At 39.9% G+C, this 72,089-nt stretch overlaps 7 protein-coding genes across 7 annotated transcripts; 2 read left to right on the top strand and 5 right to left on the bottom strand.

The window, feature by feature from the left end:
- Positions 1 to 22,809: 22,809 nt before the first annotated feature.
- On the bottom strand, positions 22,810 to 23,865 carry LOC149271735 (formyl peptide receptor-related sequence 4-like). The gene has a single exon (XM_089507161.1). The coding sequence runs from the start codon at positions 23,863 to 23,865 to the stop codon at positions 22,810 to 22,812; it is 1,056 nt and encodes a 351-aa protein (XP_089363287.1).
- A 2,671-nt stretch (positions 23,866 to 26,536) lies between these two features.
- Positions 26,537 to 27,559, bottom strand: LOC149271736 (chemerin-like receptor 1). The gene has a single exon (XM_089507149.1). The coding sequence runs from the start codon at positions 27,557 to 27,559 to the stop codon at positions 26,537 to 26,539; it is 1,023 nt and encodes a 340-aa protein (XP_089363275.1).
- Positions 27,560 to 29,801: 2,242 nt separating this feature from the next.
- On the bottom strand, positions 29,802 to 30,848 carry LOC149271737 (chemerin-like receptor 1). Its single transcript, XM_089507150.1, has one exon. The coding sequence runs from the start codon at positions 30,846 to 30,848 to the stop codon at positions 29,802 to 29,804; it is 1,047 nt and encodes a 348-aa protein (XP_089363276.1).
- A 2,289-nt stretch (positions 30,849 to 33,137) lies between these two features.
- On the bottom strand, positions 33,138 to 34,238 carry LOC149271738 (formyl peptide receptor 2-like). The gene has a single exon (XM_089507151.1). The coding sequence runs from the start codon at positions 34,236 to 34,238 to the stop codon at positions 33,138 to 33,140; it is 1,101 nt and encodes a 366-aa protein (XP_089363277.1).
- A 2,594-nt stretch (positions 34,239 to 36,832) lies between these two features.
- Positions 36,833 to 37,867, bottom strand: LOC149271739 (chemerin-like receptor 1). Its single transcript, XM_089507152.1, has one exon. It carries the CDS (start codon positions 37,865 to 37,867, stop codon positions 36,833 to 36,835), a length of 1,035 nt encoding a protein of 344 aa, XP_089363278.1.
- Positions 37,868 to 48,071: 10,204 nt separating this feature from the next.
- LOC149271740 (chemerin-like receptor 1) lies at positions 48,072 to 49,166 on the top strand. Its single transcript, XM_089507153.1, has one exon. The coding sequence runs from the start codon at positions 48,072 to 48,074 to the stop codon at positions 49,164 to 49,166; it is 1,095 nt and encodes a 364-aa protein (XP_089363279.1).
- An 11,042-nt stretch (positions 49,167 to 60,208) lies between these two features.
- On the top strand, positions 60,209 to 63,338 carry LOC149271741 (hyaluronan synthase 1-like). The gene is made up of 5 exons (XM_089507154.1): positions 60,209 to 60,676; positions 60,785 to 61,012; positions 61,476 to 61,701; positions 61,805 to 61,937; positions 62,666 to 63,338. Exons 1-5 carry the CDS (start codon positions 60,209 to 60,211, stop codon positions 63,336 to 63,338), a joined length of 1,728 nt encoding a protein of 575 aa, XP_089363280.1.
- Positions 63,339 to 72,089: the final 8,751 nt, after the last annotated feature.

Genomic DNA, 72,089 nt, shown 5'->3' on the forward strand with positions numbered 1-72,089 from the left:
AGCTGCCTGAAAACTTTATATTATGGGGCAAAAACTACAACTGGGGTTAAAAAGGAAAACAGAGTAATATTTTTGAAAATGTGTTTTTAATCTGATACTGGAAATACAAAAAGAAGGTGGATTCTTCCTTTGACGTTGTACGGATCGGTAACTCATCAGTTGCAGAGTTATAAAATTATTCTGGCTTCCTTTTTTTGGGGGGGGGGGGGGGTGTTCTCCCAATCATCAGTGGATACAATTTGCTCGTATCAAACCCTCGGTTGTTTATTAAGTCATCCTGCATCTCGGCACAAATCAACCCCTATGTGGTTTCACAACGTTTTAAAAGGTGAGAAATATCGCAACATCTTTTAACACATTACAGTTTTAAAAAAAAGCCACTAAACCAATAGTTAAAAAAAAACAAAAAAACTTTAGTATATGGTTTTTGGCTTTTACAATTAAAATATAAGAAATACAGAAAGTTGGTCATCTATAGTTATTTTTACACTATTCCTATTCATGCAAAAGGTCAGGAGGTCAGGCAGCCTGAAATAGAATTGATGCGAGTTACTTTGTTAAAAAAAAAAAATAAATTAGAAGATCCCTAAATTATACTTGGCCTCCAACCTATAGATGACTACCCAAATTAAAAAACAAACAAACAAAAAAAACCACACACCATGTTATGAGACAAGCACTACCTACACTCACCACTAGATGGCAGCTTTGCAGCTCTGCCGTCCAGAGGCAAAATACAGGCAGACAATCCTCAAGAAGAGACACAAGGTCACCTCTACCTAGCGCCTCGTAAGAGTTACCCCAGAATAGGGGGCAAGTTTTTTCTTTTGTGTTACAAAAACATGTGACCAAAAACACCTCAAGGCTCCTGAATGCAACCAACCACGGAAAGTCGTGTTGGACACAGGTCCTTCTGTGAAGTTTTCTATGGCATTTTCCAACATTTTTAGAACACGAGCAAACAATTCCTCATTTCTCCAAATAAGAGCCTTGCCCAATCATATTATACACTTCTGTTTCCATTAACTTTTCTGCAGTTTCTTCTTTTTTTTCCTTTTTTTTGCAAGTAAGAATAAAAATAAGCTCAACGCGCTCAGGACACGGCGTGCGGTGGGATCTTAAATGCCGACATCTCAAAGAAGCTTCGTAAAACATGAAATATTTAGTAGACCTCGTGAAAAAGCAGCGCCTTTGAGCTTTTTTCGTTATTTCCAGAAGTATAAACGGTTTGGATTAGCAGCGCGACGGTTCTCCAAGTTTTGACATTTTGTGTAAATTTTAAAAAAGAATTTAAGAACTTGGAGGAGTTATTACTGGGGACTTAAAAAAAAAAAAAAAACTATAAAAAAAAAAAAAGATAAGAAGAGGAATATAAGAGACTAAATGTGTTATAGAGAGGTAAAGTTGTACCTCATAAATCTTCAAGTTTATTATAGTTGGTTGTTGAGGACCTGAGGGCCGAGTTCTCCCAGTCCGAACAGGACATTGACTCAAAGCCTTGGACCAAAGATGACCATGAGAGGTCAACATTCTTGTTCCTCTAAAGTATTATGGTAGCCTGCCTGAAGGAACATACTTATTTGGAGCCTTGGCCATACCCAAGGAGAGCGATAAGAGATTATCTTGAGTCAAGTAACTGCCAGCTCTGGGATTCTCACCCCCAAGCGTTCTATGAGCCCCACCATGCCCCTTTATCCAATAGTCCTTAAGACCCTGGTTTCCCACCATAGCTTTAGTGCCTATTAGTTGATTCTTTAGACTTGATGGTGCTGGCTTTGGGTGGACCCTACTGGTAAGGGGACCTCCTCTCAATGCATGGGACTTTAATTACGCCAGTGGCTTGTTGTTTTTTTTTATACTTAAAAACCATCAGAAAATTGGAGACTTTCACGAAAACTATTTTTGACCCGGTCTTCCAATTTCGGTTCTTTACTGCTTAGATAACGATTGCACCGTTGTTTTCTCAGCAAATATTTCTTAGAACGGCTCGGGTGTCTTGTAATCATCTGCGCTATCTGCTGGTAGATTGGGTCACAAGGACCTGCTGGAACAGCTCAGTCATTACCTGTCCGGTGTGCCTGCAGCGCGATACAGACTGAAATAATAAGGGATCCGTCAGATACGTTTATAGCGTAAACAGCAGGGGGGGTTCTGAAGGGAACATGCGCTGGAGTGGAAATAGAGAAAAAGGAGCACGGAAATAAGAAGAAGAGAAGAAGAATAATGTTTTGGAGGACCCTCAGGTCAATCACTGTTCCAGGTTGGAATCCAAAAGCATTGATGTATAGATTTTAGACGATGGAACGCTTGACGGACATTCTGTACTGCGGAACGATCAAAAGTCTCTTTCAACAGAAAAAAAAGTACATTGGAAAATAAAACACTCCAAATAAATAACACTAAATAACCATCGTGGAAGCAGGTAAATGCCTACAATCACCACGCCTTCAAGACGCTGTAGACCTTCGCGATCCTCGGATTCCTCGTCACCAGTACAGAGAAGCCATTTATGTCAAACCGGAAATACCGGCATTTTTCCTACATTTTTAGGATTACTTACGCCCAATGTAATAATAAATAATAAAATGTACGTTCTTCGGTCTCGTCGACCGAGGCGGACAGTCCATCGTTTGAAAGGCTCCGTAGAGTTTCACCGATTAAAAGTATTTTCAGTTATATTCCCGTTTACAGTCGATATTTCACGGGGTTACAATAAGGTGAGGAAAAGAACCGGATTTTTCAACCATCAGATTCAGCTTCCAGGAAACCAACGACTTAACGTTACAAAAACGTATGCATCCGAAGTCAAAAGGAGGGATTTTGATAAAAATCTATTTTAATTAATTTTTTTTTCTGTTTTATATTGTTTCTCGAGTATAATAATAATAAGACAGAAAAGTGTGAAGTTCCAACATTCTAATTGTAAGTTCTTCTGCTCCCTATGATCAAGAATACAGCTGTCGTTGGCCTCGTCTTAGATTCTGGAGCCATATGCCTACCCCATGCATATTTAAATCCCTCACTGTATTACCCTCTACCACTTCTGCTGGGAGTCTGTTCCATTTATCTACCTCCTTGTCAGTAACAGATTTACATTTATCTACACTGCTGAGTTCAGCTGAACTAAGTAGGACTTCACCACCAAGTCACAATCTACTCCATAAGCCGGGATAAAAAAAAAATCCATCTTAAACAAAGAACGTGTTTCCCATCTGCATCTCACGTCATAGACCAATCCTAATCGGTTCCGATAATTTTTGATGAAAGGACAATAAATTTTGTAAAGTGAATAATGTAAAAAAAATTTAAATGCAAATATTTATATTATACCGTGATGGGGTCAGAGACAGACGGAGCCGCAGAATCCGATTACTCGCATTAAGTGGCTGGGTGTCGCTTACGTCAATCATTGATATTCATATCATGTGTGTGTACTCTGCCCCAGAATATGCATCAATACCAGCGCTGCATGCAAAAACACACGTCAGCTGTTATCTGAGCCCAATCTACAAACACCCCGACTCCTTTACTCCCTGTGGGAAACTATAGAATGGCTGGGTCTGAATCACACCAGTGGGACTCTCGGACTAATGAAAGTCTATGGAGGGACGGACTTCATTAGCATCGCCATAAGCATCAGCTCAGTGTGGTGTTTGAGCCGGGAAAGTCACCCAAAATATCACATGACTGAGAAGAATGGTGGCCTCAAGGTCTGTCAGATAGAGGGAGTTTATTGGAGCGAAATGGCATGAAACCTAGGGGTTTATTTTAGTGGATACAGTACTTGGGAGGGGGGTATACTAGTGGATACAGTACTTGGGAGGGGGGTATCCTAGTGGATACAGTACTTGGGAGGGGGGTATCCTAGTGGATACAGTACTTGGGAGGGGGGTATCCTAGTGGATACAGTACTTGGGAGGGGGGTAACCCTAGTGGATACAGTACTTGGGGAGGGGGGGTATACTAGTGGATACACCCCTGGGGTTGTTACCGTCTACAGTGCCGGGGTTTCATACATTTTATTTCCGCATTTTTTTTTATTTTTTCTGAAAGAGGAAGTGGAGGCGTCGAGGTCGAGCAGATAAAGCCCGCGATCGCTGCGCACGATGCTGAAATCACGTGGAACGGCTTAGCGCTAGAAGTGCATCGAGAGACGATACGAATTGGATTAAACCTCCGGACCACCAGCGCTACCAGTGGGGTTTTTTGGCCGAAGGAACGGAGGAAAGAAAAAAACGTATAGGCCACGTACAAGGCGCCACGTATAAGACGCCACGTACAGGGCACCACGTATAGGGCGCCACGCATAGGATACCACACATAAGACGCCATGTTTAGGGTGCCACGTATAGGGTGCCACGTACAGGGTGCCACGTACAGGGCGCCACGTATAGGGTGCCACGTATAGGGACGGAGGAAAGAAAAAACGTCTTAGTCATCATTCCACGTATAAAACGTAAAATAAATCGTTAATGTAAAAGATTCAGCATAACCCTTTGCTACATCCATGTTCAAAACGGGAATACCTTGCTTGGCGCAACAATTACAATTAACCTCCGTCAACCTCATTCTAAATGCGGTAGATTTTGCTTGCGCGGTCATGAACCCTACTAGAACCCTTTCATTAGCTATTATGATGTCACAAGATCGCAACATTAAAAAGCTCCAACAACATTACATCAGTCCTTGCTTTCATCTTAGATTCAGGAGCCATATGTAGGTTTCAATTCATTCACTTCTGCTGGAGGCTGTTCCACTTATCTACCACCTTTTCAGTAGAAGCAAAACTTCCTTCCATTCCATTGAATGTTACGTCCAATACAGATCTTCCTTTCCCTCCAGACGTTAAGCAAGCAGTTAGCGATCTGTATAATTAATAACCAAAAGACCGCAGATATTATAATTGACAATGGCTTCTTTCGCAACAGGAAGCTTCTTTACAGATTGCATCTCACGCGTCGAGTACTCCAGGACCAATGCAAACTCGTACGAGACTAAAAGCGCTCCTCTTTCTTGGAAAGACTCTCTTTTGTTCTTTTAAGTAAAAATAATAATTCATCTCTAAAGAGAATATACATAAAAAGGATTTTTTTTATTTTTGTAAGGATTCCTACTTCGGGTTTTCAAAGAATCAGCAATATATAAACACACAAAATAAATAAAAACGTATATATATATATATATTTTTTTTTTTTTATTTTTTTAATTCATTTCTAATTACTCAATTTCTAATTAAGGAGCCCCCCAAAAAATAAATGTAAAAAAAAAAAAAATCAAAAAAAAAAAAAATCTATATATATATAAAAAAACAAACAAAAAAAAAAACACAGGAAGTTGAATATCTTTCAGCCAATAGCAAGCGAAGCCTATGCATTAAAGTGACAGCGATATTACGGCTCTTACAATTTTAGCTTTCTTTCTTTGGACACGAGGGGCTTTATTACAGATCAACCTTAGAATTTCATTTCTTTTATATTATCATCTTCTTGCACAATAAAGATACGGTTCAATTGAAAACAAATTGTACCCTTTGGCTCCCTGTAGCTCAGAAAAAGGCTGGAGGACACCGTCTTAACTACCCTAGGATTTCACCAACCATGTAATTAATATATATTGTACATCGTTGGCTTACTGGCTACCTCCTGACCTTTGGTGCTCATTCAACCAGAGGAGTCAAAGTTCATTGCCTGTCAGGTTTACTTGATTATTTCTCTAGTAAAATAAACCTGAAAAGGGTTCATGTTGAAATATCAGGGAATAAACTTTCCAATGCTTCTCGGTTTTCTTCTTTGGTGTCTCGAGTATATTATTTTTATGGTCTGCGTGTCAAAGGAAAACGCACACGACACAGCGAAGACAATTTGTATTGTAATTGTGTATTACCGACACACACACTACTCTCAGGCAGACTAGAAATCTCGGAGAGGCCTGCGTGGGCCACAAGCTCCATCTTCAGTTTAAGGGCCGTGATGCAGACTAGGCTAAAACGCTCGGAAACATCTTCTCCTTAAGTGCTTCTTCAACTTGCATTTCGCGATAAACATGATACTAAAATACATATATATATATATATATATATATATATAAAAAAAAAAAGGGAAAAAAATCCAATTTTCTTCTCCCGTAAAAAAGTACTTCACGTCCCCACCAACCGCTAAACAGAAACAGAAATGCCATCTCAGCACACTTATAGTACGGCCGCAACCGAAGACCCTCATTCCTGTTGGCAACGAAGAAGCGACGTCTCCATGTTTACGAAGCGTCTGCTGCTCTGTCGTTTCTCTTCTCGTGCCAGGACGAGAAAGGCTGGAGTACCACGGTTTATAAACAGCCACAAAAACAGTACGGTCTGTTTTTGTATAACCTCTCCCGCTTTTCTCTAATTGGCGCTGTTGGCCGAAAGAGCCTTGAGGAGCTACAGACTTGAGTTATAAAAATATAACGCTAATTATCTAGCGCCTGTGCGAGTACTATATTATTCACGGGGGGGGGTACGGAGGTTCACTTGATACATCGTGTATGAGTACAGCATTGAGTGTTCTTCATGTGTTGATCGATGAATGGTAATCAAAAGCACCATGTGGGGGAGGAATAACCTACATTTGGACAGGTACAAACCGCGTGTCAAATTCAGTGAATTATAATGGGATTGGCAAGAAGTCTGTTCCCCTTCTTCGTTCTAGACTGAGAATCACGTATACGATATAAAAATATATGTATTCACATTCACATTTTTATTTTGTCTATTTAGAGTACTAATGCTTTTTATCTCTAAAGGTGGGAGGGCTGACAGCTTCTGGCCTGGGGGGCAGGTAAAGCCAAGAGGCCCCATTAAACAACACCCCAACACACCCAGGTAACATACCCACTGGCATACACATTTACACACACAGACATGCAACCATACACACACCCATGCCAACAACCATACACACACTCATGCCAACAACCACACACACACAAACTCACTGCCCCCAATTAACTGTACCAGATTTTTCTCATCTAAAAATCACATTTTCATAAGTACCAAAATAGAACAAGCCATATTATTCTACCTCTCCCCCTTTCTGTGTGTGGGGGGAAACATTATTATTATTTGAAGTGTTTTTCAAGCTACTTTCTTTAAATGGTATTTAAGAAACACAGCTATGCCCTGGAAATGTAGAGTCTGACAAACAGCCATTGAGTTGTCAACATAGGCTGTCGAGAAAGGGGTTAATCTCATTAAGTTTGAAACGCAAGTTATTTATTATACACGAGCACCGCGGCAATGTAAAATAATATACTTTATTGTGCTGTACGACCTCGTGCACCTGTGCTGCCGGTCTGTACCCAAAATTACCCAACTCTATAATTTACTCCGTGGCAAACAAGGAAATTATTATATTATTATGGCTCCCGGGGGTAATTATCTGATGAACACACAGGGTAAACAAAGCACTCTACGGGGAAGCGCAGGTTGAATGTCTGTAGGCATTCAGTTGTTAGACTCCAGCACCATCGGTTCCACTGCCGTGTTTTGGCGCAGCCCGGTAATGCATCCGTCCCGTTGTATAGGTTAGGGGTACCGGTAGGGGCGTGCAACGCGGGTCCGGCACCTGTTCGACGCGTAGAGAGCCCGGCTACAGATTGACAATTTCAATTCCTTTATATGAAGTGAATGAACGGAACATCGTGTTCGCCACGTTCAGCTGCTCCCTGAATATTAACAGTTTGTGGCGGCCGAAGCATTTCAATCACTTAATCTGAAGTTGAAATAGAAATGTCTTGCAGGGGGTCCGGTACGGACAGAAGAGGCCCCACAGGAGTACTCCATGTTTGAAAAAAAATTAAATATTAAACGATGAGATGATGCTGTGTAAAGGGAGCGTGCGGTGCGAGGGATTGGGCAGGAGATGTAGATGTGTGTGTCAATCGAGGATAGGAGAAGACACGATGGGTTTCCAAGCATAGATGTAGGAAACAGAGCCTGGAGACCTTGAGGCCTTTGCCATGCTGGTAACCATAAGGCCTCCTTCACTATGCCCCACTTTCCACCATTTTGTCTCGGTGCTGGTACATGCTAGAGAGTAGAGCACTTGGTTTTGCACCGACACAAACCTCCGTTGGCGTTCTTCCATGCAGCACAGTAGGCAGGACCTTAACGCACAGACACAAGTTCATTCACTAAAGGTCAAGCAGTTAGTTGAATTATGGCTGTAAAGGAGGATTCAACCCTGACAGCAGCAGGACTATTGACAAGAAGCTTCTGTCACGTCATACTCGACACCTGCCAAGCCGCATGTGATTATCGTCAAGTTCATCATTAAATTGATTGAGTTAGTCGTCTGAGTTATCATTCAAGTCTAGTCGGGTTGGTGGCCAAAGGGGGACAAATAGAAGAGCTGATAAGATTCACATAACTCTTCGTAAGCAGGCAGTTATTTTGACCCGAGTCAGAATATAGCGGTCAAGTAGGTCCTATCCCGACACATGATTTTCTACCCGACACATGGTATAAGGGACTACAACTGGTGTAAGCATGGTTCCTACCAGCAAAAGATGAACCAACTCTACAAATAAATAAATAAATAAAGTAGGTATGAGAGGGTCTTATAAAAGATGAACATTGGGAAGCCAGCACTGGTGGAGGAACATGTCATGGGGCGTGAGGCTATTGTTGGCGCTCCTTACACCCCTGAGGCAGAGATGTTTAGAAGTATGAGGCCAGACGCATGTTTAGAGAAGCTTCTTATCATGGATCACCCATGATCTAGGATGCGGTTATAGGCAGTAAACCCGGCAAAGGGAGCTTTACTGATCCCTCTAACCGAACACCAAAACTCCAGGACGATGACTGTTCTGCCGAGACCGAAAGCTACTCCTCCGATTAAGCCCCTCCACAGTCCGCAATGTCTCTGGTGGCCATCACAAATACATCTGCATCCCTCTGAAAATGGATGCCTAATTACAATTATACTAAACGTCTTAATGAGTAATTATCATGCCTCAAGCACTCATTAATTGATCCCGCAACATCTCCGGCTTCTTATTGCACCTAATTAACATTACATTTATTCTAATTTTTCCCCTTCCTACATTAGCCGTCTCCTGTTCAGTTTATCAGTTTTTATCTCTCCTTAACACTCTTCCGTACTTGTTTTTCTTTTTTTTTTCTTCTTCCTCTTTTAAATAAGTCTCTAAGTTTCACCAAGGCCCACATTTCTTCACAACCAAGCAAAGATTTTTGTTATACTTTTGGTTTAATTTACAAAGTAACAGGGCTCTTCCAAAAATGCTAAATTTAATGCTAATTCAAATGCTTCTATTTAATACATTAAACTACGGTCCATACAAATGGATCAAAGATTTACGTTGTGACATAATAACTAAGGTTGCAGTAGTTGCCCCAACAGGTGGGACCTTGAATGGACAGATTTTTAATTCTTCAACCCAACTCTAGATTTCATAACCGGTAAGCTGGAACCTTCCAGAAACAGTATAAGTAATGACAACGGGCATTCTAAATTTGCACAAAGTTTGGCGACAAACTTTTTTCAGATACAAAGTCTCCACAAGTTGAGAAGATGCGGAGTCACATTTACTTTCTCAGAGCTTTCTTCTATAACTAAAAACCTCTGACGCGCCGAAGCCGCACGCAGCGCTACAACTTGTTCCATGAATAAATCGGCTCGCTGAAAATAATGACAGACTTCGGAAGACGCCGTGTTCTCCGGAGCCAACCCATCAATATTTATTTTCTTCTCAGGAACCTTCAAACTCGTCAGGAGAGAAGATGCGCTAGGTGGGAAGGAAGAGTTAAAAAGGATATGGAGGACAATAGCTAATTTTCTATTTTGTGGAACGCATGTGAAAAACATGAAATAAAAAACATAAGATCTGTAAGGTTTGCCGCTCATTGAAATAAACATTCCAGCTTTAACAAGAATGGTCCAAATATAGACCTTCTCCAAGGGCCTTCATAACCCATGGATCCAACTAATTACCAACTTTTGGATTGATTTTATGGATTTTTGAGGATTATTCCTCCTTTGTAGGCTTCAACTCATTTTAGGATTGACCACAAGCCAGACTCGGAGGCTTTGGAGCAGCTGGACACCAGTTAAACACCTGGAGACCCACCTTTGGTCAACCCCAACCTCAACGGGTTCTCTATCACGCGATCTACAAGTCATTGGAGTTTTCAAAAGGCATTTAGGTTCTCAGAAGTCTTTTGACGATCTGTATTCAAGGAATTTTGCTCCCAAATAGCAATAATGCTGCTAGTTCTCAACCTTTTATCTATATTCCCCCTTAAACACCATGTTTTACGGGCTTCAATTCTTTGGCTGATTAACTACAAGGCTGGCTCAGAAGCTCCAGGACAGCTGGACACCATTTAAAATTTGATGTTCAACACTACCGGGAGATCTACCTTTTGGTCTCCCCTACCTCGGCAGGCTCCCGATCACATAATCAACAAGCGATTGAAGTTTTCAGAAGGCAGTTTGGGTTCTCAGAAGGCTTTTGAAGATCCATATCCAAGGAATGTTGCTAACAAGCAGCAGTAATGATCTCCATAAACGTATGCAATGGTCCCGTTTCCCAAATGTATACTGACTTAGTTCCCCTGTAGAGTTTGATTGATATCTTTATTTATTTTTAAACTTTGTGGGGTATTTTAACCAAAAACCCTATATTTAAAAGTAAATAGTCCTCCAGACTATCACCGCCAATACCTTTAAACCCCGAACATCTGGGATTCCGCTCTGAGACGGTCATATGTTTCTACTAAAGCCATCGAACGTCCAGTGGTTTTTATTACCAAATATTTTGTCAAAACAGTCTTGACAAAACCCAACGGTATATTTTATTACAAAAGAACGGGGGGGGGGGGGGGGGGAGGCATAATTACCGGTATTTTATTTTTCCATAAATTTTCCAGGACGATTGTGTTTGAAAAACGAGCCTCAAAATTTTGCAACCCATTTCGTGACTCGCAAATTAGAAACATGCTGGAAACCCGTTTATTTATCTTGGAGTTTTTGTTACAATTACTTCCATTCCTAAACAGCCCGTGGAGATGGGTCCCGCCTCGCTCATCAGGAGGGGAGAGGATTTGCCGGCAGATCGGCCCCCCTATTCTAGCCGTTTCTCCTGCTGTAAAGACTCAAACCTTCATCAGTCGCTGGTCTCGTCTTAGATTCAGGAGTCGTATGTCTATCCCGTGCATGTTTAAATCCCCTCACTGTATTACCCTCTACCACTTCTGCTGGGAGGCTGTTCCACTTATGTACTACCTTTAAGTAAAGATATATGTATCTATGTATAAGAACCTTTCTGTGGCAAGCTATGTATTATAGAGGAACTTGATGAAATAACATACCCCTGGAACGTCTGTACTTGGTTGGGTATTAGAGGAACGTGGAGTACACAATGAGAAGAACAGATCCCTTTTCTTCAAATACAAACCACGATCACATCCAGTGAGAATGTAGAGTCCTCAACCTTTGTGCTTTTAGCCAGCTGCTATAGATAGCAAGCTCACAAGACCAGAGCCCTCTTCTCCTTCTGCCCCAGTACGACAGACCTTGTGCTCATACTATTGTCATTCTAAATTGCCTTGGATAAATATTTCCACCGCCCCCTATTGTAAAAGCGCCACGGAATCTGCTGGTGCCACATAAATAAACGTAATGTAAAAAAACGAATGAGCCAATCGCTAAACCATAAATACAAGTAGAATAATCCCAGCTCCTAATAACACACACTAATGCTCAAAAGTTTGGGGTCACTCAGAAGTTTCCTTGTTTTTAAAGAAAAGCACATTTTTCCTTTAAAATAACATGAAAAGGATCAGAAATCCAGCAGAGACGGGGTTAATATTGTAAATGACTACTGTAGCTGGAAACGGCTGATTTTTAATGGAATCTCTTCTTAGGCTTAGAGACCCTTTATCACTCCCATCACTCCTGTGTTCCAATGGCCCTTTATCACTCCCATCACTCCTGTGTCCCAACGGCACTTTATCACTCCCATCACTCCTGTGTCCCAACGGCCCTTTATCACTCCCATCACTCCTGTGTCCCAACGGCCCTTTATCACTCCCATCACTCCTGTGTCCCAATGGCCCTTTATCACTCCCATCACTCCTGTGTCCCAATGGCCCTTTATCACTCCCATCACTCCTGTGTCCCAACGGCCCTTTATCACTCCCATCACTCCTGTGTTCCAACGGCCCTTTATCACTCCCATCACTCCTGTGTTCCAATGGCCCTTTATCACTCCCATCACTCCTGTGTTCCAATGGCCCTTTATCACTCCCATCACTCCTGTGTCCCAATGGCCCTTTATCACTCCCATCACTCCTGTGTCCCAACGGCCCTTTATCACTCCCATCACTCCTGTGTCCCAACGGCCCTTTATCACTCCCATCACTCCTGTGTTCCAACGGCCCTTTATCACTCCCATCACTCCTGTGTCCCAATGGCCCTTTATCACTCCCATCACTCCTGTGTCCCAATGGCCCTTTAGCACTCCCATCACTCCTGTGTCCCAACGGCCCTTTATCACTCTCATCACTCCTGTGTTCCAATGGCCCTTTATCACTCCCATCACTCCTGTGTTCCAATGGCCCTTTATCACTCCCATCACTCCTGTGTTCCAATGGCCCCTTATCACTCCCATCACTCCTGTGTCCCAACGGCCCTTTATCACTCCTTTCACTCCTGTGTTCCAATGGCCCTTTATCACTCTCATCACTCCTGTGTTCCAATGGCCCTTTATCACTCCCATCACTCCTGTGTCCCAATGGCACATTGTGTTCGCTGATCCAAGTTTAAGTTTAAAAGGCTAATTGATGGTTAGAAACCCCTTTTGCGATTATGTTACAGCCGTAAAACCGCTCAGTGACCCCAAACATTTTGAATGGCGGTGTGTGTATGAACTATAATGTGAAAATAATGTGATAAAATGCATTTGCGTTTTTTGTATATTTTTGTTCTATTTTTTTAAGCTCTGCTGTTCTCTGCTAACTGTCTTTTCGGATTTTTTGGGGAAGCTCCAAGAAGTAACTTTGTGTTTTTCTCCATTTGTGACGCGTCTCACTGTAACAGCGTGCAGACAAACTCCATAACCTCTCAAATATTAATGATGTTATTCACCCATTCAGTGCCGGGGCGGGGGTGACGCGTTTCGCAATAGTTTGCCTGGAAACATAAAACCGTTCGGTAAACAAACAAACAAAGAAATGAACACAATTTTGGCGGCTTTGTGTCAACGAACAAAATCTAAAGCAGAGCCTCTCGAGTTTGAAATAAATCAAATCCGTGTAATTGTAAGCGATCGTTCCTTGTATCCAATTTAAAGAACTTGTTTTTACAAACTCGTTGGCGGATTCGCGCGTTTCACTGGGCATTTTTCATTGTTGTTTTTTTTTTGGAGTGAAACGATGTTTGTTTGGCTCCGCTTTATTTATTTTGTGGAAGAATAACCAGAAGTACATAGTTACAGTTATATAACCGTTATGACTCAAGAAGGACCAATCAGAGTCTACAGGGGGCAGATATTTATTTTGACTTATTGAGGGGGGTGGTAGATAAGTGAAACAGCCTCCCAGCAGAAGTGGTAGAGGGTGATACAGTGAGGGTATTAAACATGCATGGGATAGACGTACGGCTCCTGAATCTAAGACGAGACCAACGACTGATTAAGGTTCGAGTCCCGGTACTGGGAGTATCCGGCATTTTGCCCAATGTGCCAGATAGGCAGTCCGATCGGGTCTATAACCCCTGGATAGGGGAACAATTACCTCCTATGTTGGTCCAAACTCCTCTAACAGGGGCAGTCCAACTCAGGCCAGCCTGCTATGGTAGGTGGGAGCACGGGGGGGGGGGGTCATGCAACGTCACATTACGTGGCCCCACGGTCGCAGTGCGGTACCTGTGCAAGCAATAGGCATGTATTTCCATGTACATGGGGGGGGGGCAGGTGCCAGGGGGCCACGTGGCTTTGTTTGCCCCCCGAGTGGAAAGGTGTCAGCCGTCGCCTGGTCCTCCAGTTGTTTGGAGTAAAGGCGGGGGGGGGGGCAACTTTAAAAATAGTTAAAAATTATGGAATAACTTTTATAAATCAGCCTCATATCAGCAGCCAGCGACTGGGAACGGACGTTTCTCTTTAACATAAAAAAAGTTATATTTTGGGTCAGAGGATAAATTGTATTATTTTGCCGCTCCTCAAAGTGAACTTTTCCTACCGACAACAGCCCTTTGTTTTGACATCAAAAAGCTCAATAAACGTTAAAATCCCATGATCCGAAACGGTCAACAAACCACAAGCGGACTTTCTTTTTTTTTTTATGAAATCCCGGATTATAATTCAAATCTTTCATCAGACAAAATAACCAAACTTTTTCAGTTTCTATGGCAACAACCTATCAGTGCCTGCCTTGGTGTCACATGACAATTAAGCATTCCCTGGAAAAAAATACCAATCGTGTAAAACTCAGCCTGCGGTGGGGCGCCGGTAGAATATCCGTTACAATAACGCGGCCGGGCGATTCTTACATTCCTCCGACTAATCCCGGAATACGAGCGCAAATACTAACAAAATAACTCAATTCCAATCCTCAATGACACTGGCAGAAAAACAACCAAACGAGACGTTTTCACCCAATTTCCGTTAGTATGTTCACGAGAAAGCATCTTTTCCGTAAACCCGGCGGCGACGCGCAGACTGCAATTTACCAACATTTCAATATTTCCCAAAAAAGAAAGCAAAACGTGAAAATCCAAAATAGATCTCGCTGATTAAAAAAATACATTCATTATATATATAAACACACACAATATATATATACATATACACACACATCATATATATACATATACACACACATCATATATACATATACACACACACATACATACATATCCATCATATATAACATACACATACATGCAACATATGTAACACACACTATGTCATGTATGTATGTATATATATATATATATATATATATATATATATATATACACACACACGATATTATATATACATACACACATATCTACATACAGCAGATATAACGTACATACAATGCATCATATATATATATATATATACACACATCACACATACAGCACATGTAACCATGTACATACAACATATACATATATATATATGAATAACATACAGCAGATATAACTGTTACATACAATGCATCATATATATATATATATCACACATACAGCACATGTAACCATGTACATATAAATAACATACAGCAGATATAACATACAATGCATTATATATATATCACACATACAGCACATGTAACCATATACATATAAATAACATACAGCAGATATAACTTACATACAATGCATTATATATATTAGTATAAGTATAAAAAGGATTTGTTGCGCGTTACATCGTGCCGTCTCCCAGCTGCCGATTAATTAAAATGTTTCGATGTTCTGTGGAAAGAATGTTACTCTATAGAGCGCTAAACGCAGCGATACAAACGATACAAAGTAACGGCGGTCCGCGGAACCCACCTTACTTCCTTCCTTCCTTCCTTCCTTGAAGACAGGTGGAGGAGTTCGGTGCCTCTCAGCTGGGCGTCCCAGCCAAGGAGGTAGTAGTAGATCTCAGCCTCGGCTCCCAGCCTGGCAGGAAAGAAACCTCCCAGCTCCTGAAGTGTGTGATCCATTCACACAGTCCGGCCCCTTTAACCCCTTCCTACCCGCTCCCTCTTCGTATTAACCACGTAGTGACATTATAAAGCTGAAGATTATTATTATTATTTCATTAGACGGGGAGGTACAGAATATCCCGGTAATGTATGTTAAGGTGACCCCGTTACCGTGGCGATGTGTCACCCTGATGCGGGTGTTTTTCTCAAATATGATGCGCCGGGAGATTGTATTACAATAAATTGTAATAGAAAAAAACATAAAGCTTGCTGTTGTTCTATTGTTCAGCTCTGAGATCCATCAAAGACACAATCAACCGCTTCTGCTGGGAGGCTGCTCCACTTATCCACCACCCTCTCAATTAAATAAAGCTTTCTTACATTACAGCTAAGTCTCTGATCTTCTAGTTATGCCTTCTTCTGTGAAACCTAGAATTTGCCAGCAGATCGCCCCTAGTCAGACCCCCGTCTAGTTGCCCATGCATGTTTAAATCCCCTCACTGTATTACCCTGTACCACCTCTGCTGGGAGGCTGCTCCACTTATCTACCACGCTCTCAGAAAAGCATCAGCAAGCATCACAGCAAGCAGAAGCACCCAGCCCCTGATTTACACATCAATTATTGATATGAAATAATATTAAACAGTAATTCATTAACGACAATTATTTAAATATTTACCCAAAAGGATCAGATTCCAAATAAAATAAACAGCACCTGCCTTCTCTCCGTAACTCACCAATAATTCACTTTCTTCTTTGCATTTCCGCCGGGGTCTCTTCATCGCCCGTCGCGGCTTCTCAGAGATAACTTCATTTGGACGGATTTGATCTTTTTTTTGCTCCTTACAGTCAAACATTTCATTTAATTAAGCGCATTTTTGTTAAATAAAAATTTCTTAATCCTGGCAAAACCCTCCATTAAAATCCCCCAATAACCGACCAATCAGGGACCTCCCGAGAGACGCACCAGCTACGAAATTCATATTAAGAAAGGGAGACTCCAACCGCCATGACAGCTGCGCGGTCGCTTTAAATTTTCACGGTGTCCCACTTGCAAAATGTATGGGGGTATTCTGCGGAATACCCCAAATGCATTTGCCCCTTCCCTTGCCCCCTGGCACAGTTTGGCCCTGCAAGTGATATACCCACCTCTAGTCAGCTCCAGCGCTGGCTCTGTGAATACTAGGATCCCCGACGCGCATGCTTGAAAAATGCTCCAAAATATTTCAATGGGAGCACTTTCCAGCCACTGATTTAGCCACTGATTGGCTGCTGGAAACAGCCAATCAGTGGCAGGGAATGTTAACTAAGAGGAGGGCAGATGCAGCAACAGGGCTGCAGCTTCTAGTCCAAGTAAGGAAGAAAGCATATTAAAGTCCTCACAGAGGGTCAGGTGGGGGGGGGGTCGAAGACACTTAACAGTCCCTTTAATGTAACGTCAGACTTCACGGACCCCGATCGCGCCCCGCCACCCTCACCGAGCGAGCCGTCTTCATTATGAAATATTTCCGTATGAATAAAGGAGATGGAAATCACGCTGATTTGTTTGAATTAACGAGCTTTGTGTATGCGCAAGAATGATCAATATCCCCATTCCGTGATCCCGTGAGAGATCTGCCCAGCGCCGCGTCTCCTGCCGACCCCTTTCTCATTAGAGAGACGTCCGTTGGCGCGCTTTAATTGCATATTTATCCAATTAAGTTGTTTAAAGTGCCTGCATTATGCTAATTTCCATACTTTTTAATACCAATTCTAAACTTTGTTCTTGGTGACAAAAAAACACAATCGGGGGGCAGCCAAATTTGGCAATTATTGTCAAATATGATTTTTTCCCCAGATTTATAATTAACGGCTAGAATTTAAAGAGATCGTTCCATCGTCTCTCTTGAATAAACTTCTCTCTCCGCTGAGTCTTACATCACTTACAAGACTCGGAAATGTCCCTGATAAGCAACAAGCTAAGAAAGGGGACGTTGGCCCCCCAAATAAGTGTAAATATAATATAGAAATAAAGTAAAAAATTAAAAAAACAATATTCTTTGATTTTGGATTTTCTACAGAAGCTGCCGGCAGATCGGCCCCCGTCGGCCCCTGTCTAGTCTGCCCGTTTCTCCTGCTGTAAAGACTCAAACCTTAATCAGTTGTTGGGAGGTTAGGATTCCGCATACCTCGTTCCTCATCTTGTATTGAGTAAATTGTCATGTTGTTCCTGTTTTGGGAGAAACATAACAATTTAGCCAATATGTGGTCTTCTATGCGGACATCTTCCAGTGGATGTGATATGGAAAGAATGCTCGAGCGCCCAACTCAATTCTCTTCATTTTAAGAAAGTTCAGCAAAAAGTAACATTCTTCTCTTAAAGCTGCGAAAATATTCATTCTTATTTGGTCACGCACAGGGGGGTCCAAATACTAGACTTGTGAAATGGGCCAAATTCTGACAAATTGTTTGGTTTATTTTTGGCCCATTCGGTTTGGCTGAAAATTCGGGAGCATTTTTCATACAGGAAGGAAATTCATTGCCCAGCGCTTACATTCACTCTCACTCATTCTCTCACACTCACTCATTCTCGTTCACTCTCTCATGCTGTCTTCCGCATCTTCTTCTTTATTTTCACCATCTTCTTCTATCTCTTATCTTCTTTCTTCTATCTGCACGGCATACAGCTAGGGGATGGGGAAAGGAGCAAATGCTTACGGGGGGATTCTGCAGAGCCCCCCCACCATGAAGATGTAAAGAGACCACACGGCTATTATATGCAAAAAAGAGTATAAGATGGCTGGAGTGTCCCTTTAAGTGAATTCTTAGCTGTCAATATGATGCCACCTACAATCCCCAGCTTCTTCACCAGTTACCCCATTTAGTTAATGGCCCCTAATAAATCCTACGGAACCAACTGCATGGAAAGAGTTATTCAAATGATTAAACCAACACTAACAGCTTCTGTTTCCTTATCTGCTGCGGTCAATAAGAAGTTAACTGATCTCCGTCGGTTCCTTGAGACTTTTTTTTTCCAATTTCGCAGGAAATACAATCGATATTAAAAGAAAAAAAGAGCCTTGAAACGAGGATTTGTTTTCATCTTTATTTGATAACATTAGTAGTTAACGCCAACAGTCGCTTTAAATAGTGTCTAGAACAGTGATGTCGAGAGTTCATTAGACCTGAAGTTCCAGAGCAGAGGTGGACATCTTTTGTGTTATCTTCAAAAAATAAAGCTGATGTCTTAGGATGTACAGGTGGAAATTAAATAAGACGACCAAGTCCTTTTTGCTCTTCAACCCGAATCAACCTCATTTTTGTAATTAAGCCAAATGGCCACGCTTAATTAATTCTGATTCCTTTGTTTCTTCTGGATGGAAGCCCCCATTATCCTAACCTAGAGGACAAAGACTAGAGTGGAGGTCCCTCCATTATCCTAACCTAGAGGACAAAGACTAGAGTGGAGGTCCCTCCATTATCCTAACCTAGAGGACAAAGACTAGAGTGAAGATCCCTCCATTATCCTAACCTAGAGGACAAAGACTAGAGTGGAGGCCCCCATTATCCTAACCTAGAGGACAAAGACTAGAGTGAAGATCCCTCCATTATCCTAACTTACAGGAGAAAGACTTGAGTGGAGGTCCCTCCATTATCCTAACCTAGAGGAGAAATACTAGAGTGAAGATCCCTCCATTATCCTAACCTAAAGGAGAAAGACTAGAGTGGAGGTCCCTCCATTATCCTAACCTAGAGGACAAAGACTAGAGTGGAGGTCCCTCCATTACCCTAACTTACACTTGAGTGGAGGTCCATCCATTATCCTAACCTAGAGGGCAAAGACTAGATAGATATATTTTTTCATGTTAAGAAATCTCTTTGTGAGCGTTCCAGCTGTCTAGTCCTATTTCCTTGAAGTATTATTAGCGACAAGGAAAATAACCATTTCCCGTGTTACCCGAGGACACGTTCCGGACAAAGCTAAAGTTTTTGTTATGTTTTCCCTCATTAGTTCCTCTTTGTAATTCAGAAACTTAAATGATTTGTTTATCTGTACCGTCTTCACCTTATCATTGCGAAATCAGGTCTAGGAGAAGCTCGCCAGGGTTTATAATACAATTAGAGAGTTCAAATGTAGACCTGTCTTGCAGGGCCGGACTGGTAATGACACTTTAAGGCGGCGGGCTCCTGATGATATCAGTGCGGCCGATGGCTGGATATGCGCGACCGCATGCTATGTTTTTAAGCTCACATAGCATGCGCTTGGGTATATCCAGCCGCACAACACAGTCGCCCATCAGCCCACTGGGCTTTTTACCTTGGTCTTTCTCGCCCTCCTCACCCTTTTCAAATTGAAAGGACAAAGATTCCGACATATAATGTCCAATGTCAACTGCAGACATGTATTGACTTGATGATGTCAAAGTCCTGTCTACAATAAATAACCCAATCACTTCCACCGTTATCTCATTGTGTCTCCCTTAACTCTATAAGTGACCCTTTGTGTCCCACAGTAATTGCATCCAGTAATCCACGAGCCATCTCATAACGTCCATGGTTTCCTAATTAAATGAAGCCGTCGGGTTGTCAGTGAAAGTGTAGGGTGCGATGGCTTTGTCTGGATTTGGAGATAGATTGGTAACTGGATCTAGGATTAGCGGAACCTTGAAAATCACATTGAGAATTTCATCATTTGGACATCTTACCTTCGGAGCTTAATTGTCTCAGTGTCGGGTTAGCGTGTGTGAGAGTGTTTTAACGTTCTCCCAATTCATACACTAATCCCTGGTATCAGACCATAGATCAGAGGGACAGGTGGAAGGTTCAGCATTCTGTTCTTACACGGTAACACAATGATCTGGAATACCCGAAACGTTTATGAGTAACACCTGGAATATCGGTTATATCTCTCGTACGCTCTACTGATAATATGGGAGCGTTAAGGACAGTGTGATCAATCCCAAAGCAGGGAGATCTTTAAGTTCCCCATGTTCCCAGGCCAAGTTGCTTTACACATATCTAAATTAACTCTTCAGAACTCAAGATTCTGAACAACGTCCATCCCTTGATTGGCCAAGCGTGCCGGCATAGGCTTGAGCACCAGACCTGTCTCAGTCCAACTCATCAAGTGTGAAGGAACCTTACATCGTGGGCTTGCCCAGCTTATGTTCAACCAGACGTTTCACCCACCTCTACCTTGGGTTATGGGAGAGTTTCATGTCCTCCCATATTATAGGAGGTTCTCCGCATTCACTTAAAGCTCATTCCTCGTTCAGATCCCGATCTCAACGGTTTTGCGTGTAACTCTAGGCTGTAACGTAGACATTCCATTTGACTTGAAATTCTCGACTATGGACTTTGGCTCCTGGCACTGGAAATATAATTTTTGTCCAAGATTTCTAATTACAATGGAACGGATTAAATATTAACTCTCAGCTATTGTGTCTGAGTCAAGTTTTGATAAAATCACTATCAGGTTCCTTTTAAGAAAGTGCTAAACTGCTTAAAATACAATTACCCATCCCGACCACCGGACATCCCCCCCCATTACCCCCACCAACACACACATTTTCTCCGAAACTCTGTAAGTGTGACATTGAGACATCACGTATAATACACGACAAGCTTTATACACGCTACTGTTACACTATATTCAGCCAATACTAACAATGCCTAAACAAGCTAAATAAGCTTAGGAAAACAAAGGAGAAAAAAACACAGAAAATTGAATTTAGCAGAAAAAAAATCCTAAATTAGCTTTTTATTATAATAAAATTAATTAAATTTTAAAGTTTTTGTTTCCAAACATAAACGTTTATTTATTTTGTTTTAATGCAGTTTAGGTTTCTTTAGTCTTTTTTTTATTTTTAAAGGATATAAAATGATAATTATGTTATTTAAACATTCGGAAGTAAATAATCAGATTAAATCTAATCCAAGCTTTTATTTGTTTTATATCCGGCATTGTATACGATTGACCTGTCTTTTTTTTAAAAATACTTATATTATCTACTGTATCTAGATCATATTTCTTGATGTTTTAATTCCTGGCCCGTTTGTGGCCCTCCAGGACTGGTGTTGTGTCTCTCCTTATTTCATACATCAACAAGTATTTGAAAAGTGAAAATTCTATGAAGTCTCCATTACCATGTTTGATATATATATATTTTTGCTCTAGCATTTATCACGCAGGTGTTATCACTATAAATATTACAACTCAAAACAAGAATCTCTTATTTCAAACATGGTTTATAGTTTTAAAAACATGAAAATAAAAGCATTAGGTAAAAAATATTTTTAATTCGACTCCAAAGAATGTATAATTTCTACAAATAATTTGTGTACAACACTGCCACCAACAGCTCAAACAAGGAACTGCACATTGAAATTATAGAAATATATTTTGTTCCATCTATCTGTCTATTTATCTGTCTATCATTTATCTTTTTATTAGTTTTGCTATACAGGTGATTACAAAACAATTACAGGTGTTATTACTTATACATATATAAGTGGAGCTTTTTGTCATATAAATGGTAACCATGGACTTGGGGTTTTCTGATAAATTTTCTCGAACCTCACAAATGACATAACGGGCTGAGTCGTTACACGTTTGTCTTATTTCGGTAGACCCCCGACTTTAAGACTTGTTGTTAAACGTATAAACTGGGAGATCATTCTCTGGAGACGGACTATGGGATCGGTGGTTGTCGTCTGCTGCCACAGGATCTTTCTGGCCAGGTTTATTGGTCATCATTATACATGGTGAAGTCAGGGCAAGAAGGTGAACGCAAAATCGTCCCTGGGACTTTAAATCAAAAAATCACACAAAGGTAAGTATGAGGGGTGGTTGGGCACTGGCCCATCTGACCTTTGACCAGAAGGCCCTGAGGACCAGTTGGTCAATTCAGGCATGGTTTTAGGTATTCATATAACGGAACACAGCATATTCTCTTGGGTCCACAATTGTAACAATTATTGATATGTCCACCTACCTTGATCATGTAAATGATACCAGAACAACTTCGCTTCTCCACAGATTAAAAGACTTTGAGTGTTTTTGGGTGGGGGGTTGATTTACATAATGAAAACGTAAAATAAAATATACAGGATGTACAGTTTAAGGTTCTTTGGAAGATAGAAATTCCTTATGAGCATCATGGATGAAAAGAAACCAGTTCAGTTCCAGTGACGCTCCGGTCATGTTGATCCTTGTCCTCAATGTCCCACTTCTCCTTGAAGGTGTTTTCCAAAATAAAAGGAATTGACCTTATCAGGCTTTTCTTGAAGTCGCGTCCGATGAAGACGTAAAGGATTGGGTTGAGGCAGCTGTTGAAGAAAGCGAGGCAACAGAAGACGTGGAACACTATGAAGTCGTAAGCGATGTCCACCTTAACGTCCATCAACTCTACCAGAGGCCAAAAATGGAATGGAAACCAAGAACAGAAGAAGCCGAGTACAATGGCGGTGATAACTCGGAAAGGTCGATTCGACCCAGAGAGGCTTCTGCTCTGTCGCAAGCGAACAACGATGAGCGAATAGCAAACTACGATGATGGTGAACGGAATGACGAACATGGTCACGAATTGAGTGATAACCATAGCCTTATAGTTCAACCCATTCGTATGTTCATCAGCAAACACCGGCAAGCAGTGGTTAACGCTTTGAAAGGGATCGGGGTGAACATCGTAGAAAGAAAGGTATGGACAACTAAGGGAAAAACACAAAATCCAGGTTACTATGGAGACGTTCCGCGCTAATCTGGGCGTGCGGTGATTTTTGGACCAAACGGGACACATTACAGAGGTGCAACGGTCAATACTGATGATGAGCAAAAACGAGATGCTGACGAAGATATTTAGGTAAAGAACAGTAAATATGACCTTGCACATTATCTGACCAAAGGGCCAGTGTCCGTCCATGGCCCACTCGGTTATCTGGAGCGGAAAGAACATATCGAAGACGAAGTCGGTCACTCCAAGGTTCAGGAACCATATTGTGGTCACCATCCTCTTCATCTTGAACCCAGCGATCCAGATGACCAGGCCATTACCAATAATCCCCGTGACGAACGTTATGCTGTAGCATATTATAGTCATTATCTTCACGAAACGGAAAGTGCCTTCACCCAAAACATCGTGACGGTGGTCCTCCGGTGAGTCTTCGCTCGTAGCGTTGATGAGGAAGTCTGCATAAATGTCGTTTATATCCATTTCGTCAGCAACTCTGCCATATGCAAAAAAAAAAACACAAACATGGTTCAAAAAAATATGAAAATTATTAAAGTAAAAGGTTGTGAGGTTGTAGAGTTTGTCTTGGCATTCTAGGATAGTTGGCAGTTATGTCACTTCAGAAGGGTTAATAAAATGATAGGGGTCTCACAACAATCGAAGACCGCTCTGCTAACCAAAATCCCCTCTCTTTTGGCCGTAATATTTAGCACTGTTCTAGAATATGCTTTAGTAAGTAACAAACAATTACTGAGAGGGGTGGTGGATAAGTGGAACAGACTTCCAGCAGAAGTGGTAGAGGATAATACAGTGGGGGGAATTAAACATGTATGGGGGGGGATAAGACACATTCGCTCCCATCTAGTCTGCATGTTGTTCAAACCCTGATCAGTTGTCGTTCTCGTCTTACATTCAGAAGCCATATGCCTATCCATGTTCCCTCACTGCATTAACCTCTACCACCTCTGCTGAGAGGCTGTTCCATTTATCCACCATTCTCTCAGTAAAGTACAATTTCCTCATGCTACAGTTTTAAAGGAGTGAAGGTGGTGGTTAATGAATTATGGTTTTTATATTTCTTACCATTAGGTAAATAAGTAAACAGGGTAATAAAAAGTCAGATGTTTTAAGCAGCAGTTAGCTTCTTTATATATCAAACAAATCGAACAAAATGATCCGACAAAATGATCACTGATTACATATTTGCTTAAAAATATCTACAATTATCCCGAATCTCATCACGATTACCATGCAGCTCCATCAACAGGTAGTCAACTCCTTAACGTGAATATTATTATTATTATTGACATAAAAGTCTAACCCTTTAAGTACCTGAATGAGAGCCCTTGGAAATGAAGTGGTTAAAACCAAGATTCGCTTTCATTTCAGAACCAAAGCGCTCCGTACCTGATCCACCCCGTAGGTCCTGTCTTGTGCCGATGCTCCTGGGAAGTGCCGTCTAACTCTGCGGGACGAGAGCCCTTCTTGTGAATCGTTCTAATGGTTAATCTTCATGATTGTGAAATGTGATTTCCCAACGACTTTAACCAAACGTGGATGTGACGGTCACTTTCAGACAGCAGTTACTGAGATAAGAGTGTATCTGATGCCTTCACACGCGGTTTCATGTGTAGCTAGTTTAACCATCTGTGTTCACGACCTCCATCACAAACCCTGCTAGAAAGAACTGCCCCGCCATAGAAGAATGCATATTAGAGTATCGCATCCTCAACTACTTCAGTCCAGTCACACCTACTCAAGTCTCTGAGGTCCTCTCATCCTCCCACCTCACCGTCTGTCCCCTTGACCCAGCACTTTCGCATCTCCTACCATCCCTCTCTAGTGTCCTTACTCCAAACCTAATCAACATCTTTAATCCTTCCTTTTCCTCTGGTGTATTTCCATCCTCATTCAACCTTCCCTCGATCCCACATCCCCATCAAACTAATCAATTAGCTAATTTCCCAACAAGGTCATTATATTTGTTGAAATTCCCTGGTGTTATTTACTTTAGACCACAACAGGTCTCAAAAGTACATTATTAGGCAGAGGCCATATGTGTGAAACACGCCATGGATGGAGTAGCTTCCCAAATTTTCTCCCCAATTAAGTCTCTACTTAAATCATGGCATCATGACTCGAGGAAACCATGGTTAATAGACCTGGGCATTCGGATTCTCACTCTTAAGCTTTCTCACACAGGAGAAGAAATGCTTCCCTTTCCCTGCAAATCCATCTTCCTTACTCTGGTCTCTCGGAGTACTTCAGCAAAAGGGAGCAGCCATGTGAACACTCCCTTCCCATTCCTCCAATCCAGGGGAGAGGGTATGTCTGGAGGCTCCACCCCCTTGTAAAAGTGCTGTGGGAGGCCTGATTAACAGAGCTGATGCTAGAGCAAAGGAGACAGGCACACGGAAGTGGTTGGCGGAGATGGTTGGGAGACATTAAGGGAGAGCTTGAGACAGAGTGAATACGAGTATAACAGTGTTTGAGAGAATGTGAGAGGGCATGAGAGAGCATGAGATAGCAAGAGAGAGAATGAAGGCGAATGATAATACATTTTGTTCCAAATAGAGAAGGTAGGAAGACGGTAAGAGAAAGAGCTTGAGAGAAAGGGTGAACACGAGTATGTGGGAGAGAATGAGTGAGAGAGCATGAGAGAGTGAATGAGGGTGAGTAACAACAAATTTTGTTTCCGAATGGAAAAAGCCCTCCGAATTTTGTCCAGAAGGGCAGGTAATAAAAATAAATTGTTTTTGGTCCTTTTGTACAAATCTATTGGTTAATGTTTGGTGTATGTAAAATATCGTAAACAGCCCCTTAAGATTTTCATCGTCCCTGAACAGGCTGTGATATGCGAAAGAACCAACACTTCCAATATAAGGTTCATATCTTTATTTTAACTTTTTTTTTTTTTTTAACTTATTTTCCATGTCGATTCATTATCAGGAAATCGATACAGATGATTAAGTACAAGAAAGATACAGAAAGCAGTAAAACAAACTGAAGGGAAAACAAAGTCTCATTTTTCTTTATATATTCTGACATATTCTTATGTCTAAGATTACTGCTACGTTCATTCACAGCACAACGACGATGGACGACTGATATACGAAGCTGGAAACCGCATATCGGTCACAATGAATGGCGCAGATCATGTGTTATAATCCTCCAGTTCTGTCCCCATAGCTATCTGATCACATTGATTCTCAGAATTAAAGTTACATCTCTCCCGAAACGTGCTTTCCAGGAGAAACGGGATCGATCTTATCAAGCTCTTTTTGAAGTCGCGTCCGATGAAGACGTACAAGATGGGGTTGAGACAGCTGTTGAAATAAGCCAAGCAAATCGAAAGGTAATACACAATCAGATCAGTTTCCCAGCTGGTATCAAGGTCCGCAAAGTCTATCAGAGGGCAGAAATGGAAAGGAAACCAACAGCAGAAGAAGCAGAAGACAATAGAAATGATAACTTTGAATGGCCGATTGGACACAGACAGATTCCTGCTTCTTAGTCGAATGATAATGATGCCATAACAAACCAGGATGACGGAGAATGGAACGACGAACATGGACACAAGTCTGGTAAGGAGCATGGCCTTGTGAGAATCCAGGGAATACAGAGCAAAGCAGTAGGATTTATTTCTTTCAGATTCGACAATATCAAAAACAGCAAGGTATGGAGCGCTGAGGGTCAGACACAGGAGCCAACTAATTATTGAAACTATTATGGCTAATCTGGAGCTTCGGTGGTTTTTGGACCATACTGGGCACACGACGGAGACACAACGGTCAATACTGATGATCATCAAGAAGGAGGTACTGACAGTCATGTTTAGAAAAAGAACAGTGTTGATAACTTTACACATTATCCACCCAAAGGGCCAGTGCCCATCCATTGCCCATTGGGTTATAAGGAGAGGTAAGAATAGGTCAAACGTGAAGTCGGCGACTCCCAGATTCAAAAACCAGATCGTGTTGACCATCCTTTTCATCTTAAATCCAGCAATCCAGATGACCAACCCGTTTCCCACCACCCCCAAGACGAACGTTATACTGTAACCTATGATAGATATGATTTTAACCAACTCTACATAATAATTATAATATGGGTCTTCCGGCGCAGGGTCAGTAGTGGCATTGTCGATGTAGGAAAGGAAAGGATCATCTGTCGCCATCCGCTCTGCAACAAAAGAAAACAGTTACCTCAATGTAACAAAGTTTAAATGTAATCACACCATCGATATTAACATTATTTAGAATGTTAAAACTTTGATATTGGTTTAAGTTGAGCATGAAACCTCCTGGGTGTTGATGTAGAGAAGTCATAAGACCATTTTCAGAAGATGGCGGGATAAGCTGATGTGTCGGAATGATGGATCCTTTAAGTGTTGCCGTTTTATAGTTACTTGCTGCTTTCACTGTAACTTTGAGATCTTCCAGAATAAGGAACATCACAGCGTGACTGTATGATAGTATGACTGGGGGGGGGGACACCTGCTTGATCAAAAAGTAAATCTTTTACATCTACCATTTGTCCCTTTTTTTCAACAGTTTAATTTGCTTCCTATATATTTCCTCAGCTTCTCAGTTTATGTTTTTGAGGTTTCGCCAATCTGGCTTTATTTTATCACAGTTTGCTTCACACAGTGACCACGCATTCACACAGCAACTGCTCCTTTTAGTTGGGAGAAAAGTTCATGGGTGGTAGATGTTCACACACACAGCTTTTCACAATTTAGGCTCCCTCTATCTATAACCACATAAGACATATTCCAATTAAGCGGAACGGACTCTTGGCACCAAAGAGACAACACCTGCACAATGTTTTCAGCTCTTCTCTAACCTTCCTACAATGTCCTACATTAACATCAAACTCAACAGACGGCAAAACTACCCACACCTAGAGACACCCGTAGCTACATAGTTACCCCTTATCTCAAAGTCTGTCAACTGCCCACCATATTTCATTATTAGAAATACAATGTAGCAGCACTAACGCAACTTAGTATACCTGATCAAGGTTAATATCTCCACCCACGGAATGTCCATGTCCTTAGAATTCTTTTTCTGCATTCTGTTTACAAACAGTCTGTAAAGTTAAGCCAATCATATCTTACCAGCCTTATTGTTGGTCCTGAAATAAAGTGACCGTCTTCTCTCTGTCCAAGCAGTTTATTAACAACTTACTCTTTTAAGAAAGGACAAATAAAACTGTTGACATCACAGGAAGAGCAAATGGCTGGTTGATCGGAGAGATCGTCTTCGGAGATACTTTAATATCTTTAACTCAATATGGACATGATAAAGACGGAGCTATTAAAGTTCTCAGGGTAGAAAATGTATCAAGTGGGTTTAAGTACAAATTCAATGGAATCCAAGGAAAGACTCAACACACCCCAGATGGAGTGCAGCCAACATCATTCTTTCACTATTACTATTGGGATTTATCAAGACCCTCAACAGTGACTCTTATTTTTATCCTGGAGTATTGGCTGAACATTCCTAAAACGATTTTAAACAACTTATGAATTTTGATAAAGAAGAATAAGCTCATGGACCGACGCAGCACTTTGTCCTTGGACTTGAGCGATAGAATGAGAAGCCAGTGATGTATGAAAGTAGCCGGAGAAGGAACGCATATCCTCACAACGCATTGTCAAAGGCACTAAAAAGTCCAATACGGAGCAAATTGTAAGGGAGTAAAGACTCAATTAGACAAAGATCAGTTGGGTTAGATTTTAATGGTTCTGGTCAAGAAGCCTCTTATGAAGATATGTCATTTTTTGTGTTTCCAGCCCTAAAAGTAACATTTTGTTCTAATAAAACAGTCCCCACGTTTGGCATTGTATGAAATCCCTTGGGTTTCTGGTTTGATGTCCCGTGAACCTATCCCCAGGGCTTACCTCCTCATCAACGTCTACTTTATTTATTAAATATTATTCATTTATTTGAACCGTAGCGATAGGCTGTACAATATGAGCGAGAGCAGCTCTAATGTCTCATCGTACGTTACTTAAAGATCAGAGAAACTAAGTTGCTCGCGGCCAGAAAACTCCGATAAGGAAGAAGATTCTCACGCACCGACAGATAACGGTGACCACGAGAAACAAAAAATACTAAACCCAAAAATGGGCAGAGATGAATAACTCCAATATAATTTTTTATCTTTATTTTAACTTATATATATATACAGGTATTATTATCATTATCAGCCAGTTGATAACGGTTACAGACGATTACATACAAGATAGATACAGAACGGAGTACAAAAATAAACTGAAGCAAAAACAAAATCTTCATTTTCTTTATATATTCGTACATTTTCTTATGTCTAAGATTACTGCTACGTTCATTCACAGCACAACGACGATGGACGACTGATATACGAAGCTTATCGGTCACAATGAATGGCGCAGATCATGTGTTATAATCCTCCAGTTCTGTCCCCATAACCGTCTGATCACCTTGATTCTCAGAATTAAAGTTACATCTCTCCCGAAACGTGCTTTCCAGGAGAAACGGGATCGATCTTATCAAGCTCTTTTTGAAGTCGCGTCCGATGAAGACGTACAAGATGGGGTTGAGACAGCTGTTGAAATAAGCCAAGCAAATTGAAAGGTAATACACAATCAGATCAGTTTCCCAGCTGGTATCAAGGTCCGCAAAGTCTATCAGAGGGCAGAAATGGAAAGGAAACCAACAGCAGAAGAAGCAGAAGACAATAGAAATGATAACTTTGAATGGCCGATTGGACACAGACAGATTCCTGCTTCTTCTTAGTCGAATGATAATGATGCCATAACAAACCAGGATGACGGAGAATGGAACGACGAACATGGACACAAGTCTGGTAAGGAGCATGGCCTTGTGCCGTACGTTATACTTCTGATTATCCTGGGCATATACAGGAACGCAGTAGGATATATTTTCCCCAAATTCTTGTTCAACATCAAAAAAAGCAAGGTATGGAGAGCTGAGGGTCAGACACAGGAGCCAAATGATTTTTGAAACTATTATGGCTAATCTGGGGCTTCGGTGGTTTTTGGACCATACTGGGCACACGACGGAGACACAACGGTCAATACTGATGATCATCAAGAAGGAGGTACTGACAGTCATGTTTAGGAAAAGAACAGTGTTGATAACTTTACACATTATCCACCCAAAGGGCCAGTGCCCATCCATTGCCCATTCTGTTATAAGGAGAGGCAAGAGGAGGTTGAATGTGAAGTCGGCGACTCCCAGATTCAAAAACCAGATCGTGTTGACCATCCTTTTCATCTTAAATCCGGCGATCCAGATGACCAATCCGTTCCCCACCACCCCCAAGACGAACGTTATACTGTAACCTATGATAGATATGATTTTAACCAACTCTACATAATAATTATAATATGGGTCTTCCGGCGCAGGGTCAGTAGTGGCATTGTCAATGTAGGAAAGGAAAGGATCGTCTGTCGTCATCCGCTCTGCAACAAAAGAAAAAAGTTACCTCAATGTAACAAAGTTTAAATGTAATCACACCATCGATATTAACAGCATTTAGAATGTTAAAACTTTGATATTGGTTTAGGTTGAGCATGAAACCTCCTGGATGTTGATGTAGAGAAGTCATAAGACCATTGTCAGAAGATGGCGGGATAAGCTGATGTGTCGGAATGATGGATCCTTTAAGTGTTGCCGTTCCTAACAGTTTAAATACTAACTTTTATATCTTCAAGAATAAGGAACATCACAGTGTGGCAACGACTGAGGAAAACACCTGCACGATCGAACTGGTTGGACCTATAGTTAACATGCAGTGACAGTGGAGGGCATTGGGCTGGGACGTTGGGTTGGGCAGTTGATGGAATCTGGACCTCTTTTGAAAAGTTCTCCGATTTAGAACAATATCCCAAAGATCATTCTTATCAAAGTAAATCTTTACCAATCACCAGCCTCCCAGTTCATCAACAAAGTTTAATTATTTTATATATACTTTTAGGAATCTAAGACAAGAACAAGTTTAAGGTTGGAGTCTTTACAGCAGGAAACCTGGGCAAAGTTAACCGTTCATTTATTACATTTCTTAAAACAATTATTCCAATTTAATTTGAACGTAACATTTTACCACTATATGATATTATTAGAAATGCAATGTAGCAGCACTAAGGCCACTTGGTAAACCTGATCCACCCACGGAATGTCCATGCTCTTAGACTTCTTTTTCTGCGTTCTGTTTACAAACAGTTTGTAAATTTAAGCCAATCATATCTTACCTGCTTTATTGTTGGTCCTAAAATAAAGCGACCGTCTTCTCTCTGTCCAAGCAGTTTATTAACAACTTACTCTTTAAAAATGACAAATAAAACGGTTGACATCACAGGAAGAGCGAATGGCTGGTTGATCGGAGAGATCGTCTTCGGAGATACCGTAATATCTTTAACTCAATATGGCCATGATAAAGACGGAGCTACTAAAGTTCTCAGGGTAGAAAATGTATCAGGCTAATGTACAGTGGGTTTATAAACAAGGTTAATGGAATCCAGTGGAACACACAACACACCTCAGATGGAGTACAGCCAACATCGAGCTATTCTATTACTATTGGGATTCAACAAGATCCTCACAACTGGCACGTTCATGCTGGTTAGTATTGGAGTGTGGCTGGATTTAAAACAACTCATGGATGTTGATGAAGTAAAATTTAAGGGGGCACCACACTGTCCTTGCATGTAAGGGATAGAATGAGGAGCTAGTTGTGTACAAATGTAGCAGAAGAAGGATATAAGCTTAATTTAAGTGACAAGACATACTTCCACACAATACATTACTGAAGGCACTCATGGGTACAATGCCGAGCACAACCACTGAGATATTTAAACAAGGCTGTGACACACGAGCCCATACATTATCTCAGATCCACCTGGGGAATTAAACAGTCCCCACATTTGCCATTGTATGAAATTCCTTGGCTCTCTGGTTTCATGTCGTGTGTGCGTATCCGCAGGGCTTTCCTGATAATCAGCTTTTAGGGGAGTCCTACCAGTCATACAATAAGTATCACGGTAAATCCATTTGTAGTTTTATTTTATTTTCACACCTGATTTCATTTCTTTTATTCCGCATTAGGAATTTAGGGAAGTCAGCCAAAAAACGAATGCACATATTTATACAGTAGATTAAAAAAAACCATAAAAACACTGTCATGATAATATATATATATATATATTGGGTTGATACATATACATATATATATTCCTAAAAAAATGTATTGCGGTGTGAACAATAACTCAGGTTACTGAAAAAAATAACAAAAAAGTAAGGGTCATAAATCCAAACTTGAACAATGTCAGGAATAATACATTTCCAAAGGAAGGCTCTCCCTCTCTCTCTCTATATATATATATTATATTGTTTCCATATATATTTATATATCATTTACTAGGCAGAGTGTACTTTATATTTTATAGTATAGCTCTTTATATTGTATAGTGCAATAAAGGGGGTACAATAAGTGCAGACATATAACAAATACAGTGGACTACTATAGCTATAAATACATTAGGAAAAAAGGCCCCTGTGCCACAGATCTTACAGCCTAAGCTTTAAAATACACGCTCAGATTTGTATATGGATGATAAATAGGCTTTAATAACTTTAAAATGGCGGAACGGGCATAAAATGGCTGGGGCCAGTGGTGAGAATTTCGCGGTGCTTTTGCTCGACATCATCTACTTTTGTCAGACTTTTGTTTTCCGCGCAAGCAAATCACTAAACGCCTTGCGTTGTATTGAGAGTCTCGGCGTATGCTTCCGCGTCATCGTGACCTTTCTTCGACATACACGGCACAGCGTTGGCGTCATCAACCTCCCCAGTGTTTAGATCAATCTTTTCGCTCATGATAGTTTCCAGTTTTTCTGGTAACGACTTCAGGAAATTATCCTTAAACTCCTGGCAGAAGAAGACGTAGATGATTGGGTTGATGCAACTATTGACGTAGGCCAAGCAAATGGAAATTTCGGTCATTAGCATGTCTACTTTCCAGTGTTTGTAACCCAGCGGTACAAATGGCCAGACGATGTACGGAAACCAACAGATGAAGAAGCAGACCACTACCGCAGTGATGACCTTGAAAGGTCGAAGAGAACTTCTCGATCTTTTGCGTTTTTTCAGTTTGTAAACTATCAGGGCATTGCAAACTAGGATAATGAAGAAGGGACCAGCGAACATGAAGACGAGTCTAAAAACTAACATAGAACTGACACGTTTTCTTTCCAAAGAAAAAAATGTTGTCATATATCTCGGAAAACATTCTGTTAGATAGGAATCAAATGAATAAGCAGCTCTAAACCATATACTGACCACAAGAGACCCCAGCCAAAGAGCCCCGGAGATTATTTTGGCCAATCTGGGTGTCCTGTGAATTTTGGACCAAAGTGGCCAGAAGATGGACACGCAACGATCGATGCTGATGGTCGTCAGAAAAAAGATACTAGTAAGCATGTTGAAGAATAAGAAGCTTTCCGCAAGAACGCATAAAAATTTTGCGAAAAATGAGCCGTCTAGAACCAGCGCCCATTCTGCTATTCGGACAGTGAGCGCAATGTTACAGATGAAATCTGTTATGGCCAGGTTGAGGAACCACACGGAGCTGACGCTCTTCATCCGGAAGCCAGCAATCCAGATGACCAGGCCGTTCCCCGTTATCCCGACGAGGAAAGTCAAACTGTAGCAAACGATGCAGATTATTTGAACGGAGAAATATATGTAGAAAAATGATGAAAAGAAAACATAAAATGAATCATCGTTGTAGTTATAATCCCGAAGAGTCCAGTTATAGCTGTCATAATCGAATGGAGCTGGAGTTTCCATGATGGACGCTGCCCTACCAAAAAAAAAACCAAAATATCAAACTTTACCTTTTTGTTCTAGATCTATAATGACAAAACAAGTTTATATTTCATGGCAGCCATAGAAAATGTATTATATCGTGTTATTTCTAGCCATAAATATGGAGTTTGAAGTCAGCTTCATAACTGATCCTTCAATTTAACATACAGTATATATTCTTTAAATGTTTCCTGCAAAAACATATCTGTACACTGTATGTAAAGGGGCATCATTTATAACCCACCAGGAGAAATTCTCATTGGATGTTAGTATTCCTTTTATTGAATGTAAATCAAATTAAGACATTTTGCACAAATGGTGACTCTGGACAGGCCTCAGCGCACAAAGCAAGCCCCATAAAGGCACGGTGGGATGAGTTTGGGGTGGAGGAACTTGACCAGCTGCACAGAGCCCTGACCTCAACTCCATCGAACACCTTTGGGATAAACTGGAACAGAGATGGTGAGCCAGACGTCTCATCCAACATCAGCCCCTGACCTCACAGACGCTCTACTGGATGAATGGGCTAAAATTCCCACAAAAACTCCCCAAAATCTCGTGGAAATCCTTCCCAGAAGAGCGGAAGCTGTTATGGCTGCAAAGGGGAACCAACTACATTTTAATGTCTATGGACACTGTTGGTGTAATGGTCAAGTGTCCCAATACTTTTGTCCATATAGTGTATGTTTGTTGACCTTTATTTTCCAACCAAGTAGAAGTAATAATTGATTATTCCACCCCAGTACCCGAGCATAGACATTGATGGTGCACCCCATGTATTCCAAATAGAAAGAAACATGATACAAAGTCCTACCGTGATCTCTGGTAATCCACAGAGTCTTCTGCGCTTTTGTCTTTGTCTCTCCTTCGTAGATGAAGTCCTCTCTAGCAGGGTTGCTGGGACAGTAAATTTCTGTCGGATTATGCCTTTTTTTTGTTTATTTTGAACGGTGTTATCAGATAGTTGCTAATCTTAAAATGAAGTTTTCTCCTTCAGTATTCTTTTTTGGAACTATAATCTTATCACATAAATGTTCTTGATCTCAGATGACTTGTACCGAGATAAATTAACCGTTGTTTCTCTAAAGCCTTTTATTTATTTTAATGCTTTAAAGATTGATTTGCCAAATAATGGTGGAACTTAGGGACAAATGACATAAAATTGTTAAAAGAACAGTCAATTTATATATTTATATAAATTATATATAAAAGCTGAGCTTTTCATATTCATTGTGTCTCACCACTGTCCGTCCATCTGGTGAGCCAGTGAGCCGCTAAGTTTGTTGCTAAATTGATAAATTAAAATGGAGAAAAATATTTAAAAATATATAATTTTTTTCCCCTTCAATTTCACAAATAAAAGACAGTCCTAAACATGAAAACATGAGCATGATGCGTCAACTTAGCAAAACTCTAAGTAATATATATTTTTATTATATCTTTATGATATTGCAATACAATGTGTTCATTTACAGATTTAGTGGTAACTACAATTTAGATTTTTAAGTAAAATTGTTAACGTATTTGTAAAGTTATAAATCAATAAAACTACTCATCACATGAGTTTCAATCATTTTCAAAATAATTGAAAATCCATGTCAATATAAACAAAAGTATAACATAGATAAACTGCATTCTACTTTGGTTACTGTCCAACAGGCATTTAAGTGGAACAGCCTCCCAGCAGAAGTGGTAGAGGGTAATACAGTGAGGGTATTAAACATGCATGGGATCTAAGACGAGACCAGCGACTGATTAAGGTTTGAGTTTTTACAGCAGGAGAAACGGGAGACTAGACTTATCTGCCGGCAAAATATTTGTTAACCAAATAAAATATTAACAACTTCTATTCTCAAATCAATGCTTCGATCTTATAAGACACAAAGCAGCATTTGCGAAAATATAACCTGGCAAAAATACACTGTAATGAAAAAAATATTGCATTTGGGTAATGACAAAGGCCTTTACGCACAGGTTTTTTTTAGTAATTACATATTTTATCAGAATACCCCCAGATTTCTTTCATTGTGAAGCATTCCTGCTAAAATAAGTAAATAAGTCACAGGAATGTTACATAAAATGTAATATGCATTAGCTTGTCTTTGCAGAAGGTAACGTTAGTTCTTGTGACACACACAATCGGCCACCAGAGGGCACTGTTGACGTTCGTTTCTGTAGAACTCTACTAAATGAACAGTTTACTACATGATCCCACTTCTTGCCCCTGAGTCACACTACTTCCAAACAATAGATTAATTATTGTGCATTATATAGAGGCTTTGCTATTCTTAAAACAATCGAATACGTCTTGTTTAGTTTTCACAGGCACAAAATATGACCACTTTTTAACGGGTACCCAAGTAACTTGGCAATTAGTCCACAAGTTTATAGTCTGTGTAAGGTAGGCACAGCATAAGGCAAAGAGAAGGTGGTTGAATAACCCAGTCCGCCACGTGAAGGTGAAAGTAGAGAAAACTTTAAAATCAGAGTATGGTCCAATTATTTAGCAATGTATGGATCCGTGTCTGTTCTTAAGCAGCTTCCACATTACCTCCCTGCAAAGAACCTGCTGATATTCAAACAACATGAGATTCAGAAGATGACTTTGTTTTGCTCTTGAGGTCTGTCTGCATACTATCCTCGCTGAAGGCTTTCTCAAATATAGACTGGATCGAGGTCATCATTTTCTCCTTGAAATCTCGACCGATAAAGACGTAGAGGAAAGGGTTAACACAGCTGTTAAGGAAGGCCAGGCTGGAGGCGAGCGGGATGCCAACTTGTAGGACCGGATCCAAATACGTAACAGAGTGAGTTACAGCATACAATTCCAAAAAGGAGAATACATGATATGGAAACCAACAGAAAAAGAAGGAGATCAAGACAGCCAGAATAACCTTGTAAGGTTTAGTAGACGTGGTCATGCGATTTCTGTAGAGACGCGACGCAATCACGCTGTAGCAAGCGATTATAACAGTGAAAGGGATGAAAAAGCCAACGATGAACCTTGTAATCACTGTAGCCCTATGTCTTAGTCGAAACAGATCATTGAATTCATCATGGAACCTGTTGTAACACTCAACATTTCCATCTTCATATTGAGCTGTGTCTCTGAAGATGAAATATGTTAAACTGAAACATACTGCGAGAACCCAAACAATCAGGATAACGACATAAGCCAACCGAGGCGTCCTGTTGTTCTGAGCCCACACGGGAAACACCACGGAAATCCAGCGGTCTAGACTGATGACCGTAAGAATGAAGATACTTGCAAATAGGTTCAGGAAGGCAACCGCGCTGTTTAGTTTACACATGAAGGTGCCGAAGGGCCAGTGGAAGCCACTGGCTGTGTAGACGATGCTTAAGGGCAAGAAGAAAGTAAAGATAAAATCGGCAATGGCCAGGTTAAGGAACCACACCACGTTGACTGTTTTCTTCATCCGGAATCCAGCGATCCAGATAACCAGACCGTTTCCTGCTGTCCCCAGCAAGAAGGCCACCGTGTAGATACACAGAGTAAAAACATTAATACCGCCATGTATACCGCGATCTCCGTCTTCATAGTCATAATAACTATAGGTGCCGGTCGGGCTCGAGGTGGTTATGTTCTCCATTGCCCAGACCAAATCTGCCAGAGAGAGAAGAGAAATGGTTGAAAAAACACAAATTCCTCTTAAATGAAAAATACATATTTGTATATAACCCAAGTTATGTTTTTTGGGGGGTTTATGGAGTTCCATAGATAGGATTAGCACCATAACCACCAGATTAGCATCCATAACCACCAGATTAGCATCCATAACCACCAGATTAGCAGCCACTAGTTGCATTAATGTGTTTATCGGTCGTCCTCAATATGCAATCTTGTTGTGTAATACATGTTGCGTGTTGCATGGACACACATGTCGTTTATCTCTTCCCGCCTAGTTCCACTTCTAGGAGATGCAGAACGAAAACATAACACAATAGCAACACAGAACGAATATTGCTGTAAAAAAAATATATTTTTACTGTAATAATGGTATTTAGGTGCGCTAATGACCTAATCTTTATTTCATCCGCCATAAAAACGATACAGATGTATAGATAAAAAGACAGCTTCTCAATCACCTCTCAGTGTCCCATGCAAAATTATTGAAAAGGACCAATTTCTTAATATTTGATTGATGCATTATCTGCCTAGAAAGTGCGTAAATATCTACCTATCTATATATAATGTGTTGTATGTATGTATGTATACATTATATGTGATGTATTATGGTTATATATTATATGTATACTGTGTATATATATATATATATATATACATATAATTTATTTTAATATATTTATATATATATATATATATATATATATATATATATATATATATATATATATATATATATATATAAAGACAATGTAGCCTATGTTCCAGATTCAATTACTGGAGATAAATTTATCTCAGGTTTTAGGAAATACATTTTCTAATAAGTAGCAACATAAAAAATATGATTAAATAACAGATACATTTCACGTCGGGTAATAAAATATAACGAAACTACTAATACTGGTGATAATGACAATTCTATTATCACCACTTACTGTTTGTTGGGTAACGGCACCGTACTCTAAAGCCTCGTCACTCTCTGTATGGCATAATCCTTAGCTGCTCCCGTTATATATATATATAAATACACTCCCAAAGATGACATCACAGTTTGATTTCCTAAGCATTTTCAGGAACTACTGAGAAGTTAGTTTAAAACTCCCCAACGAGGAACCAATTGTTACCCATTTTAGGAGATAATCTCTTTTACTGGATTATATCGCCTGAAATTAATGCACCTCTATGGTAATTGGTTAATAGATCAAATATATTGTATAACATTTCAAATGGTAGAATCTATTCCATAATTACAGATTTAGTTGATTTTACTGTTTTTTAATATATTGGGGTGTTGTCTTCATTTGCCCCATAATATAATGTTTTTAGGCAGCTGCATATCAGCCATGTGTATGATTCTCGCTCTGTTATCTGATCCCCAATCTACTAAACACCCCGACTCCTTATCATACTGCCTATGGGAAACAATAGAATGGCTCAGTCCTAATCACCAAGCTGGACTCTCTGACTAATGAAAGTCTATGGAGGAACGGCATTCATTAGCATCACCGTAAAGCATCAGGTCAGTGTGGTGTCTGGGAAAGTCACTCAAAATATCACATGACTGACAGCAACGGCGGCTCCAGGTCTGCAGATAAAGGGAGATTTTTGAGACAAAATGAGATAAAACCAGGTTTTTGTCGCTGACCGACATTACTGTATACAGCGCTGGGGGGTTATATTACTGTATACAGAGCTGGGGGGTTATATTACTGTATACAGCGCTGGGGGGGGTTATTACTGTATACAGCGCTGGGGGTTATATTACTGTATACAGCGCTGAGGGGTTATTACTGTATACAGCGCTGGGGGTTATATTACTGTATACAGCGCTGGGGGGGTTATTACTGTATACTTTTTTTCCATAGGACTTCCCCATCAAAGAGAAATGTAAAGTTATAAAGAGCCGTTTACCTTTATATGCAAAATGTAACTAAAATAGGTTTCTCCAGGTTTGAAATTCTAATAATAACGACAGATATTTCTCTTATTGTCTGATTACACAATAAGCTGGGGATTGTGAAACACTCAGTGTACTCAGTGCTGCGTAACCAACACAAGGCTTTAGACAGAGTGGGGAACTGTCACGGTCTCAGACCGCATCAACGTCCTCCACTCTGTCTCACCGAGAGTGCGGTAGTGGAACAGCCTCCCAGCAGAAGTATATATTTCTTTAACATCAGCACAATTATTATGTCTTAGAACGGAGGGGCATCAGGGCAGGAAAGAGTGGCCCGGGGTCCCAGTAAGGCCATCTGCCCCCAGCAGATCGCCAAAGAGCTGCCACCACTTCAGACGTGTCATAAGAAGAGGCGCAGTCACGCGCAGGTTAATATGTTCCCGTTACTCCCGCTAAAAATGGATCATAAGAGCGTGAAGTGAGTTTGCGGGATACTAGAAAGTTTGTGGTTCGGGCAGACTGGGCTTTGCTTTCCCACAAAATATTTTTGTCTAACAAGCTGCTTGTCGCACCCTTTCCGGTTAAACTCCCGCCATCCTTTCCCTGTCCCCGTCCTTTCATACCGTCGTATTATTGTCCTTTAGGGATATTAATGAGATAAAATAGGACAAAAAAAACCAATATTCTATCACATACACCAAATTCTGTTGTTTTTAATCATTGTAGGATCTCATCGACAATATGAATTTAACCCCTTAATGACAAAATGCATTGTTTTCAATGGGTTTAGGGACCGCCCATTGTCCTTAAGGGGTTAAGGAGATTCCCTCTATATTATCTCTGAACCCAAATCTTTTCCGATCACATTCCTGATTTATCATCCATAGATTCTTAGTGATAATTTTAATACTATAAATTATATATTACATTTATATAGAAATTCTATTATATAAATAAAGTCAAACTTCAGAAAAATATACTAAATTCCAGGTAAAAATACCTTTTTTCATCATTGCCGTTACGAGTTATAAGCTGCAGTCTCACAAGCCGTCATATACAATAATGAAATATATTATTTCCTCAAAACAGGGATAACCGCAGACAAAATTCACCTCTATTCAGAATAACAAAACTCCATTGTATTTACCGCCACTTGTTGCTGGGGTCCAACTGGTCCCGGTCGATCCAAATCAAGGTTCAGGGGAAAAATCAAGAGGAAGGAAAAGTATCTTTCTTAAAATTAGGCAATTGTCATAAAATTCCAGTTAGCCAGGAGATGGTAAATATAAAAAATTATTAGATAATCAAAGTAATTAAACCAGAATAAAAATATGGCCCTAAATCTCGAAAGCCCCAAATCAATTCTCTTTCTCCTCCCCGGCTTTGCCTAATAAACTTTTAAAGACTTTGCTTATTACCATAATCTCCACCTATTGATTGAAATCCTCCAATCAGAATTATGGATATTACTCATTATAATTAGAAATGTCATAGTATATTTTTTCCCGTTATTCACTTCTGAGAAGCGCTCCGGTCCGAGGAATAATTTCCAAACATCTGGTGTTTCTCCTTGATCAGATAGCGAATCTCTAGAAGAGAATTCCTTCTCGGTTATGAATCGGTTTGAATGGTGAAGCAACCTGTGGAATTCACGTTCGGAGAGATAAGTAGTTACTACCCCCTAAAATTCCTCATACTATGGAAACTATTCATTTAAATAGGAAAGACTTGCTCAAGCAGCTATTCACATCAAAGCTTCTTTTGTTCGGACTCCATTTTGTTTTTGTTTCTTAGGCCCTGGCTCCATTTTGTGTTTGTGTGAGTGTAATATGCTTAAATATCATACACTTGCTTTCCAGCCTAAAATATCAGAAAACTTATGAAAAATTTACATCATATTTCTACGAAAAAGTCTTGTAAATAGCAACTTTTTAATTGGAGCTTTAAACAGTCCTGGTTGGCCGCCCGCCATTGGTGCTCCGTACCCACCACTGGAGCGGCAGATCAGGTGTTGTGGTTGGATATACCTGGTGGAACTCTACGTGATCCAAACGTAATGTCTGGCTGTGCTTATCTAGCCTCTGGCCACACTTATATCATCAGGTGGCCTTAAAGTGCCAGGGCCACTTTGTCATCACCAGTCTGGCCTTGGTCTCAAAACATTGTTTGGCCTCAACAAAGGATCTTTTCCCAGAATCTCATTGTCTAAATTCAAAAGCTCAAAAGCAGGGAGTCTTTGTGTATTACTCAGAATTTCTGCCCCAGTCTCAGGGTGCAGGGGCAGATTCTTGGGGTCACAGAGTCTGGAGCCGACTCCTTCCTATTCTCCCGGCTGTGATCATATAATATAGGACTCCCGGTTGGTGCTTTTGCTCCCAGGTATGTTATGGCTGATAACACTGCTTGACAAGTGGCCGAATTAAAGGGTTAATATTTCAAGAGCCTCGGGGTCAGCTCATTTAGAAAGTTCCCAGGTATGCTAATAACGTAACTGGCCATGTCGGAAGTATGAAATGACATCATAAAGCACGCAAAATCTTTTTTAACATTTTAAAGGATTTGGTAAAATCGCTAAAAATGAATACTCATGTTAACTCATCCTATGCCAGGCGCCTGTTTCATTTGTGCTACAGGTCCAGCTAGGTCTCTATAGTTTATAGCTGTTCTCCTTTAGAGCTTTCTTATGAATTCTGACATTTATCTAAAATGAATGACTATAATCGAAATTAAATTTCAACCGGATAATATTTTTCCTTAAAAGATATAATCTGTAAAAAAAATGTCGTTTTTGTTTCCTAAATTTTCTATATTTTTGATTTATATTTTTCTTATATTTTTGATATTTTTTTGATGTTTCAATCTGACGCATTCATTTCAGGGCCAAGCCATACACGGATTTGGTGCTGATTCACACAAAATACACGAGCGAGGATAATTCTAGTTGCAGTGGTAACAGCTGCGTCAACATTCAGATCTCAGGTTAAGCTGTAAGAACGCGGTGGTTAGTTTAGGGTTTTTCCCCTCCTAAACGCAGGAATGTAAAAAGTCAAAATTGCAACCTTCCCATCTGCTGTTGCTGGTAAAATATCCAACAGCGGTGACGACGACCGCCGCTAAAGAGTTCAGCCAAAATTCTATAAAAACAACCCCAAAAAAAAAGTTTTTGGTAAAGCTTCAAGTAAGGTTAGTAATGGGCAGCAGAACTGTGCATCAACTACTACGAAGACCTCTCCTACTTTAAGAACAGTCATACTCGAGAAGACCTGACTCTTTTGATTCAGCCGACGAGGCCCTACGCCTGTGAAATCACAGACGAGGACGATGATGTCATTGCCCTAAAATTATTTTCTGTGAACGGCAAGGTTCTTAGATTATGGACTTTGACGTCCTTTAATTTGTTTGGGTTAAAGACGCAGACCATGCATTGCCTCTTTTTTTTAATTCATCCATCTCAGTAGATGCTCACCACCAGCCAGTGGGACACATCGGGCAGGAGGAATTCAGTGGAGGGCAATTACATTTTAAGTGTCTTCTGAAATCTCAGCAGGAACTTAGTGTAAGGAGACTGGATCTCGCCAAGTCGGCTGGAGTGGGAATGGGTCAGCTTTCAGATCTTGTGGGTGGCAGACTCATGTGTATGCCTCGTAACCTCTGAGGTGTCTTTCCCCAAAGCACTTCCCCTTTCACTTCCCCAGCAGCTCTGAGAGGCCAGAATTGGACTCAAGCAACCAATACTTGGAGGCCCTCAGTCCTACCAGAGGTTTAAAAAGTATCTATTTTGTTAGCTTTAATGCGTCACAGAGAAATGGACCAAAAAAATATTTCTAAAGCTAAATGTTTTGTCTTGCACCTGCCCCCCCCCCAAACACTTTTCCTCAGGGGGTATTGTATGCATTCTTTGAAAAAAGCATATTTTGTCAAAATCCCGTTAACCAAGACAGAGAACAGGAACCAAGTGAGCACCGGGCGCCACCAAAAACCACCGCCTTATAATTATATCTGTCCAAACATCCGACCAGTGAATCATCGTGAATTAAGAGAATTGTTGCTTTGATACAGACAATACAGCACAATGTTTTTTAGTATGTGGTCTCTACTGTTAACTCTTTTTTTCTGCAAAGTGCTTTCTTGGAGTTAACACTACTCAATAAGTAACAATGGCAGACAAATGTCCAACTGGCACTTCTAAGCTGCTCTTTCTCTTTAACATTTCACATAATGATTCTGTAGGGTATCTTTACGCATCACAAACCTTGCTGTTACTGGTGCTGGTTGTCCCTTCCAGTGGAAAATGGAACACTTACTGAGATACTTTGAGGCTTGAGGACGTCCTCATCTGGCTAGTACTCCATCATGGAACAGAGTTGGCTCGAGTTGCCAAAACTGATCCTGCAATTTAGATAAAATTTTAGTAAGTAACAGAATTACTAAGAGGGTGGCAGATAAGTGGAACGGCCATTGAAGGAACTTAAACATGCATGGGATAGCTATATGGTTCCTGAATCAAAGACGAGACCAAGGGCTGTACATCGGGAAACACGGACAGACTAGATGAGCATTAAAGATGCCAGCAGTAAAATCCTACCTAAAATACTAAGAATCGAGAAAAGGAGCACTGAGAAAAACTAAAAGCGTACCTGGATAACACGTATGTTCTGAACATATTACGCAATAAACAACAATGCATGTGTGTATGTTACATTTTGTTGCTTTTACACTTACTTCCTTCTTTTTGGCAGCTCAGGACAAAACAGAGATCTATTTATTAACGTGCGGTCCTCTCATGTCCACTATTACAATTTTTTAGCCAGAATTAACCATTTTGTTTGCCTGAATAGATTGTCTCCATCGTTACTATTACTGATATTTTATTTCATGAGATATCATTTATCATTCATTTTTTTATTATTATTATTAAATAATTATTATTTTCTTTCAGGATATAATCCATCATTCTAAATTATTATAGTTTCTGCAGAGCTTCTCACAGTTCATACAGTCAAAAAGGAAATTTATTCCTTTTCCGTCTGGAAGGAGCTCTGAAAATATATTTTGCGGAGGAAAAAGTACTTAAAATACTCCTTTCAGGACGTAATCTGAGCAAAGAACATGAAACTGGATATTCGAGTTTATCCACTTAAAAACACAGTCTGCATGTGCTGATTTTAACGAGTTTGTAATTAAATATTAAGCATATTTCCAGTCCTGCCAAACGTCCAAACCCCCCCCCCAAAATCATTTTTTCATTACTTAAACGGTTGATTGCGTCATAATTTTTGCATGGACCCACCTAATTATCATGTGACACAAAAAAAAGGAAGCACTGATAGGCTGTTTGCCAAAGGAAAAGAGAGAGATCTGGTAAAGTTTATTAGCTCTATTAACGGTGGAACCATTGTAGAACGGCACCTTTGAAGTTTCCCAACCGCAGCCAGCGAGTTCTGCTTTCGGGGAAGTTTTTACAATTCCCCTCCATCCATCAGAGGTGATAAAACCGCTGGTGATTCATCTGTTTTCAAGATAATGTCCTACAATCAAAAAGTGTTTAGGATTTTCCAGCTTTATCTGGGCTTCGCAGTCCTGGTACTTTGTTAGGAGTCCTTGGGTGATGCAACAGCTTTAGATGCCACCAGTGCCCAGCTTGGGTAACAGCTTACTCAACATGCAGCTCTCCACCAAAAAATGTAACTACAACTCTGATAATGCTCAGGCAGAGGTTTGGTCTCTTTTTTTTCTTCTCCTGAGTTGTTATCTCGGGGCTCTTACAGCCAAAGAACAAACCCTGATTTCCTCGATTAGCCGGTGATATTCTAGAGCTTTTAGGGTGCACCTAAGGACAGAAATGCATATTTTTGATTTCCTTTTGTTCTAGAAAAACATACTTCTAGCCCAGCCACAGCTGGAATGGGATGGCAGATCTCCCGGAGAACATCCCAGTTCCTACAACCAGAATCTGAAACGGCAGACTGGAGGACGCCGCAGCGCAGGTGCAGACAACCTACAAGTCATGCTTACACTTAAAGGAACATGTATGGATAATTAAGACCTATGAGCATTGTGCTTATTAAAGATCGCGTTAAACTCTGCTTTGTCCTTACCTCACAGAAATTGGATGACGTTAATGAATTAGGAAACGCACATTAATTAAGTGGGAAAAGTACAATAATGTATCGGCGATCCCAAATATTACACGGTCCAACAGAGGAAATATATGCGACATGAGATGGTACTTTGGGGCGTACTCTAGTGCAAAGTTTGAAATCTAGTGTAATCACCATAGCGACCGATGGGATGTTGCCGATTTCAAAACTTTTCTTTTTTTTTTTTAGACAAAACCCTCTTTTGTTTCTACACTTTTCCTGTCTTTCACCGGTTCACAGAGTATATTACATGATTGTAAGTTGTGTGTGATGGCCACAAAATACGTTTTTGATCCATACATGTGCTAGCATTTTAGATCTTTGTGTTATAATTAAATATTAATTAGGAGTCCCTGCCCTAGGAAGCCATATTTCCATCTACTAATACTATGTAAGCAATTGGAACTGTTTCTATAAAATCACCTGATTTTATATACATAAGTAATAATTACACAGCATCGCCATCCTGTGAATGTACGGCAAACAGAATTTTGATTTCTGTGCTCTTTGTAACCTTCAGTCTCCACAAAGAAGGGAAGGGGTTACACGGGGAATGAGTCACAAAAGGGAATTGGGATCTGGATATATCCTCAGACCCAGACAGCAGGAACCGCAGAACCAGGGAGGACAGAGAGCGAGAGAAAAAGAGAGAGAGCTAAGCGCAGCAGGTATGTAATGCATGCACACAGAGAAAGAGGCAAGCAATCACATAGACAGGTCAAAACACAGACAGGCAAGCACAAAACTACACAGGCAAAGGCACAATCACAAACAGACAATCACAGAGTCAGAGAGGCAAGCACACAATCACACAATCAAACAGGCAGGTAAAAACACAGACAGGAAAAGCACACAACTACTCTAACACACGATCACATAGACAGGCAAGCACACAAACATACAATCACATAGACAGACAAACACAATAACAGAGACAGAGAGGTAATCACACAATCACACAGCCAAACAAGCACACAATCAAACAGGCAGGTAAAAATACAAACAGGAAAATACACAACTACTCAAACACACAATCACATAGACATGCAAGCACACAATCACACAAACATACAATCACATAGACAGGCAAACACACAATCACATAGACATGCAAGCACACAATCACACAAACATACAAACACACAATCACATAGACAGACATGAAGGCACACAATCACACAAACATACAATCACATAGACAGGCAAACACACAATCACATAGACAGACATGAAGGCACACAATCACACATACAATCACATAGACAGGCAAACACACAATCACAGAGACAGGCAAGCACACAATCCCACAGCCAAGCAAGCACACAAACAGGCAGGTAAAAACAGACAGGAAAGCACACAACTACTCAAACACACAATCATATAGACAGACAAACATACAATGACATAGACAGGTAAACACATACACACAGACAAGCAAAAGGTAAAAATACAGACACATTCACTAAGACAGACATACAATCACAGGCAAGCAATCACATTTATGAGTTTATAATACATACACAGACACGCAGTTAGCATTACATACAAGTTACAAGAAGAATTCTGAAAAAAAACAGGCTTTGCTTAGTCGTAAAAACAAATTGCAGCCCAGAGGTGAAGATATCAGGACACGGAAAATGTAATTCATAGAAAACTACCCATTTTTCCCCGGGAATAAACACATGAGATCGGAGCTTCCCCTTGTCTTCTGACGGAACAAAAGGACGTCTTTAAAAATGATGTGAACTATGCATATTTTGTATAGAAATTATTTTTGACTTAAAATATATATCACCGTGGAGATATGTACTGTATATAGTCTGTCTATTAAGCCAGTAACCCTATGTAAACCTCACCCATAAATGTTTCCACACCAGAAGTCCTTGAGAAGTGCTACCTCTGAGGTGAGCAGCCTAACTGGAGCAGTTAGAACAGAACTTACTCCAATTTCCTTAAAGTAACTTTATTTGTGTTGGTGAATAATTTGTTAGTTAGAAGAATTTTATCTGTGACCATCATCTAACACCCCTAGTTTCTTGCATCTTTTGGTTCTTCGTTATATGAATGGCGTGAGGTATGCTCAGGAAATGTTAAAATAATAACTATATTACTGTTTTACAGGATTCAGTGACATGGAGAGCTCTACCTCCTCAATCTTCTCTCCGGGTTCCTCATTATCGGAGTGGGAGGCGGAAGAGGACGAACTGGATATCCATGAGATTCCCTCTGAAGTGGAAGCCATCCTTCGCTATCTGTCCATTGTCATTTACAGTATCTCTTTCATCCTAGGAACAGTTGGCAATGGTCTTGTTATCTGGATTACTGGTTTTAGGATGAAAAGGACAGTCAACACTGTATGGTTCTTGAACCTGGCCATTGCTGACTTTATCTTTACATTTTTCTTACCTCTGAGCATTGTCTATACGGCTCTTGGCTTTAACTGGCCATTTGGCACCTTACTGTGTAAGCTTAATAGCACTGTTGCGTTTCTCAATTTGTTCGCCAGTGTCTTCCTGCTCACTGTTATCAGTGCTGACCGTTGTGTGTCTGTGGTCAGACCCGTTTGGTCCCAGAACCATAGAACACCAAGATTGGCTTCCATAATTGCTCTGTTTGTATGGCTGACCGCATTCTTCTTGTGCTCCCCTTACTTGGCTTTTCGAGACACCGTCAGAGATGATGAGGCCAATGTTACACATTGTTATAACAATTATGCCTTCTCGAATGACTTTGATGACGTGGAAGTGGTGGCTTTGAGGTCCATGAGACATCAAATCATGATTTCAGTTCGCTTTCTGTTTGGATTCTTGCTTCCGTTTGGACTTATTGTAGTTTTCTACTCTTTGATGGCCCTGAAGCTGAGGAGGAGTCACCTCTCCTGGTCCAGTAGGCCTTTCAGAGTCATGGCCTCAGTGGTGGTTGTTTTCTTCCTGTGTTGGTTTCCATATCACATCCTTTCTGTCATGGAGGTAGTCATGCATCACTGGAAGAATAAGACTCTGAGCATTGCTGTCCTTGTTGGAAGCCCCCTTGCCACGAGCCTCGCATTCTTTAATAGTTGTTTAAACCCATTTCTCTATGTTTTTTTGGGTAGAGAATTCAAAGAATCATTACGGAGGTCCATACTTTCTGCATTCGAAAGTGCTTTTAGTGAAGAGCAGGGGAAAACTAACGATAGCCAAGGAAAGTCAAGGTCCCTTTCTGACCAGGAGTTCCAGTTTACCTGATTGAACTTTGACAGCACTAAATATCTTCTCAAATGAGAAGGGTTATGATCTCAGCAATGTATGTAACCCCTTCTTTTGATGACATTGACTTTTTATCTTCGTATAATCTACTCCAGTGACAGTTGAGATATGACAAGTATGTACCATCCTGCATCAGTCTACTAATCTGGATTTTTATAGAAAAACCAGTGGTTGGTTTAATAATCTCAAGACAGCAGCCAAGATAAGGTGCTTGAAGCATCCAGCACAGCACGGTTCACGATATCTGCATTTATATTTACCAAAGAGCTCAATGGGTCTGTGCTCAAGAGTTTATAGGGTTAAAACATTCCTTAAAACGTAATAATAACGTAAATAATCGTCATTTGTTACTTAATATTGATATTTTTAAAGGTCAATGGTATATTTGTGCAGATTCTCATGTATGCATAAAACAAACACTGTTGGAAGTTATCGATACCTAAGAAAAAAAAATGGACCAGCCTTTCTATTCAAAATTTGGCATAAGGTCTAAAGATGAAGACGGGGTTAAAAAAAAAATACTCTGCTGAAAACATTGGATGCTTTTAGATGTTAGTCCAGTTTTGTTGAAAAGTTTCAAGTTACCCACAAAGGAATGGGAAAAAAATATTTTAGGGTCACATCTTTTAGAGAAACCATGGAAACGGATACAAATTAAGGACATTGATAACTCCATTAATGGAGACCTCTTCTATATTGTAATGTCACTTTAAGGTGACCAACATTCATCTAATACAATTTTATCGCTTGGATAATGTTATTGCGCAGCCCATTCTTGTTAGTCATATAATTATTCCATATTTATAATAAAACAGTAATTCTGAGTATGATAATGTATGTTTTTTGTAATTACTTTGAGTATGTTGAAACTTCCACTTTTTGGTTTCCTAAAATGGAATTGTTTGCGGTAAATCCAAACCTCCCATTGTTTCTGTCGGTCGGTATATAGATCATGAACATCCTGTTACCTTCAATAAACTGGAACTTTGAGGGGTGAAGTGGACGTCTCTTCCTCCTAGAACTTCTCCTAGAATCTCGGTCTTCTATCTCTAACCCTATTTATATGACATCTGAACTAGTTCATAAGGAACAGAACCCTCCGCACCGATTTCCATTGGCCCCAATGTGCTCCATGAACAGAGCTCCATGAACAGAGCTCCATGACTGCTCCATGAACAGAGTCTCCTCTTCATTATTGACTTGATACAGGAGAGGAACTGGCGGCTGTGTCCCCCTCAAGGCCACCGACATCACCTATATTGATCAGTCAGCGGTGTATTTAAGTCACTAATGTCAACATGCCACGAAGTCCGTCTTGGTTAGTCACAAGCACTGGGGATGTGCTGTTGGTTTTCCAGCAAGAGGCCTACCTTACCTGGACCCGCTGACCAAGGCCAGCGTACCCCACTCTCACAGGTGCTTTGACTATACTGCTTTTAACCCATTTCACTCCATTTTGACATGTTCAGTAAGCATATCTTCTCCACCTCGTTCTCCACCCTACATTTGCTTCTTCTGAGATCCAAACTCTTTTTTCCATCTATCTTCTACAATCCCAACTAGACCTCTAGGAATGGGAAGGACAATGATAGCATTAGGTGGAACCAGATGTGTACCAAGATCATTTTAACTTTGCTTTACCTGATATGCATCTGGAGCACGGGCCAAGTCTTGGAAGACTGATGTAGGATCTACATCTGAAAGTTATACAGCTGCAATAATATACCACTAAATGTATTGTCCATGATGGTACCCAAACTCTCAAGGTTTTTTGATATTTATTATATTTTTTATAACCTTATTATAACCAAATTATGTATATATGAACTCTGATAATCCATATTTGTTTGCATCTAATGTTGTTTGGTCTCCGAAAGTTATTTAGAAAAACAGTTGACATCCTGTATGATGTCCACAGATGCAGATTTAAGGATGTACTCAAACGGGAAACCGATCTTGTGACAACGGGCGATTGCGACATTTCCGGATACCAAGCAGTCCTAATTTTTTTTTAACAGTATATAGCACATGATGCCAAGCGGCAGGGAAGTATAGGGAACCTAAACTGATTCCAAAGTGTTGAATTGATCCTATGGAAGATGTTAAGGTGCTGTTCCACCTACGTTGCTGGATTTTTAACAATTTTAACTGAAAAAAAAAGAAATTAGGAACTTTTTTTAGCACTGTTGAGCAATAATCCTTGAATCACGTCAAGCAAGAGTGACTCACGTCAAATATTGCCTCATTCACTTAATCATCAAAAGCTGCTGCTGCTGCTTACTAACATAACATGCTAGAAGCCTCTAAAGGTTCAGTAAAGGGTGTTTGTAGGATGTACGTATTATGATTAATTTTCTTAGTCCAAGTGTACCCTATAAAGTGTGACCTTAATGGGGCCCCATAAAATATAGTTTTCCTTCTTTCTTGCACAGGTATTAAATGTTTAGTCTTACTTGTGAAATAAGATATATTAGTAAAAATGGGGTGCAAATTTCCCATGGTGGACATTTGTATTTTCGGGGGTTAGACAGGAAGATGGGGCTTTAGCGAGACTTTTTGGTGTTGTTTGGAATACACAATATCAGTAATTTGATTTCAAGGCATCGATATCCTGGAACTTGGGCAGGAACATTTGTAGTTTTACGAAAAACAGGGTTGATCACGCTTACCGTTCACAACGAACATGAATTACTATCCGCTGTCCAGAGGTGTAGTTACATACGGTAAACAAACGTTTTCTTCAGATTCCTCAGGGTATCTAGAACACTGTGTCTGTACATTTCTAGAAAGCCAAGCCAGTGGAAGCACGACATGTGACATCATTCAATGGAGTCTTCATTAACAACATAAAGCCCCATGTACAAAAGCCAAACCTTGTAATTGATATAATTGGTTATTGATATCATTTTCATTTGAAGCATAATGTAGAGGACTGCATCGGGTCCCTGCCTTCGCGTTGCTCGCACACAGCGTCTCTTCTCAAGAGCCTTGCGGGAGTGCGCGGGAAATCTGCAGTTCAGGTAAGAGGGTGGGGGAGTTTGTATGAACGAGTATGCGTGATTGGAGGAATGAATAAGTATCTGTGAATGATTAGTATCTGTGAATGAGGGAATGAATGAGTATATGAATGAGGGAATGAATGTTTGTGAATGATGTTTGCGGGAGCAGGCGGCATTGGACACATATGTTGCGGGAGCAGGCGAGAGTGGAACACACATTGCGGGAGCGGCCAGTAATGGTCAGAAATTCAGCAGGAGCGGGATTAATAAAACAGTCCCGTGCAGGGCTCTAGCATAATTTATACATCACTGGGGGTTATATTACTGTATACAGCGCTGGGGGGTTATATTACTATATACAGTGCTGGGGGTTATTACTGTATACAATGCTGTGGGGTTATATTATTGTATACAGCACCGGGGGTTATATTACTGTATACAGCGCTGGGGGTTATATTACTGTATACAGTGCTGGGGGTTATATTACTGTATACAGTGCTGGGGGTTATATTACTGTATACAGCGCCGGGGGTTATATTACTGTATACAGCGCCGGGGGTTATATTACTGTATACAGCGCCGGGGGTTATATTACTGTATACAGTGCTGGGGGTTATATTATTGTATACAGCGCTGGGGGTTATATTACTGTATACAGCACTGGGGGTTATATTACTGTATACAGCGCTGGCGGTTATATTACTGTATGCAGCGATGGGGGTTATATTACTGTATGCAGCGATGGGGGTTATATTACTGTATACAGCGCTGGGGGTTATATTACTGTATACAGCACTGGGGGGTTATATTACTGTATGCAGCGATGGGGGTTATATTACTGTATACAGTGCTGGGGGGGTTATCAATGTATACAGCGCTGTTTTTCCCCATGAGACTTGCCCTTTCAGTCGTGAATTCTTAGAGGATAAGCATAAACCTAGAAATCATTGACAATTTGCAGCTTGAGTTCTCCTGCGACTGACACGGAGGGTGTGAGATATGTGTCAGCTCTTTGACACGTGAAGGGTTCGTCCGTATGCCATCAGAACTAAAGACTGGGAAGGGTTCGAGGAAGCGAGACACGGCAGCTAAAAAACACAAAGAAGCAGCAGCATGTATAAGAAAAATATTGCCGATTACTTAACGCGCCGTGAAGCAGCTGCTGGGATTGGCTCAGGGTCAACGAGGCTCTCGTTATGGAAAAAAAACTGACAGTTAACGTTTGTGGTACCCACCCAGGTTATGATATATTTTAGCCGTAACAGCAATGATGATGCATGATGTTTCATGACGCGTTCGGGACAATGGATGTGCTAATAAAAGACCTTATAGTCACATTGTGTCTATTCACATGGAACTTTCTCTCAAGTTTTCCTATCAAAAGGTCTTTATGAGAAAAACAAACACAGAAAGGATCCAGTCTAGCCACAAATACAGGCTTTACATTATTACTTTAATGAGAGGGTGGTAGATAAGTGGAACAGCCTCCCAGCAGAAGTGGTAGAGGGTAATACAGTGAGGGGATTTAACATGCATGGGATAGACATACGGCTCCTGAATCTAAGACGAGGCTTTCAGTCTGTACAGTAGACTTTTTGGGCCAAATGGGTGAAAATTTATTGTTTGACAACCCTTGTGAATAAATTTATAACAGGTTTTGGACATTAAAAAATTCAGCCTCCAGCCTAGGAATTTAAGGGCATTTGCTTCTTGCTAGAAGGATTGATGTTTTAAGTTGAGTCATGAGTATCATCGACAACACTTTAGCGCCATCTCCCCCGGGGATATTATAACGCAGCGTCTAATTATTTTGTTGGAAATCATGTAGGGATTGAGGATAATGATGCCTCTAATTGCTCAATTACTAAAAGAAAATGGCATTTATTTATAGCGTAGATCCAACCACATCCCAAGAATTCAAACATTCTTTTTATCGGGATACCTCGACTGTTTCTGGATATATTCCACCCTTTATGAAACGTAGAGATCCACGGCTGTAGACTACGATTAATAGACTTTTGCCTCCAATATATATATTTTTTATGAATACTGTGTTTTGCGCTCAGCGGATCGAGACGTACCTTGGGTACGTTTTTATTTATTATTTTATTTATTTATAGAATGTATAAAAAAAAAATAAAGTCAATCTATGTCTTTACAGATCACTACAGAGGACTGCAGGGGGTCTCACCGACAGGGAAAGGGGGCTTAGAATTCACAATGAATTGTAAAAAAATAAATAAAAGTTAATTAAATTTGGAGTAGAAACCACAAATGGCATCTTTTTTGTTGCTCCTTTGAGGAATGTTAGGAGTGTTAATTGGACAGGTCAGGCTGCTTGGAACCCAACGCGCTTCCCTCTGGGGATCGACAATCAAGCTGTCTTCTCTGCTTGAGGGCGGAAGGCTGTCACAATAATCGCAAACAAAATGATTAACGTTGTCTCCAGTCAAAAAAACCTACGTAAATATGCTAACGTTCAGCTTCATCAGAGGGATTCTCATGGATTTTACCCCCATTTTAAGGTCTCTAAGTAAATGGGCATACTCATCACAGTCTAGAACTGACTATAGTCTACTCTGGCATAATGATAAAGCTATTATCCCTGCTTAAATGCAGGTGGTTTCCTTCAGGATATCTTCATATTTTGAAAAGTCATGGTTTCCATAAGAACTTTAGTTGCCATCATTTAATAGACAGCTGCTATAACTGAACCTTCATGATGGACCATTACAGTACAAATTAAGGTCTGGAAGGGTCCTATGGTCACCTCATTCAAAATGTTTCTGGTATGGTCATCCAAAGCACAGTTGAAGAAGGCTGATGACCGCAGCTCAAGGAGGCTCAGATGTCACACTATTCATAATAAGTCAAGTCCAGGGTTGTACACAAAAAGAACGTCACATAGAACACCGGGCAAGAACACAAAGACAGGTGGAGATCATGCTGGGTTAGTCCTTTGCTGTTTAGATGGGCTTGGCAGCTTGAGGCTTACTGAATTCTTTTGAAAGATTTCCATGATGAAGATAACACAGAAGGTCATGTGTCACTTTAAACCAAAGTCTTCGGTTTGAAGGCCAATTTGGTCATCATGGTCAATCAAAAAATCAACAGGGCAGCATACCTTATACAGAAATTCTTTAATTCCTATTAACGGATCCCAACCTATAACACGCCAGCTTCACTCGCCCAACGCACACATCCCGGAGCAATCGCCAGGGATTGTCAGGTTAGCAGCCGCCGTGAGAAATTCCGATATAATGAAGTTTTTGTGAACTGCATAAAGATTCATTTTTTTCCCGGGGGGGGGGGGTTGGGGCGTGTTGGTTGTTGGAGCTTCATGGGATTGATGGCTTTTGACATTTCTGGAGGAACGTTATCTTTTTTTTCCCAGGAGGAATATTGTCTGTTGCTCTACGAACCCTGACCTTGAAACACATAGCACTGAAATAAAAAATCTAGGGGTGAGAAAATGGGCCAATTTCCACTTTAGAATTTCCACCAAACCTAGCGGTTGGATGGCGAGGTGGCCTCACAAATTCCGAGAATCGTGAACGCGCGTAATACTAAACATCTCAAAAGGTGACAAAACCTCTAGAGATGATTTCTTTGAGAACGCTGCACCTTGACATTCTCCACAAAGTAACAAGCAGCTCATTCCATCCCACACCTTTTCAAAACACAGTTGGTATCTGTGTCGCAACTTTCTAAAACTTCAACTCATGCCCAATAACCAGATGGGTTTGAGTCAACCGCCTTCTCTGTAATTGCGCAAGCACTAAGCATTACATTTGGTACTGTAAGCTCTTTTTGACCTTGAAGAACTAGAAAGTGTCATCACACCCAGTGGTTCCCTTAGAAACCGTATGTCACTCAGTGAGCTATGACCTAATAAAACTTTATAATAACCCGTGGCTACGTCTTAGTAGCTGAACATTAACTGCAGACTTGCTTAGCGTATATACCATAGGGCGGAAGGTGTAATACCGGAAACGCACATGGACCACCAACCCCCAGCCGTGAAATATTAACTTATTCCATACTAGTGTGATGGCACTAAGCCTTTTGTGACAATTGATGAGCCAGGTATGTCACGGAAAATCATAAAGTTAACGAGAACCGATATGCTTGGTATATCAGACGATCTTAAAAAGCGATCAAATATCGCTTTCTTCGCTCGGCTGGTGTCGCTACAATGCTTCCATATCGAGGCATTTAGGGCGTCATGTGATGGGTCTGCTGGTTGGATAGAATCCAAGTTAAATAGTTCCAAGCAGGTAGTTCCAGACACTCTGTGATCAGTTAAATATAAAAAAAAAAAGTATAAAAATCAATACTATATTTTTGAAAAATAAATAAAAATGTGAAAGAATGTAAAAATATCAGTCACCATTACCTCACAAGGGGAGCCAACCCGTTCCAAGAAAATGTAAAGAAAAAAAAATGTAAAAAATAATAAACTTGTTAAAAAAACCACCTACCTAAATACAACAAATAAGAAAAGAAAATAGTGTAGGGTAGGGGCATTTTTTTATATTAAAATTTATTTAAAAACACTGGGTATTTTAGAAAGTCGGCAAAAATACTAGAATCTCTTTTTTTCGAGATGAGTAAAAGATTTTTAAAATACGTCTAGTACAGGTGCTCCTTTATTATTACTATTTATTGATTTATATAGCGCCATCATACTCCGCAGCGGTGTACCCTAATACTATAATAGAGGGTGATAATGAACCGGGAAAAAAAGGGGAGGTGGGAGATTGAAACAGGGGACGCTGGGCTCCTGCGGGGTCCCTGAAATAAGTCAGTACTACAACTAAATGAAATAAATTGCATAAATTGCTATAAAGGTATGTTATGTAAACCGTGTCTAGTCATTCCAGGAATTACGCCAAGGGGAGGACTAAGTGTCTAGAAAGACCGAAGTATTTCCCCAGCCCTCGTTTTATGAACGCTGACGCTTGTGATGGGTCTGGCTGAAGGAGTGGCTGGTGACATTGATGACGTATCTTTAACTTGAACTGTATGTTCTATAAACTTATCTGCAGGAGCAGAAAGGAATGCGTTTCGTCGTTCACGATTTTACGGGCTGAGAACAGCTAAATGTTTAGAGGGAACGTCTGGTTTTGTCGCAAGCAATTCACAACCATTGCCGAGGGCAACCCGTTGTACAGCGCTTCGGAATCCGATGGCGCTATAGAAAACAATAAAAAATAATTGGGAGGTATACGACTGCATTTCTTCGGAAGACAGAAGGAAAAAAAAATCCAATCAAAAATCAGGACTCCCCAGTGATACAGGGATGGTTGGGTGGTATGATTCAGTAATAGAAGTACTAATTAACTATAAGGAAAAAATATATATCATTTTACATCAAATTATGGTCGTTTATTCAAAAACAAAATTTAGGGACCAGAAATTCACTCAAATAATGTAGTAAATTATTTATTATTAAATGAAAAAATAAAACCAGGAAAGTGATTTCTTTAATTCCCCGGATTTAACAATTTTTATTGATTAATTTTGGGTTCTAATTAAGAATAAAAGTTTAAATTTACTGAATTTCCCAAAACATTCCAGAAATACGATCCACAAAGTGTTTCTAGATATTCAGTCAGTCATCGGGATCAATCAAAGGATATATCATGACGTATTTAATGAGTAGAAATTGTAATGAAGTGATCATTTATTTTGTATTAGGGAGTAGAAAGGAAGGGTTAATCATTCTGAAAATATATATTTTTGAACTATTTCTGGCCCAGTGGTTTCTGTGTAATGTGAACACATAGAATTTGCCTGCTCCTGCATCATTAAGGGGTTAATCTAATGCTGAAACTGGAATGCTGTTTTACAAATAATATTACAATTATTCATATTATTATTATTATTGTTTTGTGGAATGGGAGTAAATAAAAGACTAAATAAAAATATCTTTTGATATTTGCAAAACCAAAAAAAATATTATTACTATTATTATCATTATATGACATATTATCATTACTATTATTATATAACATATAATAATAATCATTTTATCATTATTACTATATGACATATAATAACATTATTGTTTCTATTATTATATGACATATTATTTTTATTATTATTGACATTTATTTACTTAGTGATTTTATATGAAAGTACCCCATGTGAGTAACCCTTTGAGAGTAGTTTAACATGAATTACAAAAATAAAATAAAATAAAAAAAATTAGAATCACCCAATCAGAGGTAAGGAAGCTTTTATACTGATTTGTTTTTTTTTTTACTTTATACTCTTTATTAGATTTTTCTTATAAACAAACATAACAAAATAAGAAAAAAAACATAACAAAATATTTAATTGAATTCACATTATTGCATTTCTAATTTGCCACGAAAAAAACCCGGGAGCCCCTTCCGTGCATGCGCACAGACCCCAGCTTGCAGCCAGCACACATATATGATGGCTGGGGTGTCCCTTTAAAAGCAGTGCACCTGCAGCGGGGGCAGCTCACGTTACTAGAAATCAAGTAAATGTACGACAGAATGGGGTCTCAGGGGCCCCACCACCAGTCTGGGAGCCGGGAGCAATTTAAGTGCCCCTTTGTCAATATGAAACCTGGGAAAACCATGAAAAAACAGGATTCAGGATTTTTTTTCCACTTAATAAAAGGATTTTTTGTTGTTGCTTAAAATATCCGCAGAACGCGATCGTGGCTGCGTTTTAACGCCTACAGCCAGATTTTTTTTTTTTATTCTGTAGAATGAGTGTTGAGTGACCTTTTTTTAAGGGTGTGAAACGGGGTGTTAACCTTCATTCAAGAACATTCTGGGCCACTTACTAAAATGTGACATCACCGAGCCGCTTTAAAAGAGCCTACGAGACAGCTGCCGATTGTGTTTGTAACTCGGTCTCTCGCTGAATCTCACAGCGCCTGTCATGTACTTTTAGGCGCAGAGCAGCATCCCGGTAAGTCACCCGTTACCCATTACCCAGACTCCTAATAATTTCTTCTTCAAAAGTACCGGAGGATTATTAATTGTATTAACCCAATCATTTATTCATTTTTTAATGTACAATTTTATTATAATTTTATATATATAAATTTTTTTTATTTTTACTTTATTTTTTATTTAAACTTTATTTTTTATTTAATTTCATTTTGTCTTTAAAATGGAATGTTAGTCCAATAAAAATGTATTCTTTTCTAATACTATTTTAAAAAAATATATATATATAATCTGATTAATTAGTGTATTTTTGTCCCTTAATTAACTTTTATTAGAAATTTTGTTGCTCTGTTGCACAATATGTTTGTTGTTTATAGATATATTTAAAGCATGTTTATAAATAAAACGTAGAAGCCCCATCTAGTCTAGTCTCGTCTTAGATTCAGGAGCCATATGCCTATCCAATGCATGTTTAAATTCCCTCTACCACTTCTGCTGGGAGGCGGTTCCACTTATCTTCCACCGTTAATACAGGTGATATTTCCACCGCTTCTATCTATACACATAATGCTGCACAATCAATTAAGATGGCCTTGGTTAGGAGAAGCAATAATTAGTTTAAATATTGTTAAGTTTTCAATATAATTCGAGGTATATGCAGCTTTTGGGGGACTTTTTCTCAAAGAAAGGGAATAAAAGGTGTTGTATACAACGAAGAATAATATTAATGTACATTGATTTTCAATAAATTCTTTTGGAATGAAAATTAGCTGTTATTATCAAAATGACCATATTTCTACATATTTTAAATCTTGCAATAAAAAAATAAAATAATACTAATAATAACATTAATAATATTGCTTAGTTATGGATAATCCCCAAATGGACCCATTATTAAGAGCCACATGGGAATAAGAGGGAGCCACTTGCTTTTTGGTGGTCTTGATCCGTTCTGGGTAAGGGGATACATGTTATCCAGTGTTGATGGACCCCCATTTCTCTCTGAATTTTACTCTTTTGTTTCCCTTCGGCAGGACGTTTGTTGACATATCTTTGGCCTTAAAAAGACCTCTGCAGAAGAATAGCTGATATGGAAAAGAAAGAACGGGCTTGGGTTGGCGTGGTTCGTAGGATAGTGACATTTTCTTTTGCTTTCCTGGTCCTGGCAGGGGTAACATGGGCATTCGTCGACAGTATTCCCTTAGTAACAGATGAATACAGAATCTTGGCGTTTGGTATTTATGGAGCCTTTCTTGCTGTCCACCTCATCATCCAGAGCTTCTTTGCATTCCTGGAACACAAGAAGATGAGAAGAAGTGGAAACTCTTGTTCTTACACCAAAACGGTGGCCTTGACTATCTCAGCCTACCAGGAAGATCCAGCCTATCTTCGAGAATGTCCGGAGTCTGTCAAAAATACAGACTACCCGCCGGACAAACTTAAGGTTATAATGGTCATTGATGGTAACCGAGAAGAAGACCAATACATGATGGACATGTTCAAAGAAGTGTTTGCAGGTGAGGACGTAGGGACATACAACTGGAAGTATAACTACCATTCATGGGATATAAACAAAGAAGCATACTGCTTCACTAGCGAGGAGAATCAGGACATGGGCAAAGACACTTTGTGGATGACACCAGGGCTACCCGACGATGGGATGGCATATCAGACGGCATCAGACACCAATCCTAGCGAAGGAGTGTATGACGAACTAGAGGAGCCAGATTTGCCTGTATACACCGATATTTTGATTGAAGATCCTGGAAGAGGAGAAGTTGAACATCTCATTAAAACCAAGAGATGTGTGTGCATCATGCAAAAGTGGGGAGGAAAGAGGGAAGTCATGTATACCGCATTCAAAGCCCTTGGAGATACAGTAGATTATGTCCAGGTAGGAGAGGTTTGCCTCTTTCTTTTATCCTATTATTCTGTATTAGAATGCCTGTGACCTTTAGGAACTTATACATGAAACACCTTACCAACCTTTTCATTTATTGATGTTGTCCTAGGAAAATATATAATTTATTTGAAATCTGTATTATTATTTGGTATAATTAAGCAGATTAAATGTTGTGTCTGGACAATACTGATGCAGGCAACCCTTACTCCACGCTCTTCCGTATCTACCCCAAGTGAAGTGTCTATCAGATGTCATGGAGTTGATCTATACCCTTGATTCTGGGGTGTCATACCCTTAAAAACGTAATCAATATTAACGCAGATTGAGGACAATACAAACTTGGCGGGTTCTTGGGAAAGTCTAGTTCCTACTGCGTCCCCTATAATTTTGCAGCTAGGAGGATTTACCAGAGTTCGACCTTTTTGATGGTAACCATTGTGATTTTCTGATGCAGGTTTGTGACTCAGACACCAAACTCGACTCCTTGGCCACTGTCGAACTCGTGAAGGTCCTGGAATCCAATGATCGTTATGGCGCAGTGGGAGGAGATGTGCGGATTCTGAACCTCTCAGATTCTTATATCAGTTTTATGAGCAGCCTGAGATACTGGATTGCCTTCAACGTGGAGAGATCCTGCCAGTCCTACTTTGACTGTGTTTCTTGCATTAGTGGGCCCCTCGGTAAGTCAGAATTTTAATGTCACCTTATGGATTGTCATTTAACATAACGCCCAATTAGTCTGTACCAGAAACAATAACCACTTTTTTTCCCTCAAATCTCTAGGGCTTTATCGTAATGACCTTCTCCAGGCATTCCTTGAATCCTGGTACAATCAGAAGTTTTTGGGAACCCATTGCACTTTCGGAGATGACCGTCACCTTACAAACAGAATGCTCAGCATCGGCTACGCCACCAAGTAAGAATTTGACCAAAAAAGTAATTTTGTTGACCAAACTCATATAACAAAATACACAATTCTATGCTTTAGAGAAGGAAGATTCCGATAGAAGACCAATGTTTTGCCTCTTAAGCATAATTTCAGAACTTTTTCCATGAGGACCATTTGAAGATATCATAGAAGTGGCAGATTACGAGGTTTAAAACATCTGTTTTTGATCTATACATATAATAGGGGGTTTTGCCACCCAGGCATTTTGGGTGCTGTACACTATAGTACTATGAAGCAGGTAAACCAAACTTTATGAGACAACAGCTGACTTCCCAGACGCTTTCATCTTCCCAAATACATTCTGGATCTTTCCAGAACAGATTAACACTTTCGTGTTCTTTATATATGAATTGCTTATAGGTTTGCCTGAACATGGTTGAGGCAATCAAGTTGACTCACACCAACTGACTCACACATGCTCATTCCAATCTTTCCCTAAAACACGGTGTATTGGATAGTATTTGATGACTCGTGGGCTTAAAGATCGTTCCGAGATACACTAAGTGTTCAGAAACCATATAGTTTTAATAAAATGTAGATTTAATAAGAGGTCCAAAAAAGTTCTATTTATCAAGATTCCATTTAAGTTGAGTGTTGCCAACTGGCTTATTGTTCCATAAATGACTTGTAATGTATGAATAGCTGCTTTGCATGAGTCAACCATAACAAATGTGTAACACTTTCTCTTTTTTTAGATATACAGCAAGGTCGAAGTGCTACTCGGAGACACCTGCCCAATTCTTGCGTTGGCTGAACCAGCAGACTCGTTGGACCAAGTCTTACTTTCGAGAATGGCTCTACAATGCCCTGTGGTGGCACAAGCACCATCTGTGGATGACCTACGAGTCTATAATCGCCGGTGTTTTCCCATTTTTTGTCACGGCCACTGTGATTAAGCTCTTCTTCAGCTGCCATTTGTGGGACATAATGTGGGTCCTCCTCTGCATCCAGCTCATTGCCACAATTAAGGCCTTATATGCCTGCCTTCTTCGAGGGAACATGGTCATGATATTCATGTCTCTTTATGCTGTTTTGTACATGGTGGGTCTCCTTCCCACAAAGTACTTTGCCATTCTTACCATGAACAAAAGCAGCTGGGGGACATCTGGAAGGAAGAAGATGGTTGGAAACTATATGCCTCTACTCCCGCTATCCATATGGGGTGCAATTTTACTAGCAGGCCTAATATACACCATCGTCATGATGTCCATATGCAGTAACTGTAGGCTGATAGATGTAGAGAAATACTACCTTATATATGGATCTGCTGCCTACATTAGTTACTGGTTGATAATGATTAGTCTCTACTGGTTGTGGATTAGACGACTTTGTAGGAAGAGATCAGACTACTACGACATTCACGACTGATGAACTTCTCAAATTTAGAACGTTCAGCTCTACCAGAGAACACTACTGGCTTTTGAAGAATTAAAAAATATATATCTCCAACTACCTGTTTTCAACCACTATCCAATAGATTTTTCCCCAAGAATAAATAATGCTGGACTTTGAAGTCTTCTACATTGAAGGTCGTGAAGGCGCTTGTTTGGATCCCACCAGAAGACTTAGTCTATACAGCCCACATTGATGTGTATGAATATTATAACGAATAATGAAATATTAGACTAATTGTGAAACACCTGATTTGTGTTCACGTGCAGTCTTTTCTCAACATATTCTTATATCATACTATGTACCCTCTCATCTCGGGTCTCGTCGGGAAACCCCACCGTGGACCTCTGTTCTTGGGATGCATTGGGTTGTAATAACAGTGAAACCGTGAAGACTACCATAATTATTAGGCTAGATTCTATGTTTACAGTCAACTACTAATGTGCACTAAGGATTGTTATTTAAAAGAAAAAAGTTACTTAGAAATATATGGAAATGTTTTATATTATTTATTTTAGTTTTTGTGGTTTATGTGTATGAGATTATTATTTTTATCTGTATGCGTGTTGTTTTCTTTGGAAAATAAATGCATTATTTTTATTAATGGTGGTAACTTTGCCTGATCATTTTGGACAGACTCGTATGGTTATTTCTTACCCTATTTTGGATAGGGGATAAAATAATTATGCATGGTTTGCCACTCAAGGCAAGAGGTTTGCAGAGCTTGAAGACCCTTATCTTTCATCTTATCTTAACATCAGATATCCTTTGAAGAAGCTGCTCTAACAAGGCTTATAAAGGACATTTTTGCCATTAGTCAGATTACAGTTTATACAACATTGTAAAATTACTCTTAGCAGATCTAGTTCCAAGGAGGGCTGGTTTGGGATTTAGGACTTGTGGAGTTCAATGGGGTTAAGTCAATGTTCTAGCCTCCATGTTCTAACCCAATAGGATTAAGTTGGGGCTGGAAAATCTACCATAACAGGGTCAATGTTGGCTTCAAGATGTAGCTCAACGAGGTTCTCCCAAAAACTAACAAGTTATAGCTCAACAGAGTCAAATCAACATCTTATTCATCAATAATAATCTACTTAAATGCAGTTAATAGCGGGTTCTGGCCATAAACTACCGTATTTGCTCGATTATAAGACGACCCCCCCAAAATCTGAATATTAATGCAGGGGGAAAAAAAAGCCTGAATATAAGACGACCCTAAAGGAAAAAAGTTTTACCAGTAAATGTTAATTCATGTAAACTATTTTTTTAAATAAAAGCTATGATTGAGAAAAATATTTTTTTTGTTTTCATTTCCTTGTATTTTCCAACCTGTCCCCCAGTTACGCACATCTGCCCCCAGGCTTGCCACACCAATATGGCACTGTGGCCCATGATATGCCTTTTAACCCTCTATATGCCACTGTGCCCCATGGTATGCCTTTTGACCCCCTATGTGCCACTCTGCCTCCAGAAATGCCTTATACCCCAATATCCCATTCTGGCATTTAGGGGGTTAAAATGCATATTATGGGGCAGAGTGGCATATAGGGAGGTATAAGGCATTTCAGGAGGCAGAGTGCTCTATTAAATGCCCCCTTAACGCCGCTCTGCCTCCTGAAATGCCTTATACCTCCCTATATGCCACTCTGGCACTTAGGGGGTTAAAAGGCATATTATGGGGCAGAGTGGCATATAGGGAGGTATAAGGCATTTCAGGAGGCAGAGTGCTCTATTAAATAACCCCCTTAACGCCACTCTGCCTCCTGAAATGCCTTATACCTCCCTATATGCCACTCTGCCCCATAATATGCCTTTTAACCCCCTAAGTGCCAGAGTGTCATATAGGGGTAAAAGGCATTCCAGAAATGCCCTATGCCCTCATTTAACACACACACGCACACACACACACTTACCGGTGCTTCCAATTTCCTGCTGTATTGCCGGGGCAGCGGGTTGACGTCTCCTTCCGCTGCAGCCAGAAGGAGGTGGAGTTGGCTGTGGGGGTTTGTCTGCGTCCGTCGCGCATACCTTCCCCGGCTGTCAGAGATCAGTCGTCAACCCACTGCCCCGGCGATACAGCAGGAAGCACCGGTAAGTGTGTGTGGGGGGGTGTTAAATGGGGGGGGGAGACAGGAGGATCCAGGTCCCCTGCAGCGGTGCGGGGGATCTGGATCTTAGTCTCATAATCAGACCTTTATTTGAAGACGACCCCAATTAGAAGACGAGGGGTATTTTTCAGAGCATTTGCTCTGAAAAAAACCTTGTCTTATAATCGAGCAAATACGGTAAGTTCTTAAATGTTCTATCATAAGCACTGTATGAAGAAATTATTCCTCTGTAAATATTCCATTCTCAGCTAATGAAACGAATTAAGAGATAAATTAACAGACCTCCTGTACCACAAAGAGATTACGTAAATTCAACTACCCTATTTCCAATAATTTGGTATATTTTTCTATGTTTCAGTGCAGGTCTAGATTCCATGAAAAGCAAAGACTATAAAAAAAGTGCAAAATACGCACGTGTTTGGAAACACTTATCCAGCGCAATGGAATCGATTAACAAAAACTGGCAAAGCAACATTCCACCGCAACTTACGCACTCGCAAAGTGAGCTTTTTAAATACTTTTTTGACTCAAGAATGCAAGTTTTAGTCACTTTGACGAGTGCATTGCATCAAAGTTATGCTTGGGACTGGCAAAAACGCTTTTGTCGGTGAGCAATCAATTAGTATACATAACCTAAAAAAAACGACAAAGAAATTTTTGTTTTCATTGTTATTCATCACATTATTCTCTACAATTGTGTACAAAACAAATATAACTGGCTGTCCTGTCTACCTTGGTTTTTTTATTTTATTTAAAAAAACTATTTTTTTTTGCAACTATACAGAATAATTTTAAAAAAACATTCAGAATATTTACCTGCTTCTTTCATTTAAAGTGGAATTTCCCTTTTCACATTTTTGTAACGTTGCCAATACTTAAAATAAACAGTTTTATTTTTTTTGCACTGAATAAAAGTATGTAATGTGGTCCAACCAGACTCAGGAATGGAGACATCAAGTGTACCTTCAGCAACACACGTCAGACTAAAAGAAACAATATTTAGCCATAAAATGTAATGATTTTTTTTTAGAACCTGTTAAACATGAAGCCGCTGGAACATAGAGATCCGCACTTTAGCTGCATGTACATTGTAAATGGTAAGAATGAAAGGGTGATTCATAAGTGGAACAGCCTCCCAGCAGAAGTGGTAGAGGGTAATACAGTGAGGGTATTAAACATGCATGGGATAGGCATATGGCTCCTGAATCGAAGACAAGACCAAGGGGAGTCCACTCCCTTTAATAAATAAAATGCACGTGGTGACTTTTTGCACTGATGTTTCGAAGTAAATCTAGTAATAGTTAAAATGTGAATATAATTACATTTGATGCGAGTCAATTACATTCTTAATTTGCTCGGAGGATCCTTCCGACGATCTGTATAAACGAATGATGTAAGACTTTACTGGATAAGTGACCAAATTAATTAATATTAATTAAAATGAATATATCATCATTCATAATTTAGGGAAAGAAATGGAAATTCCACCCCAGAAAAACACATAAAATAGATACACCACTCAACGACCAAAAAGGGTCTATCGTGTCCTTAAAACCAAGACACGGAGGGGTCTTTGATGATAACAAACCTTCTACTATATTAGCGTCAGTAGGGCTCTATAAAGCAGCTACCGGTAAGTGCGTAGAACGCTCCATGGTGACATAAGGAGTGCCCATTAGGAGACATTCAGCTGCGATTTCCCCCAAAGAAGGCTGCCTAGGACCCTGGAGCGTCCTCTTAACTAATCTTGTAACAGTTGTAGACACAATGAAATAGATCGGAGACCATGCGCAAACGTTGGGGACGTAGGGCAGCATTTTAACTCTGGGTTGGTCGCAATTAATTTGCCAACTCACTTCCTCCGCAGACATTAAGTAACTTTTTGGATCTGTCAAGCCTGCCCCAAAACACTGGGTGGGTTCCCTATTAACCCCCAAAACTATATGCCAACTCACAAAACCGTGAAGGAGTGGATGCGTATGTACAGCACGCACTGGCTCGTCAAGAGGTTATTACTAACATAGTCTAGTCCAAGCATTAGTCACCCACATTTACGACTCTGACCTTTAAGCAAATTTTGGCAACCAAGTTTCTCCCAATTTTCAGCATCTACTAAGCATTACCTTTGGGCTAGATGAGTTGTTTGGCTGTAAGCGTGTGAAGGATGAAGAACGACCACCTGTGTATTATTGGAAGTCAAGCTGGACTTCCAGAAGATCATACCTCCTTGATGATGAAGATGTTTTAACGTTTAAGCATATTACCCATCAACATTCAGTTCTTCTCGTCCGCACACACACCTTTTACTCTTTTTTCCCTTTTAAAAATCTTAAGACCAGTTTCCTCTATAGCTTTGGTATTACTATTGTTAATATTTTTGTTATTATTATTATTAACACTTTTGTATTTTTTCAGCTCATCTTATAGTGTTTGTTACAGCTGAATATCTGCTTTATTAATTGCTGTTTGAAGTATAAATTAAATTAAAAAAACAAAAATAATAAATATTGTGAAACGCAATTTAATAAAAAATACGTTTTGTAAAGTGCAATGTGAAGAGGTATTATGCTGCCACCTATTGGTCATTTATATATTACACAAGTTTTTTGTTTGCTTAATAATATATATATGTGGGAGTCTAAGGTTAAACTGACCATTCTTTGGATGTAGAGCAGCTGGGATACTTAGCGTTCCTGCAAGCTACCTCTTCTTTGTAAATACTACCCAAAAGCCAGGTCATTGAATGATTATGTGGATTGCAACTCTTACAAAACCTGTTACAAAGGGGAGCCCTGGTACACCATGGGAAATAGCAAATACTGTATGTGACTGCATTTAATTGCATATTTACAAATGTGTGTGCCCAAACCTGGACATTTACTGACTATCCTGAGCCACATCTCCCCCCTGCATCTCCCAATGGGTAGCTAGCACAGGCATGGCTAGCCAAATATTGGGAGAACTGGCCACACACAAATGTATAAAGGCATCAGAAAGCCAAGACCCCTCTGACTCTATCTCAGGCAGATCAAGGGAATTCCGAGCATATTAGCATAACCCCCAACACTTCCCTACAATCCTCAACTCATATTAAACATCAGAAGTTCTTTCCAACTGGCCCATGATCCCCACCGCCCGCAAAAGCAGGACAGTATGGCAGCTGCCCCCCAAAATCAGGACTTTTCAGTGAAAACAGGGATTATTGGGTGTATGATTCAGTAACAGCAATACGAATTAACTATAAGGATCAGGTAAAATAAGATACATATTATTGTAAACTAGACTAACCCCAGATGTCACTGCAGCCTGAATTTATATATTTATATATATTTATGTTAAATATAATTATGGTCATTAAACATTCAAAATAAAATTTAGGAACCAAAAATGAACTCAAACGATGTAGTAAATTACTAGTAGTTTAAAACCAGGAAAATGATTTTTAAACATGTTTTCTCAACCAGCACCCGTATTTCTTTAATTCTGTCGGCTTGCCCAGATTTAGTAATTTTGGGTTTTAATTAAGATAAAAGCTAAAATTTACATAATTTCCCAAAACATTCCGTCAAAATATACATCTTGTATATATATATATATATATATAGGTATTTAGTCATCAGGGCCAATCAACAGATATATCACGACATATCGTGATGTATTTAATGGATATTGTAATGAAGTGATAATTTAGGAAGCAAGGGTTAATATGATACTGAAAATATATAGTTTTCAACTATTTCGGGCCTCGTGGTTTCTGTGTAATGTGAGCACGCGTGGCACACGGCTATAGAGCACATAGAATTTGCCTGCTCCTCCATCATTAAGGGGTTAATCTAATGCTGAAACTGGAATGCTCTGTTTTCAAATATTATTCAATTTATTCATAACATCATTATTATTGTTTTTGTAGAATGGGAGTAAACAATAGGCTTGATAAAAATATCTAGCAAAAGCTTAACTTTTAATATTTGCAAAACAAAAAAAGAAATAAACAAATGTAATTTCTGCTGTTAGCAAATAAATAAACAAATAAAGATTGCCTCAGAGAAGGTGTGGTGAATGTAAAGGCCGAATTAAGGAGATTGGGGCCCTGGAGCATTTTTTTAAAAAGCTAAGTATTTTCTATTTTCTTGTTTCCATGGAACCCCTTCCAAAAAACCCCTAATTAAAGTAAAATAAGGTAAAAGTGGTGTGGAGCCCACAGGCCTCTCCCCGGCAGGACAGAGCCGCCGGTGTGTCTGACAGAAACACAGAAAACAAAATGACGGAGAGGGAAAAAGAAGGCAGTGAAGCCGGGGAAGAAGGAGACTGAACAGCCAATCAGAATGCAGCCTGTAATCAAAGCCCCGCCCACTGCCTGGATGGAGAAGGATGCTGGAATTAAAGGGACAGTAACACAAATACATTCTATTATTATTAAATTATTCTATTATCATTATTATTTTATTATACATCATATTATTATTATTACTTTATTATCAGTATTAGCATTATTATTAATAATATTATTATTATCACTATATATGTTATTATTATTATTAGCATTATTACTATATGATATGTTATTATTATTATTGACATTTATTTATTTTGTGGTTGTGATGTGATGTGGTGTGATGTTACGCAGTATTTTAAGACCTCAAAAGTCTCTTCTTCATATGAAGAGAATATAATTAAAGATTTTGTCACGGTCACAAAATACTTGTCATTGTAAAAACAATTTTTTATAACGTGTAACATATAACATTAAAATGTGTCTGATTTATTCACGTTTCAACCATAATCAGTCGTTGGTTTCAGGAGCCGTATGTCTATCCCATGCATGTTTAAAGCCCCGTCACTGTATTACCCTCTACCACTTCTGCTGGGAGGCTCTTCCACTTATCTACCTCCCTCTCAGTAAAGTAAAATCCGTCATTCTTTCCTGATAATTTAATTAATAAACCCTTTTTTGTTGTTTAGAATATCTGCAGAACACGAGCGTCTTCAGGGTGTGAAACGGGGTGTTAACCTTCATTCAAGAACATTCTGGGCCACTTACTAAAATGTGACATCACCGAGCCGCCCGGCTTTAAAAGAGCCTTTGCAATTGTGTTTGATCGCTGAATCTCCCACCGCCTGCTATATACTTTTAGGCGCACGGAGCAGCAGCCCGGTAAGTCACCCGTTACCCCCTCCGACACATTCTGCGTCCTCTGCCACTTAGTAGACCGAGCCCAGACTTCTAATCACTCAAAAAAAAGAATTTCTCCTTCAAAAGTACCGGAGGATTATTAATTGTATTAATCCAATCAATTATTCATTTTTAATGTAGAATTTTATTATACCTTTAAAATATATTTATACATTTTTTTTATAATTCTTTTTTTATTTTATTTTTACTTTATTTTTATAAAACGTAGAAGCCCCGTCTAGTCCGCCCGTTTCTCCTGCTGTAAAGATTCCAACCTTCATCGGTCGTTGGTCTCGTCTTAGATTCAGGAGCCGTATGCCTACCCCATGCATGTTTAATACCCTCACTGTATTACCCTCTACCACTTCTGCTGGGAGGCTGTTCCACTTATCTACCTCCCTTAATGCAAGGGCTATCTCTACCACTTCTATCTATATAAATAAAGCCACACATTCAGGTCTGAGTCTTTACAGCAGGGCAGAGTAGACGGGGGCCGATGTATGGCAGCCTGAACTCATATATCAGAAAATATTTATTAAGATATTACTAACAAATTAGCGTTTGAAAAAAACCTTTAAAGGCCTTGGATGAGATAAGAAAATTGTGGCGAAAAAAACATATTTTTTAGCCAGTTTATACCCCTGTATAACAATATAAGCCGTGTAATAGGGAATCCACTCCCTTTAATAAATAAAATGAATGACATTTGGCACTGATGTTTCGAAGTAAATCTAGTAATAGTTAAAATGTGAATATAATTACATTTGATGCGAGTCAATTACATTCTTAATTTGCTCGGAGGATCCTTCCGACGATCTGTATAAACGAATGATGTAAGACTTTACTGGATAAGTGACCAAATTAATTAATATTAATTAAAATGAATATATCATCATTCATAATTTGGGGAAAGAAATGGAAATTCCACCCCAGAAAAACACATAAAATAGAGGAAATTATACCACTCAACGACCAAAAAGGGTCTATCGTGTCCTTAAAACCAAGACACGGAGGGGTCTTTGATGATAACCAACCTTCTACTATATTAGCGTCAGTAGGGCTCTATAAAGCAGCTACCGGTAAGTGCGTAGAACGCTCCATGGTGGCATAAGGAGTGCCCATTAGGAGACATTCAGCTGCGATTTCCCCCAAAGAAGGCTGCCTAGGACCCTGGAGCGTCCCCTTAACTAATCTTGTAACAGTTGTAGACACAATGAAATAGATCGGAGACCATGCGCAAACGTTGGGGACGTAGGGCAGCATTTTAACTCTGGGTTGGTCGCAATTAATTTGCCAACTCACTTCCTCCGCAGACATTAAGTAACTTTTAGGATCTGCCCCAAAACACTGGGTGGGTTCCCCTATTAACCCCAAAAACTATAGGCCCACTCACCAAACCATGAAGGAGTGGATGCGTATGTACAGCACGCACTGGCTCGCGGAGAG

Source organism: Sceloporus occidentalis, unplaced genomic scaffold (genome assembly GCF_023333645.1).
Source record: "Sceloporus occidentalis isolate IW3139 unplaced genomic scaffold, rSceOcc1.0.p SCAF_465, whole genome shotgun sequence".
Lineage (NCBI taxonomy): Eukaryota > Metazoa > Chordata > Lepidosauria > Squamata > Phrynosomatidae > Sceloporus > Sceloporus occidentalis.

Coding starts and splice junctions, on each gene's coding strand:
- LOC149271736 (XM_089507149.1), bottom strand. CDS start 27,559: ATGGCGACAGATGATCCTTTCCTTTCCTACATCGACAATGCCACTACT.
- LOC149271741 (XM_089507154.1), top strand. CDS start 60,209: ATGGAAAAGAAAGAACGGGCTTGGGTTGGCGTGGTTCGTAGGATAGTG. Junction 60,677..60,784: donor ACTGGAAGTATAACTACCAT/TCATGGGATATA, acceptor GATGGGATGGCA/TATCAGACGGCATCAGACAC. Junction 61,013..61,475: donor ATACAGTAGATTATGTCCAG/GTAGGAGAGGTT, acceptor TTTCTGATGCAG/GTTTGTGACTCAGACACCAA.
- LOC149271738 (XM_089507151.1), bottom strand. CDS start 34,238: ATGGAAACTCCAGCTCCATTCGATTATGACAGCTATAACTGGACTCTT.
- LOC149271737 (XM_089507150.1), bottom strand. CDS start 30,848: ATGACGACAGACGATCCTTTCCTTTCCTACATTGACAATGCCACTACT.
- LOC149271735 (XM_089507161.1), bottom strand. CDS start 23,865: ATGGATATAAACGACATTTATGCAGACTTCCTCATCAACGCTACGAGC.
- LOC149271739 (XM_089507152.1), bottom strand. CDS start 37,867: ATGGAGAACATAACCACCTCGAGCCCGACCGGCACCTATAGTTATTAT.
- LOC149271740 (XM_089507153.1), top strand. CDS start 48,072: ATGGAGAGCTCTACCTCCTCAATCTTCTCTCCGGGTTCCTCATTATCG.